Here is a 60,951-nt window from a genome sequence, read left to right as displayed (position 1 = left end):
TCGCTTACCTGAGAAGCTTTGACCATTATATTCTTTACCAGATTTCCTCCTTGTAATACATAATGCATCCCCACCCTACCCCACTGATCATAATTTAGACATTTTGAAATCTACACTACCCCAGGATTCTTCCATGTGCACATAAGTTTCAGCTTTTCTGGCTCAGTGCTTCTTGAGAAGAAGATTTCCCCTGGGGGGTCATCATTTGAACAATTTAGAATTCATACTAGCCCAGGATGCTTCCATATAAGTTTTAGCTTCTCTGGCCCAATGGTTCTTGAAAAGAAGATTTTCAAAGATTTTTCCTATACATTCCTATGTAAAACTTTGATTCCCCATCGTGACCCCGCCCTTCCCCTGGGGGTCATCATTTGATCAATTTAGAATCTACACTAGCCCAGGATCCTTCCACATAAGTTTCAGCTTTTCTGGCCCAGTGGTTCTTGAGAAGAAAATTTTCAAAGATTTTTCCTATACATTCCTATGTAAAACTTTGATTCCCCATTGTGGCCCCGCCCTTCCCCTGGGGGTCATCATTTGAACAATTTAGAATTTATACTAGCCCAGGATGCTTCCATATAAGTTTTAGCTTCTCTGGCCCAATGGTTCTTGAAAAGAAGATTTTCAAAGATTTTTCCTATATATTCCTATGTAAAATTTTGATTCCCCATTGTGGCCCCGGCCTTCCACCGGGGGTCATGATTTGAACAATTTAGAATTTACACTATACCAGAATGCTTCCACATAAGTTTCATCTTTTCTGGCTCATTGGTTCTTGAGAAGAAGATTTTTTAATGACCCCACCCTATTTTTGTCTTTTCTTGATTATCTCCCCTTGTGAGGGGACTTGGTCCTTTATTTTAACAATTTAAATTCCCCTTCACCCAAGGATGCTTTGTACCAAGTTTGGTCAAAATTGGCCCAGTGGTTCTTGAGAAGAAGTCAAAAATGTGAAAAGTTTACAGACGGACAGACGGACAGACAGACAGACGGACGGACGACGGACAAAATGTGATCAGAAAAGCTCACTTGAGCCTTCGGCTCAGGTGAGCTAAAAAGGCTTTGCTGTAGAAGCACAATATATTGAATCTAAATTAATTAGATTTTGCTAACACTGCATTTTGTTTTCTAACTGACAAGTCTTTGCTCGAATAATTTCATTTTTGTCAATAACAGGGGAAAAAGTCATTTTATGAGGTAAATATTTTATACTGATTACCTGTAATGTAACGGAAGATATGGGAGTGTTCGGTCCGTAGGCAGTACTACCAATAGAAATCGTCGATTTTGGGAAATCTTCCATTGTGACAGCTACAGCAAAGATCCCATTTTGTGTGTGATTAGATGGAAATTTAATAGTGCAGGTTCTCTATTTCAAAAGTAGTATAGGTAAAATTATTGCATGCATAGGAAGGTAATTGAAACAGGCAAACAAACAAAAGTTATATCTTACACTATCGATAGTAGCAGAAGGCAGTGCATTACATATAGAGGCACATTCTGTTCCAGTTGACCAGCGACATCGAATGTCATCCCCGTCAGCATCAGCAACAGGGATTCGAATGTCACTTTGACAGTTGTATTGTACTCTGGTGAGAAAAAAATAACGCAATTCATTAAAATATAAAATTAACAATGATAAAAAAGTTTGAAAATAAAAATTGTGCAAAGAGAACTGTTATTAAAAAACATTATGTCCATATAGTTTCTAGTTTTAATATTGTTAGTGTGTACATACATATACATAGGTTTTCCTGTAGTAATTGGACTAGTATTTGGCTTGTGAGTATCACTTCTTTGTTTCAAATTAACTATTGTTCCAATAGACCAACTACCTCCAGGTCGATTACTTAATGTCACCCATGCACCGCCAGTGAACCTTGAAGGCATGAAAGCAATCGAAATCATTTTTAGCCATCATTGGTATTTATTCAATATTACAACATCTAATCTTTTTGTGAGGTATATTAATTTTAACGATGTATATGGATTGATTAAATACAGACTTACTCAACTTTGAATGGACCAGGGCCTGGAAATGTATATGTAAAAGTTCTCTCCCCTTGTTCCCAGTTTCCAGACACACTAGCACCAGTGCAGATATAATTGACATTGTCGAGGTTTACAGCTGGAGTGCATCCAGATGTACATCGCCAATACAATGAACTCATTCCAGTTACAAGTTGTCCGATACGAGAAGTATTGCATCCTGGCCCCGCTCCATACCTCCAACCAAGTCGAAAGGAAAATTGGACCTGTAACAAAAAAATACAATTCACACATTAAGTATTACATGTATTTATTGTGTGAACATTTGATTCTTTAAAAATTATGCTTTTCTTGTACAGAATTTAAGAGTAAAAGTTCACATATTGAAATGTATATATAAAAAATGTATTATAAATCCTTGATTTTTTTCGTAAAAAAGAAAAAAAAAATGCAAAAATAAGACACAAAAGTGCAAGACGTTAAGGTGAATAATATATATATATAACATGACACGCCTCATATCCATTTCCTGTTGATTTCCAACTGATTGTGCCTCCCCTAAAGTGGTCAGCCTTTGTTACATTAAGTAATTGCAAACCTAAGAAGTGGAGAAGTAAAGCCTTGAGTTGCATTTTGTTAACTTACTAAATTTCTTAAATTTTTACCCCTATTTATACTATGGTACTTTTTTAAAACACTCAATCGAAGTCCAGTAAAGACGGAAAACTGATAATATATTATTTACATTCGTTGATGTGTTTTTTTTCTTTGAAACAAGGAACAAGGAAGCCTCAAAGAAATAATGCCCACTTGTACTTGTTATCTGAATGTCAGGTTGCCATGAACTGATTCATTGTGATAAAATTGACCCAATTTGATTGAGTAGAAGTAGATGAATTTGTCAAAATTATGTATTTCACGGATTTTTTTTTATTTGAAACTAGCATTTATACCTTACTTGGTAATAGTAGATTTATTTTTTTTTCATTATTTTTAAAAGTATGTTTTTTCCACAAGATTTTATGAAACCATTGATGTTTTTTAATTGATTGCATCAAAGCATTTTTGTGAAAGGGGGATCAATTCTTTCAAAAAATGATTCATTTTTATAAATATTCAACAAGGGTCTTTCTAATGATAATGAAGAATTTGAATGTGAATTGTTGAAATGCACTACAAATTTAGAGCTCCAATTCTTTATGTAAACAAGGACCATGTCATTTGTTTGGTTATATATAGGTTTATATACTAATATATGTTCGTTCAAAGTATATATTGATTTGCTGAATTTTATTTTGTCATTAATACTGTAAACCAACTATTATTCACGTGCGAGAAATAATCGTTAATTCTGCGACCTATTCTAACTTGCGAATATTAATTGACGCGAACCATTCATTTTCCATTAGTATTTGAAGAGAACGTTTCCTCTGGCGAGAATATTAATTGTCGCGGTTTGATTTTGAATAGACGAATCGCGAATAAAATATGACACGAATAACACAATGGTTTACAGTAATAAATATAAAAATATAAATATTTCTGTATGGAAACAAAAACAATACACGACCCTTTTTCTACATTATAAGAACTTTAAGTTCTGTATCTCCTTTGTTAACCAACAAATGATGTTCACAATTTTGCCAATCATTCAGATGATGCCCAAAGTAGGACTTATAAATAGTAGAACTAGTTTAAATAATTCAGTTGAAACTGTGGCTATGCTCCGTTAGAAACAAAATACATACATGTTTTGAAAATAAGTGTCTTTCTTATCTTTTAAAAAACTATGTTATTATTTCACTTTCGTTAGAAGGACAATGGACTGTAAGAATCATGATAAATCAAAAGTCTTATCATTGACAGAACTTGAAAGGGAAGTTTTTGTTGTTTAAAAGGGTACACACCGCTTAAAGGAGTGAGCCAATCAGTCGCCTTATTGATTTATATCAATGCACTGTCATTCCAAGTATATATTTCTAGACTTGAGAAACGCTTAAAAACACATTAAGGTAACTTCGTATTTTGTTTACTTTAAGATTTTACACATGTTTTAACTTTATCGGAAAGAAATGTTGATTGCCATTTCACTTTCGTTATGTTCATCACTAGATTATCACTAAATATTAAACTTATTTATTAAACCTCTCCTGATTTTTCACTATATAAAAGTAAATAGATATATTTTGAAGATTTCCTGAAAATCACCGTAAATAAACCGATTCCCTGCAAAACAGACTGATTCCCTGCAAAAAGAAGTACTTTTTTTATGAACTGATACACACCTATTCGGAACAATTCGCATTTTCTTTCAACTTACGACAAACTTAAAAATGTTCCGAATAAACTCATGAATATTCTTTAATAAATCGAAATGCATCGCGTAAACTGGTCCCATATAAATCAAAAAGAACCAGTTTACTGGCAGCGAACGACAACAGAAATGGTGTGCTCAATATTTGCGTAATGTTACTTTCGATTTTATTAAGTAAAAACTCGGATAATGAACTGATTTATTGATAAATATATATCATTATAACAGTAACTTGATCCGAAGGGTCGTATCACGTCGAGTTGACAGGCGCGGATCAGCAGATCTAACGAGACGCGAAGCGTCGAGTTAACGTTTGATCTGATGATCCGCGCCTGTCAACGAGACGTGATACGGATCTTCCGATCAAGATACTATTATTATGATAAATTTATTATATACCCCCTTATATCTAGCTAAATACAGCAGAATAAAACTTTAGAGATCAATTGTATAATATTTATCCATAAAACAAAGCATAATAACAAGGGACTTTTTAAAGCGCAAGAAAAATAATGTCATGTTTTTGCGTACTAAGTCATCAGTTTCAGAGAGTGGTGATATGGATTCAGAAAACCACAGTGTGGTGATCCGGAAAATCGGATCAAACTCTGTAAAATTAACAATAACAAAAACAAGGAAATTGATGGGTATATAATATCAAAGTACTGAAAGTACTGAAAAGCGGTTAGCATGCTTTCATCGAATATGTACAGTGTACAATAACAAAAAATGCATTGAATGATGATATTAAAGTAAGCATGCATATCTTTGTCCAATGTCATCAGCAAAGAAGCAGACACACTCTGAATTTTGTAGTACTTAACTAAATGGTATAACCAATAACATCCCAGACTGATGTCACAAATGTTTGTTTCAAAATATCAACCTGAGATTTTCAGTTCGAAAGACAGGAAGTTCAATTTCAAAAATTTCTCCCTAATTGTCTCCATTGGTGGCGTCCACAAGTGCTCAGAACGAAAAAAAATTATGTTGAAGTTGCAAATTTAATTGGCTTTCATGCTCTATTGATTCTGAAATTAGGTAACTATAAAGGCTACTATAGCAAACAACTCAAAAAGAAAATAAAATGATAATTCAAATTCTTTAGATTAATTGATTTGGAGTACTGTACATAGATCTTTAGCTGGCTAGTCTGAGAAAAACGGATGGACGAGCAGAGAATTAATTAATTTCAGAGAGCTTCAGTTTCGTAGGCTCACTGCGGGTCAGCAGGTGTGACCTGTCATTGGAGATGCTTACTTCTCCTAGGCACCGGATCTTTCAAGGATCCGTTTTTCTTTTGAGACCGAACACTGTTCATTCTGTATTTTGATACAGATACTGAGTACATCTGTTTATTAATATTATGAACTTTTTCTCTCACAGGAAGAAAGACAAGTAAACAAGATAATAAAGTTTTAAGAAATGTACATTATTGACTTTTCATACAATTAAATGTTCCAATAAGTAAATGGTATATGACAATTATTTAAAAAAAAGAGTCTTGCACGATATGTATAAACGAACATATACTGAGTATTTGGCAAATATTTTTCATGAAATATTGTAAATATTGTATATTGTATATAAAAAAAAACGTGTGAAAAGGAAAGTTGTTGTTTAATCCATCAATACTAGTATTTTAAAAATTCAAAGGTTCACTAAAAGTCAGTGTATAACAAACAATTCAATTGTCCATTGCAAGAATTACCTAGGTATCATTGTCACTTTCTTCAATATGTCGCATAAGCAATACATTGTTTTTTTGTTTGTATTTTTTTTTACTAAAAACAAGTATGCGATTTTCTATCAATATGTCTGTAAGCATATGTATTTTAATTTTTATTTCTTCTCAAAGGCTCAAAATGATAATTAACAAATTGGACAAATTAAAATTTAAAAAGTATTTTACAACTTATACCTTGCATAGGAATTTAGCAAACTTTCAAAAATAATCATTCATTAGATATAATTTTCAATTTGTGCTTATCGTCAAGATTTTTCATGCCTCTTTTTTCTGTGCATATTTTATATCGGCTGATTTTTAGAAAAGGATCGAATGCCGATAAAATTTTTTCTCCAATTTTTTAAAATTAATTTTAGTATTTTCAGGCTCCCATTATTTTTTGTTTTAAATAAAAATGTGATCGTTTAAAATCGTTTTTAATAATTAGACTGAGTACAGAATTTATCCCTGGAAACAAAGCTTTTATCATCTTTTAAATAATTTCAATTGAGAAAAAAGGAGAAGAAAACAAACCTTTCATTATGGAAGTAATCCATAACTGTACAACTTACAGATGTATTCAGTATTTTTATATAAAGGCTTTCTTCGTGTACTAGTATTACTTAAGTTAATTAAAGGGATGCCTTAATATTTTGGAAAATGAAACTCGATCGAGAGATTCTCCGATGTTTTGCAGTCGGTAATAACCTTCAACCCCTTTAGCCAGTAATTAACCCGTCCTCCCTGTCCCCAGTAGCATAATTCGGTCAAATATTTATTGTTCATGAGGGGTGCCTTATAATTAATCACAGCCACCTGCATTTTTATCAGTAAGTCTCTAAATTAGCCAAATATCGCAACATTCTACCCCCTCTATATATAAATACACAAGGTGTCCAACTTCATTTTGACCCCCTGTTCGATTCAGGCTTCAATTTAACACATAAATCGGAAATGCCTACTGGTTTACGTGTAGCATTGGGTTCAAATATGATATTTCTCGCTATACATTTCTTCCTAAAGTTTAAATCTAACGCGTTGATAATGTTATCAGCTAAACTTCATGCTGACTTCGAATTTCGTCACAGGGCCCGATCGCAATCAGCTGATGTCACGGAAATTTAATCTCGACACCAAATGCTCCTATACATAAACTTTTTTTAATACAACAATTATAAATTTATTTCATTGACAAACAAAATCAGAAAAAAATTAAAAAACCGAGAGATTATGTTGTTTTGATAGTCTTGATTTTATTTAACATATGTTATATGTGTTAGAAACAAATCATAGCTACTAGGTAGAGGAAGTTTCCGGTGTCGATAAAAATCGAACACATGCCATAAAGCGGCTAGCGAAGCTAACCGCTTAAAAATGGATTTCCTTTCATGACTTTATTATGTTTTGTCGTATATTTTCTCTTTTCCTGTTGGAATTAAACATTGTTATTGAATACAGTTTTGAATATAATTTTTTTCAAATGTCTTGTTTGTATCGGTATAATAAAAAAGTTAAAGTATATCATTTCTGGATCAGCAAGATTCCAGTTCCCCTCGAGCAAGCGCAAGCGCCTCGGGAAATAGACTTGCTCTTGGAGAACTGGAATTCTGCTGACTCCCTCAACGATATACTTTAACTGTATAATAAAAGCCCTGTTACAACTTACAAACAAAACATATTGTAAGTTGTACAAAGATATTATGGATTTTTTTTTCAAAATATTGCTACAAAATGCAAATATACAGCCTTTTTATATATTGGATCAATCCTAAACAATCTCTAAGAAGCTGCTCTTTTCGGCCAATAATTAACACCGGATATCGAAGTTACTCATTTGATTTTTGAGTTTGAATCAAAAAATTAACTGACCATAAAAGTTATCAGGTGATATGAGATTTGATCAGCAGTGGTTGTTCACTCCTCCTTGGCACCTAATTCAAACACCAATGTTTTGGAAGTCCGTGTTTGCTCTGTTCCTATTCTGTAATGTTTAATGGTCTTCTGAGCTAAAATTGTGTTCGTTATCTTTCCATATTTTATGTTTATCTACTGGATGAGACCTCACCCATCTCTGAGAAATGCTAGATTTGAGTTTGATGAAAGTTCATGCAGTTGATATGAAATTTAATGATCACTAAACTCTAAAAATTGATTTAAGTAAAAAGTAGCTGAATTACAGGTAACATGCTACTGTGCTGGGATGCTTATATAAATGTTTCTTAGAGAGTTGAGTATCATGTAATCTTGTAACATTAAATTATCAAATAAAGGCGCAATCCCTCTTCGAAGGGAAATTAAATGTATATGAAACATTGAAAAAGTAATAGCAAATAAACAATATCTATTCCAAAGAACAACTGGACCAGGAGAGATGAAACTGATATGGATACACTTGTGGTAGTCTTTTCTCAGAAACAGCAAAACAGTGGTTTGTGATATTTATACAGAAGGATCCTCAGGTAGTGTAGGTGCAAGTTTGTTCAAATCATGACCCGGAAAGATATTAGTATATCAATTTTTTTCTAGCTAGTGTTCAGTGGAGCGATGTGGCCCCTGGTAAACTGATTTTGACAAAGAATATGAATAGCAAATAGAATGCAAGATCTGCTTGATCAAGACAAATTGGAAGAAGATCAAAAATGGACCTCCAGAAACAGCAGAAATGGGACCAGATTTGATGGAGAAATGGAATTCCCTTGTCGTTTCGTCATATCTGTATTGTCCTCATTTTCATCATTTTGTAAACGGAAAAAAACGAACAGAATTTAGTCTGTAAATATTGCCACAATAGGGAATGAATAAATTCATTAAGCGTTTAACACAGAAAGAGGGTTGCATTCGTTGGTCAGGTTACTTTGCCGAACATAAAAATGCATTGGAATTTTACTGATAATATCCTTGTCTATTCCTTGTTCAATAAACTAATTTGACAGTAGCTTGTCTCGTTTTAGAAGCGACCGGATGTCTGAATTACAAGTCAATATAATGTTAAATAGTACAAAATAGGAGTGAAGCAAACAAGGTCCTAAAAAAGATAGAAGTGGAATCAGGTACCATGGAGGAATGCGCATCTACAGCTGACCGGACACAAATATCGTCTGCTCCTTGTCATGATCGAGAAAAACAGAGAAAAAGAAAGCCGGCATTTAACTTAATGATGTATTGTTCTTATTTTTATCACCCAAAAATACGTGTTTTAAAAATGTATTAATCTGTTTTAAAAATCTCATGATCTTTTGCACCATGGAATGTTGAACGATACTTATCAGTTAAGTAAACAGGAATTCATGTCAAAGATATAAAGAAATACACACACTGTAGATATATAAAATTAATAAATAACATTGTGGAACTACAAAGTAAAATTTATTTTCATTCCATGCAGATCATAGTTACCTTTACTAATAACACGTAGATTTAAGAATGATCAAGAAAAGGTTTGTAAACACATTAATCGGTTATGTGATAGGTGCCCTTACGAATCAATTTATGTTACATGTAAGTAGACTTTTGACCTCGATTGATATTCGTTATCTCTACATATTTAACCTTTGGTGATTTAAGGAGGAATGTCAACAAAGATTGTTTCTCTTTTTTTCTTTTTGGATTTTTTCAGGAGATAGAAAAAAACATAACAAAAATGACTTTGTCTAAGAATGGTTTTCGACAACCCTCGAATATTACTCCAATGACAGCCATATTTACAAAAAGATATGAAAACAACAATATCAATTTCTTTTGTTTTATTTACAATAACGATGAAATTAAATACAATTGTCATTTCTGAAAAAAAATCAATAGATGGTCCTCTTGTGTGCAAACATGCATGTACATGAAATTCATAATGTATACGTAGATATACGAGGGGTTATCAAAAAGTTCGTGGACGGAGGCTATAAAACAAGTACTATGTAGTCTGAGCTCTGAAAATTTAAATGGGACATAAAACAACATAAAATAAAGAAATGTTGAAAATTTTAACTTGATACGTTCATTATTTGCCAAATTATTATAAAAATAAATACGACATTACATGTACATGATCACCCGGCGCTGTCGTCGTTTATTTTCATGACGTCCGACAACGTCATTTTTTTTTTCAATGTCATCTTCTTCTACCTCATGCACTTTTTTGGATGAGATTCCCTGGAGCTGAGTAAAGACTTAAACCCGCCTTTTTATATGACTTTACAATGTCATGAACAGCGGCTTTCAATGAATATAATATTCCAAATGGATTTATACATTGGGAGAGACCCTCGCTTGATTGTGCCAGTATACTTTCAATAGTTCAATATCTACAACACATGATCAACGTCATTTTTTGCTGCGATTGATTTTTCACATCTTGACTACAAATCGATATTTACTGTGCTTTCCTTTTCTTTGGCGTTAGGAAACAAGTATTCTGGATGCATATTATTTCTCCGTAGCCACTTTAAATATTTCTTAGGTCTTTACCAGTTTTTTTTTCAGTGGTAAATCTTTATTGAATGTTTGAAGAAAAAAAAACCCTCCCCCTTTTGACGTCATTTTCAAAGCCTCATTTATTTTGACATTCCATGTGGAATGTACGATAAAATTTCATAGAACTTCCAGAATGAAGTGAAAATTTCATATTTTATGAAACAATTGTGTCCCGACACATTCCTGAATTAAAGGGATTTTTGGATGTCAAACATTGAACATCAAAAGAGTTTTTCACAGTTACTTTTAGGTCGCAAAAACGTCTTGTTCGAGGTTGCGCCGCCTGGACATACCATTGCTTATAAAAACATTACTAATTTATTAAAAAATAAAATTTACGATTTATAGTTTTTTCTTTAGATAGAAAAGATGATTCTAACTAAATATTTCAAAATTCATTTATGTACCTAAAGCGATTTTTATTTTATGAATTTAGTCCACGAACTTTTTGATAACCCCTCGTCATGTATATAAATGAATTTATATGTAATTATCTTCATACAAGTAAATGTACTTTATCTTCACATAAGAATTTCTTATCACAAATACGTCACCTATTTTCCCGTCATTAAAAACAAAATCCTTTTTTGTCTGAATATACGAAAAATACGTTCTAAGTAATTTTTCAAATGAGCAAAATTTGCAAAAGATTACAAAACATACGTCAAATTATACATTAAAATTTTTACTTAGCCTGTGATTTCACAGCTGGACTGCCGGAAACAGCTGCTCCATGAGATGGCGGTTGCGTCCTGCTTATGGAGTATTTTTGGGAGTTGAACTATGTTCAATTTCCCATGGTCATCACGCATTCAACATGCGCAGTAATTTGTGTTGATTATATAAAGCCGAAAGCGAGGCTACTGTGTCGGCTGATTTACTCCGATGATATTCAACTAAAACATGCATAAACATCCGCCACAAATAGTTCATGTCATTTTCTCCTGAATTTATCAAATTTTCATAATTTGAAATGTAATAAATGTTATGATAAAATAATCTTATTTTGAATATTAGATTTCGTTCAAAGTAAAACTAAACTATAAAGAACCTCAAAAGTTTTTCGTTATGGAACTCATTTTAGTGTAGTGTCATACACTGAAAGAGATGCGACCGACAACACTACATACTAACGGCAAGCGGTAAATCTAGTCGACGGTCCCGGTTTTTTAAAGCAATTTCTTTTATACCGGGGCACAGAATTTATTCAAACTTTTCATGAACACTTTCTTGTTTTAAATGCATTTATTAATGTATGAAAACTTTAAGAAACATGCGTATTTATTTCTAAATCAGCAGTATCACCTTCCAAAAGCGGTAAATCTAGTATTTTGTTATAAATGTTAAAACCAAAAACACCGATAATTTCGTAAAATCGCGATAAAAAACAACAAAATGAAGCATACTTTTTTTTAATAAAAGGAAAACCTCATTTACATTCCAGATAATTTGTACACACACAAACTCTCACATAAACCACTGTTTTTATGTTTGGTCATTAAATATTTGTTTTTAATTGTATTACTTTTTTCTTCACAATATTGAAAAAGATTAAGTTCTGACGTACTCCATGTATAATGTTCGTGTAATTGAAATACATTTATATTCAAAGAGAAGTTCTGTATAACATATCTGTTAGCTCTTAAAAGGATGCTGTGTGAAAATTCATATTTTATCAACATTGATATTATTCCTGCGAAACTGAAATTTTCATAACACATGGGTAAAGGTGCTAAGGAAAAATATATTACAAATTTGAAGGCTGTCTGCAGTGAATTATATAAATGATCAACCGCCTCTAATATGAATATAATGGCAGTGCCCATGTTTTGCAATGGGAAACCCAAAATAAGTGTAGGATGAAAAAGTAATAGAAGGTGCACAACGGCAATATATAATAAAGATTCTATGAAAATTTCGTTCAGTGGTGTAGGAGGAGTTGCGAATAAGAGATGGGTATACCTAAAGCGTAACAAACAGATGGACGGAAATCCCGATTAGATACAAAAAAGGACTAATGTAGGCAGGCAAGCATTATGGCCCATGCATTTTTTTGCTATTCAGTGTCTCTGAATGTCTTTCTCAAGATTGTTGCAACTCAAAAAATCTGAAACAGTTGTCTGTATTTGAAATAATAATATTGTTCACTCACTTGACCTCCCGATCAAAGATTCTATTTTACACCATGTTCAACTCTCATGAGTGCTTTTAGTACTTTGATTTTTAGAGGGGAGTACTGCAGTAGCGCCATACGCTACTGGACGTTTCCTTCCTTTAAAAGTGTAAACCTGGGGTCTTGACGTCTCCGGTCTTTATTGCGGCAGTCATATAACTCAGAAGCAAAGCAGAACCACCAATGAGTGGGCTAGTAGTGCCCTCCGTCAGCATGACCAGAATTAACACAACAATCCGGAAAATATGAAGAAGTGTCTGAATACAAATTTAACTAAACTGAAAACGGTCATATAATTATTATAATTTGTTTTGCATTCATACAACACAGGACATTTAAAGAAGTATTGACAGAATTTACATGTATTTAATTGCGTGTGGTACATTTAAAGATCATGCGATAATGTTAATCTTTAAACAAGACGCCCATGGGCCTGATAGGTCACCTGAGTATCATGTAACAACTTTCAAACAATTGTTTTAAACCAGAGGCCATGAAATTCACAATTTTAAAAGAGGCACCATTGCTTATTATAATTATAAACTTGACGTTCTTACTACCCAGAAGTAGATCAGGGTAACAAAGAGAAAATGCACTTCCACTTTATAACCAGTTTTTCAGCTCACCCCAAAGGAACCACTGACCCTGGGGTCACATATTCCAAAATTTTGCCAATTTTGTCATAAAAAAAAGATTGATACCAACGAACAGATTTCAACGCATACATTTTCAGACTATGTAACCCACCCACCCCCGACCCAGGGGTACATAAAAATATTTATTTTGCCAGATGCACCTTTCTTCATCATAAATATATATGTTTGCTTCCTTGGCATAAAACTCAGGAGCAAAGCAAAAAGATTTTCAAAGAATAAATGTATTTTTACTATATTATTAATAGAGCCCCACCCTAACACCAGAACCCCTGACCCTTGGGCCATGAATTTCACATTTTTTAGGAGGCACTCTTGCTCATCATAACTATGTACTTAGTTAGTATAATTAAAACCCAGCAGCAGAGAAGAGGATTTTTACAGAAATAATGCATTTTCAGTATATAATCTATATAGCCCCGCCCTAGCACTAGAATCCCTGACCCTGGGGCCGTGAATTTCACAATTTTGGTAGAGGACTCCATGCTGATTATATTCATGCCAACAGTTTGCCTGCTTGATGTACAGGAGTTCAGAAGAAGATTTTTAAAGATTGCAATGATGTTAGTTGTTTTGGCCCCAACCCTCAGGCCCCAGGGGGCAGGGACCGTAAAATTCACAATAAATGTTTCCCTTTACCCATAAATGCTGTATACCAAATTTGGTTGAAATTGGTTCAGTGGTTTCAGAGAAGAATCTGAAAATGTTCAAATGTTAACACACGACGCAAGACGACGGACGAAAACGAATAGCAATAGGTCAGAGTTACTCAGGTGACCTGCAAAGTATAAACTGATAATAGATTTCTTATCGCTCATAATCCATATGTTTTACCTGTTTTGATACTTATCTACGCGGTTTAATTAAAATAAGATGCACATGGTCAATATCGCTCACCTCAGTAACTTTGGTTATACAGTTCTTTACCAGATTTTCCCTCCTCTTATATCTATTGTGCCTCCGTCTTTACTTCAATAATTTAGAATCTACACTACCCCGGAATGCTTCCACATAAATGTTGGCTTTTATGCTTCAGGGGTTCTTGGGAAGAATATTTTCAAAGGTATTTCCTATATATTTTAATGTAAACAATTGATTCCCTATTGTGGCCTCACCCTATCCTAAAGGGTCATGATTTTAACAATCTGCACTAACCAAGGAAGCTTTTACATAAGTTTCAGCTTCCTGGCCAAGTGGTTCTTGAGAAGAAGATTTTTAAAGATTTTCCTCTATATGTCTATGTTTAAACTTTGATTCCCTATTGTGACCCCGCCAACCCCCGGGGTAATAGTTTGAACGATTTAGAATCTACACTACCCCAGGAAACTTTTACATAAGTTTCAGCTTTTCTGGCCCAGTTCGTTAGCAGAATATTTTTTTTAAAATTCTCTATATTTCTTTGTAAAACTTTGAATCTATTCTACCCCAGAATGATTTTACATAAGTTTAAGCTGTTCTGGTTCTTGAGTAGATTTTTTAATGACCCAACCTATTTTTGTCTTTTGATCATCTCCCCTTGTAAGGAAGTGTGGCGCTTCATTCTAACAATATAAATTTCCCTTCTCCCAAGGATGCTTTGTGCCAAGTTTGGTTAAAATTGACCCAGTGGTTCTTGAGAAGAAGTCGACAATGTGGAAATTTACAGACGGACGGGCTGACGCACAGCTAGACAGACGGACGGACAAAAAGCATTCGACTCAAATGAGCTAAAAATGATTAAATATCGGATAGTGTCCACCCTTTTATATCTGTAAAACACGACTTAATTATCTCAGAAAATAAAAGTTTCTCTTTTAAGTTTCTTATCTTTCAAAATGTAAATTATATTTAACTTCAATTTCAATGAGTCAGGTTTCATTTTCAGATGCATTTTATGATGGTTTCTTATTTAACTTTATAATGAAGTATTATTTATATTTTAAGTCAGGTTCGTCTTCCAATCTTCATGTTATCTTGGCCAAAGGACATTTTCCCTATGTGATACCTTTTCATTTTTATTTATTTTTGGTAGGTACAATGTACATCAATTGGCATAAAAAATTATAAACTTATTTGAAGACGACCTTTTCTATTCTAACCATTTAGAATTTCATAATATGTATATGTCTATGTATGTATACGCTGCATGTATCATGTTCCTAAAAATCTCAAAACATCAAAATGAAATGTAATCTATTTCATTAAATTTGAGGTATAACGAAGTAACCTATTATATCTGTATATTTTTTCCTTTGTTCTTTGCTTTTCTTAATTTAGATAAAGTACTCTTACAGACAACATTTTATGTCATGATTACTTTGCAATATACTTTGCATATTAAGGAATTGCTGTTGGTTTCCTGAAGTAATCATTGTCGTGAAATACAAAATCTGACAGTTATTCCTTAAATTTACATGATCTTGATGTCTCAAATCTACGTGCTGCAAACCACTCTTCTGTCACTATTTTTTTCCGTCCTGCACGGGATTTTTATTGACCTATCGATGAACCAATAGATTTCTGTAGAAATAAAGTACATTCAATTTTAATAGTTTAATCTCGGACATTGGAAATGCAATTATTATGATGAAACTTTCATGGTTGTATATTTTGTTGTGCTTTATTAACTAGCAGATTTTGAATTTTGCTAGGTCACGGGAAAGCTGGATTTACAATTTGATGTAAATTTTGCATTTGCATCTACGAAAGAATTCTAAATTTACAACAAAAATATCACTATCGAGAGTCTGACAAGAACAAAACGGATTTAAAGAGCACAGATTCTGAAATGTAAAAGATGGAATTAACAATGATAGATAAGATTAATATGTTATTATCTTTGAGATTTCTGTTTTCATCACAGCAAAATTTTCATAATCATTGAGATAACAATTATCGTGAAAACAAAAATAGTTTCGTCCAAGGTAAGAATAATACAGTGCAAAATGCACCATAATCATCAAAACGTTGACAACCACAGTTGCCGCCACATTGAACGTCACCACAATCACAATTACTGCAGGCAACGCAATTCCCGCAATCACCAAAGTCGACATCCGCCTTTGTTAACTTCTTAGAACAACCACTCAACTACCTGTTAAAACAGCAATTTAAATTTACCCTTTCTTCTACAGGTTAATAAATGTCCATGTAAACCTTTATGCAATATTAGTAATTTTTCAGCATCTGTCTACTATTGCATCGAGAGGACATACCAGTTTGGCTTTGTTATACCGGTATATTATTTCCCCATTTTTACAACGCAAGAGATATGAAATCAATGTGTTATTTCATTCTAATTGAGTTACAAAAATCAATTCTACATTTTAATTGTTACATTCAGATTATAAAATACAGGGGCACACTATATGAAAGTTAACATATCACTTTTTTCACTTAAACAAAACAGGGTAAATCTCATGTGATTACAAAACGGATTTTGTTTCCGTGGAGAAAACACGTATGCATATGTTAAGACCTCAATAGTCTGTTTCCAAAGAAATATTGCTCAAAAGTTATTTAGAAAATTCCCTTTAAGGGAATATATATGTATCTTTGTAGAAGAAGGCTAAAGCATCTAATTGTAAATAAAACATCGAACTATATAAACCGAAACCTGAAAAATCTTATTTCCTTGAGAATAAAATAATGAGAATTTCAAACTCATAGGATCTTAGTTAATGACGCATCTATGTTAGCAGATCACTGAATTAGATTATGAGTTAACTGTAAATATAACGATTACCTAGTCTTATTTACCACAGTGACGTAATTAATTGTTTATACAAAATTGTCAATATCTAACTATATATAAACAAAAACAATTCATTGAACTCTTTGTTAATGTTTTAGGTCATTGTCCTTATATATAAGAAAGTGTGTTAAAGTTTCTCCTCTAATTGTATAACCCAGAGTAAAACATTTTTATCCTTGATATGTATAGAGGAGATCCAGATAACAGGAGTTTACTGTCTCTATAAAACCTTGACATGGAAATTCATGAATTTAAAATCTACTTTCAATTTATATTGGTAATGCGTTTTCTAGACCAGGAATTTAATTTTCATTAAATAAGATTAACTTTTATATAGATCGAAGAAGGATATGGTGATAACAGTATTCAATATCCAAAGTCAAAAATACAAAATAGGACCAGAGCGAACGCGAACCTCCGAAAGGTCAGAGGTGGGATCAAGTGCCATGGAAGAATGATCATACCCTATGGTCACACCTACTGTGTCCTCCTTTTCTTGATCGGGAAATTCGTTATTAATTTTTCATAAAAAGTCATTATTTTATATTTGTAATTAACACTGCTGGTATTGTGCAAATCGAGAAGAAAATTGTTTCGTATACTCTCTACCATTGGCACCTTTATAGTACGAACAATGTTATTACAAATTCACAGATAAGCAAACCTTTCTTGGATCCCAAGCTGTATAAATTTAACACATTCCTTACACGGATATAACCAATTACAGATAGAGCAAAGTTATTTCATAGGTGTCAATGACTTTGCTAACACTTAGTTTTACTGTCTTTAAGAAATAAGGTATCATTTTTAAATATCTATCGAGCTATAAATACGGGTTGGTCACAAGATTAAATTCCATAAAGCCCAAAGGGCTTTATGATAAATTTAATCTTGTACCAACCCGTATTTATAGCTCGATAGATGCTATAAAATGATACCTTATTACTTATGTTAACATTTGTGACTTATGCAAACTTTATATTTGTCTGATTTGGACTCTTAGCGTGTGGAATGCATTATTTTTCAAACTGAACACGCGTCGACCCTTTATGACGTCACTGATAAATTACATCAAACGATTATCCATACGCACATTTATGACCTCTTGGCCCAGAACCTGTATAAAGTTATAGACACGCATTTCTTTCAGTAGTGTTATATAAAGGAAAGCATTTGCAAATGTAAATATTTGAAATAACACAGTAAAAATTACTTTCCAGAGAGCAAATTAATTAGATAGTCATTTTAAGCAATTGGATTGATTTCTAATGTAAAAGTGCTCAACGTAGAATATTTATGTAAATATATTTTACAGTGTTTTTTTTTTCTCATATGCTTGCATTCCAATGAAACATAAAGGACTACATGACGAATTTGATTGCTAAGTGGATAAATTTAACGTTGACTTCATAAAACGTTATTCGGCGCTATAAACACAAAACAATGTGTTTTTATGTAAAATATTCCTAGAAATTTGCCAATAATAAGCAAATTTATTTTGGAGGTTTTACATCTGGTGTCTCCAGAACGTTGACACAGGCGGCAATTTATTTGTGTAAGATTGCCAAATGGTTTACGTCTCTTAAACTGTTGTTTTGCCTGATTAAATTTGAATAATATGTACTTATTCAAATTTGAATTAAACGAACTATAGTTCATATCTTTCTTTACCATTTCTTGAAGCAATACAAAAATGTTCCATCAATTCTATGTACGAATACTGTTTTGGATAAATTATCTTCTTGCTTTCACAAAGAGTGATATGGTATTAATGAGCAAGACGATATTACATATCTTATATACTTATTTATAGAATCAAAATCCGCACCACGTATACATATTCAAATGTTGTGATCAAGCGATTTATAAAGCGTAAACTATCCCAAGTTATGATATATCGTAAAACATAAGTTGATATTAGCTTCATTCCTTAAATATCCTACATTTTACCCAAAACTACAGTACTTGGCCAAAAGTGAGTCATAATTTTATTTTTCCACTACATATTTCATTGAAAGACACATTTTTATGCCCCCGTAAACGAAGTTTCGGGGGTATATAGTTTTTGTCGTGTCTGTCTGTCTGTCTCTCTGTATCTCTGTCTCTCTGTCTCCCTGTCTCTCTGTTTGTCCGCAAAAACTTTAACCTTGCCAATAACTTTTGATTTAGTGGAGCTATGACTTTCATATTTCATATGTGTATTCCTTGTGACAAGACCTTTCTTTGGGTACCACCAAATTTGACCTTTTGACCTTGACCTTCCAGTTTGACCGACTTATACATGAAAACTTTTAAAATTGTACTTTGACCATATCTTTTGAACAGTAGACACCAGGACATTTATACTTCACATAAGTAATATTTGTTGAAAGACCTTTCACTGAATACAAACAACTTTGACCCTTTGACCTTGACCTTGTAGATTTTCTTACTTGTGAAAAAACTTTAACCTTGGCCATAACTTTTGAACGGTAGGGGATAAGGCTTTCATACTTCATACATGTCATTCTTGTGAGAAGACCCTATATTGGATACTAAGAGTTTTGACTCTTTTTCCTTGACCTTTGAGATTGACCTACTTTGAAAAAGCAAACCTTGACCATAACTTTTAAAGTGTTAAGGCCAGTGCTTTTATGCTTTACATATTTGATTCTTATGTCAATACCTTTCATTTGATACCAATAAATTTGACCCTTTGACCTTTACCTTGGGGTTTAACCCACTTTTACATAAAAATTTTAAAATTTTACTTTGGCCATTTCTTTTGAACAATAGACACCAAGACATTTATACTTCATATATGTAATGTTTGTTAAAAGACGTTTCAGTGGATATCAACAACCGTGACCTTTTGACCTTGACCTTGTAGATTTCCGTACTTGTGAAAAAAACTTAAACCTTGGCTATAATTTTTGAACGGTAAGGGATAGGGCTTTCATACTTCACACATGTAATTTTTGTGAGAAGACCCTTCATTGGATACCAAGAATTTTGACCCTTTGACCTTGACCTTTGAGATTTACTTAATTTAAAAAAGCAAACCTTGACCATAAATTTTAAAGAGTTGGGGCTAGTGCATTCAGACTTAACATATTTGATCCTAATGACAAGACCTTTCATTTGATAACAATAACTTTGACCCTTTGACCTTGACCTTGGAGTTTGACCTATTTTTAAGAAATTGAACGTTAACCATACCTTCTGAATGGTTAGGGCTAGTGCTTTCATACTCTTCAAAAGTGGTTTATGTGGCAAGATCTTTCATTTGATACTAATAACATTGACCTTTTGACCTTGACCTTGGAGATTTTTGTAATTATCAAAAAAACTTTAACGTTAGCTTACTTTCAAATTTCAAAATTGTTTTCCAGTGAGAATACCCTACTTTTGGTACTACTGAATTAAATTTTCATTCAAGAAAAGCTTAATCTTTGCTATGTTGCCATACGTCGGCATCAGTGTTTTACAAACACATCTTGTTCTAAAATATCATTGCAGTGTCAATTGTTGTTTCTTTTTAATATCTAAAACACAATAAAATGCAGAATTTGGCGTAGTTTCTTCGTCTTATTATGTTCCCCAAACGAAGTTGGGGAACATATTGTTTTTACTCTGTTTCTTATTATTATTAAGGTCTTCCGTCTTCACGGAAGACCTTATAGTGATTCTACTGTTTCTTATTATTCTTATTATTATTATTTTTTTTGACAAAATTTTGTGCAGGCGATTTCTCGAAAACTATTCAGTGGTTTTTCATGAAACTTTCACAAAATATGCGTCATTATATGAAGTTGTTACATCCGAAGAGTACTTTGGAAAATTCGCTTCTGGTGCCAAGATATGGGAAATTTCCTGATTTTAAAATGCGATTTTGTCGCGCACTTTTATCGAAAATGGCTAAGGATATAAACTGGAGACATATTGGAGATGATAGATCATGACTTTGTGGATTGCAGAATCGCCTTTTCGTGCGTCGTCAGTACTTCCGTTCGTTACAAGATGCAAATTTAAAAAAATCGTATTTTCAAACTTTTTTGTTTTTCAGTATTTTTCATTTTTATTTGGTGTGGTAATAGAGGCCCTCCTTATAATGCTTATTATTTAATTTGTTTGAATGTTGATAAATCTAAAGTCTAGATATTTGCATTCAAAAATCTGAAGCGGGTCCAAAATGGCGGCTGTCTCTGTCAACTCCGCCATTTCGCAAGTAGGGGCTTATGGAGGCAGCTGAGCGTTTGATTAAACCATTCTGACATAAGGAAACATGAAATGTAAAAAACTACTTCGACTCTCACGTAGTAGTGAAATGGTTGGAGGAGTTACCTCCCGTTGCTTGTTTATATTATAATAGATAATCAATGTAAATATTTTAATCAATTGGTCAATTGACTAAAGAATTATACAAGTATTATTGTTAAATGATGTTCTGTTAGAAAATAATAATAGTGTTGCCAAAAGAAAGGCAATCTGTTTTATTTTATTATTATTATATCTGATAACTTATGATCATTGATTAAGTTGAGGTACAAGGGGGGCAGTATAGCCAACTGGCTTGTGCCTTCACTTTGGTACAGAAACCAATTGGTTTATCAATCAAATAGGATTGTGCAAAGTTGCCGTAGTCAGTGACTAGTTAAAATGTAGCTGTTTGACATTAGCTATAGGTTTGTCATTAAAACAGAGAAGCTCTTACAAAGTTAAATCATACTGTGTAAGTATATTGCCACTTGGCTAGAGTTAAATAGGCAACTTGGTAAGCAGTTATACACCAGGCAGATGTTAAAGGCTAAATCAAGAGGTACCATGCAGATAGATGTTGACTTATATAGTCAGTTTTACGAGTATAGTGAGGCAATTATCATATGGCACCAGGCAGGTGCCGGTATTAACTGAAGATATATAATTATACAAAGCACTTAGGTCATTTGATTTTAAGACACCAGACAGGTGTCATATTATTATTTGTATATATTGCATTCAATCATATCCCCAGTAAAACTCGGTAATCCGAGCACGGACCTACTGACCGCTCAGATCCGACACGTTACAGTAGTACGTTGCAACTGAGTGTCAATCTTAAAACTTAATTTCCGTTTCACTGCTTTAGTGTAACTGGCCTAGATATGATATGTAATGTGTATAATGTGTTACATATACTTTCTTAACGTCAAAATAAAATAAAGGCGCTAAGAATGTTTTATTCTAAAAATTTAATTGATGCTATCATACCTATCTAATAGATCAGTCCAAAGAAAAGGCGCGAATATTTACTCGTGGCGTTTGGCGCGAAATTATGAATGCTTTTTATAATTCTTAGACAGGTGAACTGTTGCAAAAGTACCGTGGTATACACAAGTATATTTAGAGCAGTACTCCCAATGGCTTAATGGTTAGCGCGTTGGGGATATAAAAGTAAAAAAAAAAGCGCATTAGCGTTGGCGACATGGTTTCAATCCTCCTTGTGACCAAAATTTTGAATCTCTTTTCAGCTCGATTTTACGTGGGTTTCTTTTCCTAAAACGGACGGAAGACCTCTCGTTGCTCGCAACGAGATCGTATCTAGTTATTATTATTTTTCTTCTCGGGAAAATTTTGTCCGCGAATGATCTTGTAAAGTACACATCCGATTAAGGGGAAACCTTTTTAGGGTAAGTAGGCAAGTTTTGTAGATTTGCGGAATCAAGGTCATTTTGCGCGCACGTGCTTGCAAGAGCGCGCACGTGCAAAACTTGAAATGACCAATATATAATGGATATAACCGTAACTTTTCTATTTTTTGACGAAATGTTTTGAAACTCATAATGTAAGGATATATGAGATGTATGCACAAGATGACATGTTCAAAATAGCAAGATCGCACGTGCAAGCACGTGCGCTTCGCTCTGATTGGCTGAAACTAAAGTCTCAATATCTTTCTTGTTTTTTGATAAAATCATTTGAAATTTTGAACATAGTCATACATTAGGGAGATCTACAGCCCATAATAAAAGAAATATCATGAAAGCATGTGCATGCACGTGTGCTTGCAAGAGCTCGCACGTGCAACACGAGAAATGTCCAAAATAATTGATACAGACGTAACTATTTCAATTATTGATGATATGCTTTAAAACTCATATTAGAAGTATATATTAGAAGCATAGACAAGATGACATGGTCAAAAAAGCAAGATCTCACGCGCATGCACGTGCGCTTCGCTCTGATTGGCTGAAACTGAAGTCTCAATATCTTTCTTGTTTTTTGACTAAATCCTTTGAAATTTTAAATATAGGCATGTATTAGGATATCCTACAATAAGATATATAGCAATTATCATGAAAACGCGTGCATGCACGTGCGCTGCAATCTGATTGGCTTATGCTTTAAATAGCTATAATTCCTTTGGTTTTCAACCAAACAGGATGGTATTTGAAACATGGATAGATATAATGGACTTCTACAAGAAGACATGGTCAACATGCACATGCATACACGTGCATGTACGTGCGCTGCAATCTGATTGGCTGAAACTTTGAACAGCTATAACTCCCTTGGTTTTCAACCAAACGGGGTGGGATTTAGAACATAGATAGATGTAATGGACTTTTACAAGAAAGTATGGTCGCCATGCTCATGTGAGCACGTGCGTGCACGAGAAATGAGTAAAATCAAAAATACACTTGAATTAGCGTATTTTTTAATACTTTTGGATTAAATACTTTGATATTTAGTATATTAAAATCTATAGATTGTAAAGACAAGATTATATGGTCATTACCCTCGTGCATTCACATGCGCACGCGTGCAATGCTAAAATTTGAATGAAATAGGTACACTTCTGGGTAAACGTTGTTAAAGTCTCAAATGCATAGAGTTTGTCTTATTTAATGAAGCTTATAGGGAATATGGCACCAAAGGGGAGTTGGGGAGCGTTTGGGGAACATCTGTAACGGTCCCCGTTACAATTAGCACTAGTTTCAAAATAATTTTAACTTTATGCATTACTGTGAAATCACATGTCAAGTGCAAAACAAAAATTTTAAGACTCAAATTTGTTAGGTCGGGATCTGGAAAAGACGTAACACTTATCATCTCGTCTTGAAAAAAATAAGTTTTATTATTCTTATACCACATAGTGAAGCTCCAGATTTATAGATACAACAGGATTATGCCCAGCTTCATCTTGTGAGTACACCATGAACGAACAAAGGTACTGTTTTCATTAGTGTTTGTTACTAAAGTCAACCAGACACTATCCAACATGGCGACGCCCTTGATGATCGTTCTGAATTTTCTCTGTCTCATAAATTTCTGGACAATTGTTGAAAACCCGATCCCTGAACATTCCAGCTCTTTTGAAATAAACTTTTCAACACCATCTGCAATTGTATTTTATGCTACATATGGCAAATTAGAACTGAAAACCCCAAAAAGAAATGCAGCTTTTGTTATACTACTCATTTTGAGTGGGGATATATCACTTAATCCTGGACCACCAAAGGAACCATGTGGTGGCTGTTATAAACCTGTGGCTTCTACTCACAGAGCCGTCTTTTGCGAGTCCTGTTACTATTGGTGGCACATGAAATGTGCAAACATCTTGCCATCACAGTACTTGGAACTAGGTAATTCGGATGTTCCTTGGACTTGCAGACCCTGCTCGACATTTCACTTTTCTGACTCCTTTTTTGAACATGAATTATCCCTATTACATAACACAACAATAGGTGAAAATCAAGATGACGTACTGGGGCCAGACATACATAGCTCAAATGATGATATTTTTGAGGAATTGGTGAATATCCGACAAGCCAAACCAGCTAATCTACTATGTCGATACTTGAACATTAATAGTTTAAGAAATAAACATGAATATGTAAAAGATCTACTGTACAGAAATATTGTGGACGTTCTATTCATAGCGGAGACCAAAATTGACCACTCTTTTCCTGACGCTATGTTTAAGGTTGATAATTATAACTTGTGGCGAGCAGACAGAAACATACATGGAGGAGGATTAGTGGCTTACTTAAGATCAGACCTTGTAGGTGACAGAATGAAAAGTTTAGAGTTTAAGGAAATCGAATCAATAGGTATTGAAATCATGGTAGACAAAGAAAAATGGTATTTATGTGGTGTATATAAACCCCCAAGTATGACAGATAATGCTTATAGTATTGATTTTAGCCAAACTGTTGATAAAATTATCACAATGTATGAAAATTTCACTTTTATTGGTGACTTAAATTTTAATTTTCTAGACAATTAGAAAAAGGCTGTGTTGGTAGATCTTTGTGATGTTTTTGATCTTAAAAATTTTATAAGCAAACCTACCTGTTTTCCAAAGAACTCTGAACCATCTCTTTTAGATGTTGTGTTAAGTAACAGTAAAACAAAATTCTCTAAAATTGGAAATTTTTGTACAGGCATCAGTGATGTCTACAATTTTATCTCTTTACAACTTAATTGTGTGCTTCCAAGAGTGAAAAACAAAACTAAGATTTTAAGGAGCTTCCGTAATTTTGATTTGGATAATTTTTGCAAGATCTAGAAAGCCAGAATTTAGATATATCAGATAACAAATGTAAAGAAGGCTACAGGTATTGATGGTATATCATCTAAATTACTCCATTTAGCAGAGCCTGTTATAGCAAAACCTATTACAAACATTATTAACTTGTCTTTATCATGTTCAATTTTCCCTGACAAGTTTAAAGAAGCTCAGGTTTCACCAATTCATAAGAAAAATAGTGCTCTTATTAAAGACAATTACAGACCTGTCAGTGTGCTCCCTGTTGTTTCAAAAATTTTTGAAAAAGCCATTGAAATACAATTGTCTGATTATTTTGAAAAAAAAAAATTAACCCATTTTTGGCCGCTTTTAGACCAGGTTTTGGATGTCAATCAACCCTCTTACGGGTTATTGGGGACTGGAAACATGCCCTTGATAAGAATGAATATTTAGCCGCGATCTTAATGGATTTATCAAAGGCCTTCGACTGTCTTCCCCATGATTTACTTCTCTTAAAGCTGAAAGCATATGGCTTGTCCAGTCCAGCATTAGATTTGTCAAAGAGTTATTTATCAAATAGGAAACAGTGTGTTAAGATTGGTTCCCATTTAAGTGAAATGCTGGATATTCTAAAAGGGGTTCCTCAAGGATACATTCTTGGACCTGTATTCTTTAATATTTTTATTAATGACCTGTTCTTTTTTGTCAAGAAGTGCACTCTTTATAATTATGCAGACGACAATACTTTAGCAAAGTCTCATAAAACTCTGCAAAATGTTATTAGTTCTTTACAGGAAGACAGTCTCTCTCTCTAATTAAATGGTTTTCAAATAATAGAATGAAGGCAAATCCTGAAAAAATTCAAGCAATCGCAATAGGGGCTAAAACACAAAAACGACAAATCTCTTTTGACCTGGAAAATGTCATCAAATGTGAAGATGAAGTTAAACTTTTAGGAATTACAATTGATTTTAAATTAAATTCTAACACTCATATTTCAGAGATATGTAAGAAGGCAGCGAGACAACTAAATGTTTTGAAACGGATTGGGAAATATCTAAATAGATTGGGAAAGCTTACCATATACCATAGTTTTATTATGTCAAATTTTAGTTATTGCCCTCTGACCTGGCACTTCTATAGCGAAAAAAATACTCAAAAAATCGAGAAAATTTAGTTAAGAGCACTGCGCCTTATTTATAATGATTATGAAAGCTCAAATGAACAATTATTGGAAAGATCCAAATTGCCCTCCCTAAAAACTAAAAGAATGAGATTACTGGCATTAGAAACATTTAAAATTATTAACAAAAAGAGCCCACTCTTTCTTCAAGATCTCGTCACAATTAAAGAAAACTCATATAATTTTAGGTATTCTAAAGTCGCAGATATTCCTAGACCAAAAACTACAAGGTATGGAAAAGGTTCTTTCAGATATGAGGCAGCAAGGACATGGACTACCCTTCCTAATGATATCCGAAATACCACATCTTTTAATTTATTCAAGAATTACATATCTTCCTTTTGTGGATATCAAAAATGTAACTGTAGTGTATGCAAAAACCAATCCATGCTGCTTTTGTCTGCGAAGCCTTCCTAAATGTTTCTTTTGCAATCATTTGAATTTTTTGTGTGTGTACGCTTTTCTCTCTCTCTCTCTCTCTCTCTCTCTTCTGTTATTATTATTTTGTTCTGTGATGTCCTTATGTGTTCAAAGCATATGAACAGTTGCATGCTTTCTATGTTGCTTTCGTTGTTGTTTTCACTATATGTAATGTACTGTACTGCGCTTAATGGATGTTCTTACTTTAAACAGTCATATATTATTTATTCTTTTCAATTATTATTTTAATCAACATGATCATTGCTTATTAGGACTGTGATATCCATCCGTGTGCAAAACAATTTATACTGCTTCTTCTATTTTAGTTTATTCTTTGTAAAAGGTGATAGTATATGTGATTTTTGTTTTCTTTATAGCCTTAAAGTGTCATTTTAAATGGCTTCATTTAAATTATCTTTTGTTTTCCTAACAATGTATATTTTTACTAATATTTATCTTTGTGTAAATATGTTAAAGTCGGTTAAAGAGCTCACCACAGCTCATGTTATTTCTGTTGATTTGTATATATGTGCCGACTATAAATAAAAATTACTTGACTTGACTTGACTTGATAAGAAACCATACAAACTTGAGGTTAGAAAAATTTTATCTTGACAGTATTTTATTATTTATTCTCAATAATTTAAGTAAGGATATGGAGATCTCAACGTCCATTAAACAATATACAAAATAAGAGCAGAGCAAACACAGACCTCCGAAACAGAGGTGGGATCAGGTGCCACCTGCCGACCGGTCACATCTGCCGTGTGCTTGTTGTCATGATCACGAAGTATAATTTTGTTCATCATTTAAGATAAGAAAATTTGAATAAATCTACAGGTTTCGGTGTAAAAATCATGAAAATTGAGCTAAAATTGACTTCACAGCAAGTTTATATAAAAATACGTTTTTCAACGAAATAGTGTAAAAATAAAATTATGACTCACTTATGGCCAGGTACTGTATGTTCTCTAGTGTTGGAAATATTAATTTTATAATTATGTCAGTTAATGAATATATATATAACAGATGTAAATATCCAATGGATTTACTTTAGCTAGCTGATATACTTTCAAAACACATCACATGTACTTGTACCTTTAAAAAGATTTAGTAATCCTTTAGCATTAAACATGTAACGTTTATTACATTAATTAAGAAAAAAATTAATCTAAAATCACTTACAGATCACTAACGTTAGGTTTACGAAATGCCATTCTCTGTAACCACTTAAACTTCGTTGCCACGCATGGTCACCGGTTTTGATGAAACTTCACCCATGCTTAGTACTTGACACCAGAAACAAATATCAAACAAAATTTCGTTGCTAAGTGTCTCGGTTGCTATGGCAACAGCCGGAAAAGTTTGAAAAATCGACATTTTCAGCCACTTTAAATCCTGACTGTGGCTTAATAAAAACTAGAAAGAGCAAACAAACCATTCTAACAAAAACATGACACCTTGATGTCACTTATACTGTGAAGAAACTGTTTAGAATATATCTCTAAGTAAGTGGTAACCAAGGGTACATTTGGAATACATTTAAAATGCTGAAATATGCTGAAAAACACTTCATATTCACTAATGGTAGGTGTTACATGCTAAAACTCAATCATTGACTTAAGAAAAACAATGAAAATGTTTGACCTTAAGTATATAAGTATAAGCAATATTATTTTATAAATAACTTTTATGGTTGCCATGGTAACACAGTGTAACCAAGCAAAACCAGTAACTAAGATTGGGTTAATGCTACTGTCTTGAGGAAAAACATGAAAATTCAAGACTGGCAAATATGCATCCTTAGGACCTTGCAACACCAAAACCATAAGAAAAATTGGGTACAATTGCTACTTTGTAGTGTTACCATGGAAACAAAATACCAGTGCTTAAAAGTGAATTTTTTTCCGCTGCATTAAGAATTAAATTGCCATTTAATCAAGAAACAAATTAAAGAGCTCAGCTGGAATAGTCTTATCTGTTAGTACTGAAGTTAAATATCATATATTGATAAAATTTGATGAATGAAACAACACTGTTGCTATGGTTACCAAGAATGGAAAATGTTCGATTTTTTTAACTTTATATCAATATTAAACCCTGTGTGCCAACTTCTTGCATCCACTTAGAGATTGGATGATAGTCAAAATTAAAAGTCAAGTTAGCTGTTAATAAATATCAATCATAAAAGTTTTGGGAATCTACATTAAAGTGTACGTATCCAAGGAAACAAAATATTTTTCAGGTTTTTAAGCATATATTTTCTGCTTATTTCCATAGCAACGCTCTATTTAAAGAATCTAATCTGAATTTTTTTGAAATGGGAAAATTTGGAGCACACCAACATCTTATAAAATTGATCATTAGTTATGAGGAAATGTGCTTTTTTTAAAAGATAGGATCATATTTAAACATACATAGTGTTACTTTGAAGGCTCTCTGGGGCATAAAAACCTTGGCAACCATTGCCAACCAAAATGAAATATCATATTTTTTCTTGGTATGTTTTTCAAGGCTCTTTTTTCTATTATTTGGTAACATTTCATTCTATAATTGCTTTTCATTTTTACGAGTATGACTTCATAAAATTCAATGAATATTTTTTTTACTTTTGAATACTTTGTTACTATAGTAACGTATGTAATAGTTGATTTACCAAACATGTTTATCATGCATTTGAGACATCTTACCTTCAACTTTTGGAAACAGTCATTAACACTTGTTTGCTTTGCTGCAAATGTTAACTATGGGGCTCTAGACATGTTAAAAAATGCCATTTTTCGAACTTTAAGACATGTTGCCATGGTAACTATAAAACATAGCAACCAATTTTTGCGTGATTTCAGTTCAGGGTATCAATGCCTTTTATCATAGAGAGTTTGGAGAAATTCTGAGACTATGCGTGCCACAGCTCCTATATAAAATTTCAAATCATTACAGAGAATGGCTCTTAACAATTACATGCATGATACAAGTCACAGTGATAAGAATAACACATGTAGAAAGTCCATGCGCCTGTAACTATAATGACAAAATATTTAAACAATATGAATTAACAGTCTTTAAAAAAAGTTTTAGGAGATCTCTTACCTTTCCAAAACACCCAGCACGTCTGCTGCAGCAGTGACGTCAAAAATGACGTACGATTTCATCCGATAAAAGAGAAAACCGTCCCGGAGACTAATGCGGAATTATTTTAATTTTACTCGAGAAGTAAGCCAAGCCCAATGAAAAGCAAATTAATTTATTCTTGATCAATTTTACCTGGTAAATGCATTATTACAGAAAAAAAAGTTTTTAGAAAGGAAAGAGGGGGGGGGTGGTAAACAGAGCAAAACTTTGCATAGTCATAAGTATAATTACAAACAGATGCTTTTGAATTTAATAATTTACATTTAAATTTATCTTGATATATGTATTTAAAATTGCAATTTTACATGAGTATAACTAGGGTAAATTAGTGAACATCATTTTGTAAAATTCTCATATGATCACTGTTTCATATTTGATGTATTCATATGATTCTCATATGCAGTGTACATTTGATTCTCATATGATCATCGTATAAGGGCAATGCATATGTGGATCATATGTGGCTAAATTGCCTGTGTAGGTGTAATGCAATATAATAGTACTATTTCTGCTATTTCTAAATTTTCAAAGAATATGTCAATAGAAAGAATGCACTTGAGAAAACATTGTCAGCCTAATTTACCATTTTATTTTGAAAATATTTTTCACTTTGAAAAATGTACAAAGGGAATTTACAACTATATAAACAAAAATGATTCAATTCCTACAGCAATTCCAAAGTGGAATCAAGAATTATCTCCCTTTGGAGTGACACATAGTTGTATAAAAGATGTTTTTAAAGTCTGTTTTAGACTACTTCTGACTCTTCTGACCGGTCACGGTAGCGTAATGGTAGAGCGTTCGCTTCGTGATCGGGAGGCCCGGGTTCGATTCTCGATCGCTGCGCCGCGTCATACCTAAAACGTAAAAAAAACGTAGTGATTGTTCCTTCGCCAAGCGCTCGGCACTGGAAGTTAAATTTACGGGTCTTTCAGCTATGACTTAAAAAACGTAGATCCCGTGTCACTGTAGGCGCTGGCACGATAAAAAACCCTCACTGCTCAATGGCCCTGAGTGTCGAGTATAGGTCAAAATTTGAAGTCCTTCGCCGACATACGTTGACGTCTCCATATGAGTGAAAAATTCTCAAGAGGGACGATAAACAGCATACAATCAATCAATCAATCAATCTGATTCTTCTGTGCAGTGGTTATAATATAGAATTTTACATAGGATCCTCCTTTTAGATTCTTATCTTAAGAAAATCAATATAAAAACTACTGATGTTTGTAAGTTTAGTACCCAAGAAACTGAACCTGTACTGCATGAATTTGTTCATTGTGATCATATAATATCATTATGGAGGAACTTGAATTTACAAATATACCCAACATGTTAGAAATGTTATCATAGGTGAATTATCACTTACTAATGATAATAGCATTGAAAACTTTATGATATTATACACAAAACAATATATATTTTTTTCATTTTTATTGCAAGCAAAAATACCTTGGTTTACTTGAAATTATTTGAAAATGAAATACAATATTGAAACATACATGTCTATCAACAATTAAAATCTACATTATTTTGAAGAAAAATAGAGTTTTTTGAAAAATATTTTTGAAGAAATGTAAAATGTATGTTAGATATTTGCTTAAATTAGTTTCGTGATAGGGACAACTGATAACTGTATACAGGGTTATTTTCGCCCTGTGTTATTTTTGACAAATTTATAGTTCCCCGAGGGAGGAAACTATTTCCCTTCGCCGCCTCGGGAAATAGTTGTCTGCCGGGGGAAACCATAAATTTGCTATTTCTCGAGTTCCCATCCCATAACTGTTTTATTATACCGAAACAATCATAGACGATTTAATTTTTTTTACCAGATATTCCGACAAAAACACTGTAGAGGCATAATTAGCTATGCATGCGATTTAACACATTGCATGATAAGTAATGCATCGTGTCCTAAAACAATCAAATTATTTTTAAGAACTTTTTTCACTGACATTTCGAAGAATTTTCGTTGTCTTCATTTTACTAGAATTCAAGTATGATTTTGACATCGCATGTCGGAATGTTTTGACGTCATAGTTACATTGCTAATAACATGACGTCACCGACTCGAGATTCCTTGAACGCTCCGCCTACTGAACACTTTGATTGGGTAAAATTACTAATAAATATTCCTGAGGGAGTAGTCCAAGGGAGTAGCTCTGATTTTCCAGGGAGTTGTCTTCAGTTGAGGGCAGTAGTCTCTTCTCGGAGAAATAGACAGTTTTATGGTATTAATTTTATATAGAGTAATTACAGTAGAGGTAAAATAAATCTCCTTATTTTCCAAAATTAGGTATGCTTTACGAAACATTACCTTATTTGAATATCTGTATCAAAAAAAGTCTGAAAATATATTTAGATAAATCTTGGCTTTTATTAATACGGCAGAACAATACAATCTTTTGCAGTTATTTTCATATTTTCAAATGAACAAATTATGAATGCTTATTCTCTACAAAATCAGAAACTTACACGAAAACTTATCAAATGCAGAATATATGAGGTACATTGGAGTCATAACGAAATAGTTACATAAAATTTATCTGAAATAAACGGCAAAAAAGAATTTGGTTACAATTAACAATATAAAAATATAATTTGAAAAAAAATGCATCAGTTACCTTACCTTAATTAAAGAACAAGGTTCACTTTTGCCTTGTTAAGCCCTGTGAATTTCTGAAAAACTAAAACTGCATAGTGCTACTTAACAATGCATTGAATAATTACTAAGATCGTTTGTGTCTGCATATCTATAAAAATGACGTCATTTTCTGTCAAGTCAATGCATTATGAGATTTAAAAAGGCGCCAATTTCCTTATATTCCAAAAAAGGTCTACAAACGGCCAATATTGAACTATTTGATTTAAAGTGCATCCTCTGATTAAAAATATGCAACTGCTAGAATTTTTTTTTGGGAGGGGGGGGGGATTACAAGACATGTTTCTTTTTTTTTGAATCAGAGAGTGAGCTGATACCATTTCTCTTCACTGAATGTACTCAATTAAATCTGTTTACTTAAAAAATTCAGAAATAATGCAATTTTACAAAGCCAGTTCTCCAAGACTTTAAGGAGAATTTTTTTTATAGGAAATGAAAGCACAAAGTCCCAATTTTAATTTAATGCTTCAAATAGAAAATGAAGAGTTTATGAATCAATTGGTGTATCTACAGGACCATTCAATTAAAAAGTGAACAGGGTTCTTTATAAAATACAATACTATAATACCAAATTCTGTTTAAAAATCTCTAAGCTCTAAGGGTACCCCTGTGTTTAACGCTCTTAGGTCATTCAGTAAATATTTCTGTATAAAGGTGTTATTATTGAACTTAACATTTATTGATTTTTAATATATGGAAAGTAATATGCATTTTTGTATAAAGCATAGCTTCACAATGTTTTAGAAAAATATCCAAATACAAATTGTACTTTAAGACCTTAAGAACAGAACGGTTTGCACTACATGATAAATGTTAATATAAATATTCCAGGAACCGATGCTTTTAAAAAACAAACTTATTTTCAGTTCCATATCCCTGTTCTTGTTCAAATGATGTATACATTTTCCTTTTCATACCCCTTTGAGTAAGGTTTCATATTTTGACTTTGCTCTTCTTATTAATCTGCATAACCTTAAAATGCTTAATATGGCCATGCTGCTCTTAAAAATATTTTTCTTCTTCACATGCTAAACCATGAACTTATTTTACTGTTCCCACCCAACACCTTGACTCTGATTTGAGCATTTGAAAACCACAGAAAAAGTTTCATCTGATTCACATAAGTTACTAAGCTAATTAAATAATAGTAACATCACAAGTGTTCTTTATAAGCTGGATTTTCTTTTCAGAATGTCTTGACACAATTGAAACATTTTTTCCGATGGTTGACGATTACCTAAACGTTTTAAATATTCATCCATATCCATTGTACGTTGGATCTGAAAAAAAAAATAAATTACCAGCAACATATTACGTGCATTTGTCATAGTCTTTTACAAATAAGGTACAATAAGATAGGAAATAATTGTACTCGATTTCGTTTAAAACAATGGCTACCTCAGTAAGATCATTGATGATATCTGTGTACGTTTCTGTCTAGAAAGGAAAATAATACGTTTAATTTTAATTACACTTAGAGTATTTTGTATCGATCAAATTTTTTTCCAATTTATGATGTGAATGAACTTACCTCAGTGATATTGTCATTTAGCGCTGATTGCTGGCTGTCGCATACAATTGCATCGCAGAAATTATCATTGTTATATTTGGCATCACTCGGTAAGTCGACATCTTCAGACAGATCCTGCATTTCCTGTTGTTTGATAAAAATCGCTTATTATCATATTGCTTTTAATATTAAATCTAAATTTTCGATATTATTTATTACATTGGATATACATGTACCTGTTTACAGGTACAGTGTATATGCAATTTAGAAGCAAATGATTCCTTCATTTTCTTTAAAATTCATTTCTCTATGCACAGGCCAATCTATGAATAAAAAATACCTCTAAAATATCCATTTGTAACGATTCTTGGTGAAGCAAGTCTTTTTCAACAAGAGAATTTTCGCTTGAAAAAATGTTGTCAAGGAGAGTCATTAAAAGTTCAGGATCAGCATTTACTACAGGGTAATTTTCATTTTCTTCCAAATTCGATAAATTGAGTCCATCAGGATTCCTCTGACATTCCTGTAAAAAAATTATGCATACACTATAAATATATCATGTATATAACAAACCAACTTCTTTTTCACTTTCCCCCTCTCACTCATTAATGATTAAAATATTCTTTTATTATTTTACAAAAAAAAATCAATCACAACAGTTTCGGCTATAAATCTGAAATAAAAAAAATAATAACACAAGTTGAAGTATTTTTTTAAAAGAAGAGTTTTAATAGTTTCTTCAATGAATGGCATGGAGACAATTTGGATCTAAAAGTTAGGCCGACTAATATAATTACCACAAGATCTGTCCCAGTTCTTTTAACCATTTTGTTAGCAGGAGCCTTAAAAGGAAATAAAAAAATTACATTTGCTTCAAAATAAAAGTTTTAAGGATATAATCATTAATGTATATATATATAATCATTTCAATTCACGATTGTCTTCATTGTTCTTACCAATGTGTTTTCATTGGAATGTCTCCTCCTTTTCCTCTTTAAAATAGAACAAAAATTCATTTCAATATTTTCTATGAAATGTATGAATTTATCAAATGCTAAGTACATCTACAGTATTTCTGCAATTTGATTTCAAAATTAAACTGATGATTTTTCAATGTACAATAGGTATATCAAGCAATAAAATACATGTATTTCCCAATTTTGGTTTATAGTAGTGGTTTTAATGCACATATTGATTGTGTTTAAAGTTCCCAGTAAATGGAGTAAAGACTCTCTCTTTCTCTCTCTCATCTATCTATCATTATTGATAAAAATTTGAGTTTTTCAATTAAATTTCGATTTCAGATAATTATATATATATGTGTATATGCACCTGACGACAGACTTTTAATTTTGCACTTTGATCCTCCAAGTACTCTTGATCTGAACGTTCTGCACCTTCTGGGGCACGCTCTTCTTGATTTTTCAGTAAATGTTCGTTGTGTATATCTTTGCTTGTGCTTTTTTCATGTGATATTTTGTATTCTGCGTGTATGTTTGGATATGTTTTCAAATCATTGTAGTCGTATTGCTTGGTAACTTGAATACCTAAGGATGGCTCCTTGTTGGATGACTTCTGAATATTTAGAGAAAAATAAATGTCAAAAATTATAAAAGGCTGGATAAAATGTAAAGTGTAATACATTGTATAATTTAAACCAAAAAAAATGTTTTTAAAATAAATTGATTTAGAAATATTCACAATTGAATGTTTCATAAATTTTCATCCCAGATTGTGATTCTTTCATTACTTTTTATAGGAAGCCGCAATAGAGGTATATTTCAATAATTTTTTTTCTCTATAATATTTACCTGGACGATGGCTAAACATGCCCTCCATATCTCCACTGATGGATCTTCAACTTCCTCAGCATATGCTTGTAACGTCGTAGTCAGTTTCTTCTCATGCAACCACCTTATAATTGCTTTTTTACTTTCTTCCTGCTTAATTTTGGTATTAAGATTGTTGTAGTGTCTTAACAGGCTCTCCCATTCCGGTGATAAAGGCACATAGGTTTTGTTCTGTAGGATATGTATAATCTTGCTGAAAATGTTATCCTCTTTCGATCCTAAGTTGCATGAACTTCCGGTTGGAAGATTTGATATGTTCCCAAACTCAATTTCCGGTTTATAATCACCCCATCCAGGTGGATGGTGTTTAAAGATCTCTTTTGGTATTTCTTCGCCAGCATGTTGGTATATCAGTTTCACCAAATCTTTCTGAGAGCGTCTTCTAAAGCTGCGCAAAATCTGCGATCTTGATGTTGTAGACGTGTTTTCAGTCGGACCTGGATTTACTTCTACGTCACCACACGTCCATAGCACAAGTAACACAGCTTTTTCCGTCCAAAGCAAAATATAAGGTTTTTTGCATCGAGAAGACATAGTCATCGATAGGCAATGCATTAAAACTAGAAGTAAACGAAACAATAAAATATACTTATACCTTTAACAATATGCAAAATATTCTACATGTATAACATTCGAAAATTGTATCATGAGTTATATTTCTTTACTTACCCAAAGTGGTCTCACGACATTTCTCAAGATTTGCTTTCCAAACTACAATATGGTTGAAATGTTGATAAAATACTGGTGCTATTTTATGGCTATATGTCATTTTTTTCTAGTTATTTGAAGAAGTAATGTATCAAGCCAATAAATTTAATAAATGTCATTGGATTTGCAGATCAAATAACTGCAACTTTAATTTGTACAGCATTACACCCTGAATTTAGTAAAGTAAGCTTCTTTAAAAAAAACTAGAGGTACTGTGAGCGATGTGCTCAATACCCTCGCCTCCCATTTGGTTACAATGGCAAAGTCTATGTTTTGTTGTGGCCGGGAAACCCAAAATATGTTCGGATTTGAAAGTAAAACGGGAGATCACAATGGCGCTATGTTATAAAGATTCTGTGAAAATTTCATTAAATTTCATTCAGTGGTATGAGAGAAGTTGCGGATAAGAGATGGGTACCCCAAAGCGTAACAGACAGACGAACGGACAGCTAGACGGACGGACATACCGATTACAGTATACCCTCCTAGTTTTTTTTTTTTTAGCGAGGGTACAATTAATCTGTATGATATTGCATGCATACACAAATAGGATGAACTACTTCAGCAAATGAAATAAGTGTTTAAATTTACAACGTTAGCTGTTAACATAAACACAATATGAATGAATAGTCCACTGAATGTGATCTCTCTCTCTCTCTCTCTCTCTCTCTCTCTCTCTCTCTCTCTCTCTCTCTCTCTCTCTCTCTCTCTCTCTTTCTCTTATAGTGTAAAAAACTAACTTACCTATATCCTCTAATCGTTCAAGGATGAAATTCAAATTTTCAATGTTTTTCTAAAAAAAAAAGATGAAAAGTGCTTTGCCTTTATGAATTAAAATCAAAGTCAAACTGAAAAAATAGAAATATTAGGTACTATGAAATGTGATTTATTTTCTACACTGCATTGGTACAAGGCAAGTTGTAATAAAAACCGAACTCTAATAAACCTAACTATAACATTTTGCGCTGTTACAAACATGACCGAAAATATACAGTGTACTATTTCAGTAACTGTACAATGGCATGGTTTCTCAGATTTACTCAGCTGAGAAATAATATGCTAACGAAGGCAAAGTTGTAAAAACCAAAAATTACAGAAAATGACATAAAGTCACTGCAGACATGACCCGTTATGACAAGGAGAGTGACATCAAATTCAGGACTTATTACAAAAAAACATGTAAAGTTTTTCTGTAAAAATTACGGATCTTGACTAGCTTTAAGACTGAGTGTGAGCAATTTTTATTGAATATTAAATTTTTAATTTAATTTCTCTTTAGTAAAATAAAAAGTTTTCTTAAGGAATCATTTTGTTAAGTTTGTTCGGTATGCCAGAGGATCAACGATGAAAACAAGCTAGTGCAAATATTCAAAAAGGATTAACTATAAATAAAAATAAAAGAGAGGAAATGTTCTTTATAATTTTGCTAAGGATAGAAATGTAATCGCTTCGTTTCGACATGAACTACGATATAAAATTGGAATATACCCTGAGAAATTCGAATTTTTATGAAAATTTTTTACAGATATATTGCTTTAGCCCCTTACAAGCACTTTCATGTGCAGGAGACGATATATTTTTCCACGTAGCATTATTCACTGCTCCGAGGCAATTTATATGTAACACTTGAAAACATTATAATTTTATCCCGCTTTCGCGATAGCGAGGGGACATCAAATCTCATTCTTCTGTCCGTCTGTCCGTCTGTTTGTTTGTTTGTCTGTCTGTCTGTCTGTCTGTCAGTCAGTCTGTCAGTCTGTCAGTCTGTCCGTCCGTCACAAAAACTTAATCCTTGCTCATAACTTTTGATTTAGAGGAGCTATGATTTTCATATTTCATATGTGTATTCCTCCGGACAACACTTTTCTTTTGGTACCACCAATTTGACCTTTTAACCTTGACTTTGGACCTTGACATTGGAGTATGACCAACTTTTCAAAAACAATGACCTTGGCCACAACTTCTGAACAGTAGATACCAGAACTTTCATATTTCACATAGGTATTTTTTTGTGGCAAGACCTTTCAATTGATACCAAAAACCTTGATGTTTTGAACTTGACCTTGGAGATTTTTTGTACTTATGAGAAAAAGTTAAGCTTGACCATAACTGTTGAATGGTAAGGGCAAGGGCTTTCATACTTCACGTATGTAATCCTTTTGAGAAGACTTTTCATTGGATACAAGAACGTTAACCCTTTGACCTTGACCTTGGAGTTCAGTGATATTTCAAAATAGATGACTTATGATAGGGCTTTCATATTATACACAAAATATCATAAAAAATGACATTTCACCCAAAAAGACACAGAAAGTGGGGGACCACAATTCTTTGAATTTGCTTGTTGATAGTTAAGACCCAAGTGATTAACAGAGTCATATGATACAGCATATTTTTGTAGGTTTGCAACTGAGATATTTCTTTGTGCATATTGTCTTTGTTTCTGTTCATTCATATACACGCAGTCATATTGAAGTCAACACAAAGAAGCCCTGTATGATTTATTTGAAATGAAAAGAAAAGATTCGGACAGCCATAACGTTGCTGCGTTTTCAGTAATCTTACCAATAATGTTACCATTAATTCAGTTTTCGAAATGTAGTCCATTGAAAAGGAAGGTTCTTTGAGATCCCTTCTCTTCGGAGTCGTGCATTCCTTTGTTTCCATTCGACTGTCTAAAGTTGTAAAAGATACATTCAATTTATTTTTCAAATAAATAAACATATCTAAACATGTATCCAGCAGATATCTTACACTCATTAATCTACAACCTTTACTTTTAGTTAGAGGAAGTATGAGTATTTATTCGTAAATCTAATTTATTGGCAATAATGTTTAAAGATCCAAAAAAGATGATTTCATTCTCTTTATGTACTGTAAATTCCTTGTTCTTCGTGAGTACTTTTTATCGCAGTTAAGTTCTTCAACGCCAAATCGCAAGGATAATAATTTGCGAATGAATGTCCTATAAAGAGATTTTACATAGATCATAAAACTACGCGGTGGAACCCATTCATTTTACTTTTTACAACATGACTTAAATTATTATTTTCAAATGTTTTGACAAAATTTTGTATCATCTCTCTTTAAATGCTTTTAAACTCCAATTTCATATGTTTCCAAATATGAATTCTCGTAAAGTTTCATTTTTCACTATGCAAATATTGATTAACAGTTATGATGTACGTCTTGGGTTTGGTATTTAAACTCTGTGACAGATACATACCCATTTATACCTCCAATAAACTACAGGAATCTATTCTTATTTAGCTTTTGCATGTTTCCGTTCATTTCTATGACCTCAAATCAATTTTTAATATAAATTTTAAGAAATCGTTACATCATACTCTTTGTCACATTGTTTAAATAACAGTGTATTAAAATATATATTGGGAACCTTAACATATCCGTGGTAATTTGAACACACCTGAATCTAGAGTGAGTAATAAAGTTTTTGCATTTCTTACCGAGTGGTTATTGAGGAGAGGATTCTAAAACATTGCCCCCCATTTTTTCACAAATTCTAAATCATCTCCTTTTCAAAGAGGGCTTGACACTTTACCTAAGGATGCTTTGTGGCATGATTGATAGAAATTTGCCCAGTGATTCTTGAGAAGTCGAAAATGTGAAAAGTTTACAAACAAGAGACAGTAGTCCACAATAGACAGACGGACATCAGGCACTCTTTGATCAAAAACGCTCATTTAAGCCTTCGGCTCTGGTGAGTTTAAAAGTTTACCAGAAATGTTGTTGTCAAAATATGAATGAAACCTAAAGATATCAGATTATGATTACATTCCTAGTGTTTCCTTTTCGCAGCATCTTAGTTCTAACGTGATTCATTTTCCTTTAATGTGAATAATACAAAGAAAGTATTTAGTAATATTGGTTTCGTACAGTAGATTATCAGTAATAGCAAGTGTTATAAAAAATAAAGTCATTGCATTGAACATGATTGATTGTTTGAAGTGCATTCTTGTGATTTATCTAAGATTTTATGCCGGGATATATTAATATTTACGCATTTATTTATTCAATATCTTCACATTTCATTACAGCAGTGGGGAGTGTAAAAAGGGTGTACTTTTTTAATGAAATAGGTATTAATAATCAATGCTCTCATCAATGTTTATCTTTCAGGTTTTTTTTCTGGTCAATAGATATCAGGGTACAAGTCTACTTCAACATGGGAAGATTGGTGATCAACGCAAAAAGGTTACTACTAGAACACTATTGAAGTCAATAAAAAGATTTTGATGTTTTATGGGGCAGGAAAATGTCATTACGAAATTTAGAAATGTCACCGTCTCCAAGCGGAGCCTATTTTCCTTACTTGTGAACCGAATTAAATTCCAAACTTACAATTTATTAAAAAGTCAATGTCTCTAGTGCTCACCAACAATAATGGAAGAAGGATATGGAGATATGGAGATAACGAACAGTTTTCAACCTCAAAGGTAATAAAACAAGAAAAAACAAGAGCAAAGCAAACACGGACCTCCAAAACATTAGAGGTGGGATCAGGTGCCATGGAGGAGTGAGCATCCCCTGCCGACTGGTCTCATCCGCCATGTGTTCCTTGTTACGAGGAAATAAGGAAACAATCCGTCGTCAATTCAGTTAACGAAATGATGACTTTAAACGAAACTGCTGATATTCTTATTTCATCAACTTGCTTGTCCATAATTTACCTCGTTTTAGAAATTGTTCATACGTAGAGCATGCTCTTGCGTATCAAATCAACTGAGATATATACATTCAGTATACAGGTGATGAAGGTATATTGCTGCATAAGTAAGGTAAGTTGACGATAGAAAAGTTGAAGTCATCACGTTAGCTTGTTAGATTACCATTAGTGTCATTTTCAAGTAAAATATCCAAGTATGAAAACAGAAGTGTCAGACTCTTTGGCATCTTTTATCTCGAGCTCCCCAGGATATGTTGTATCGACGTAGGAATGTAAATTACCATTGTTAATTGGCAATACGTTGTCGATATTTCTAAATGTATATATCTAAATATATGAAAAAATATATCACTCCATGCTGTGACAATTCGATAATAATGATAATGATAATAATAATAATAATACTTTATCTATAGAAGGTAACCCGAATAGTACAAGCACTAGTCTTCCTCGGGACCTTCTTTAAAAACAAATATACAATGCATATATACAATAAATAAAATTACAATAATGGGACGATAAAAAATCATTCAGTATGTTAGAAAGAAATAAAACATCAACATTTCAGTATAGAGAAAGTTTCTTTTATATTTTGGTAACCGAAGTTCGGAATTTGTTTCTTGGCGTAAGTGTATGATCCAGAACTTTGAAAGTCAAAAAGAGTATGCATAAAATCGGGTGACATACCATAAAATATTTTGAACAATAAAATGCTTTTCTGTAAATATAAAAGTTCATCAACTGTTAGCCAACCTAAAGTGTTAAATAAAACATTGAAAGTGTATCATATTTTCATTTAAAATAATCCTAGCTTCTCGTTTTTGCAATCTGTAGTTTCAGTCCTTGTGCGTTTGAGGACAGTCGCCCCAAATGGATAGACAATATAAAAATGATGGTTGAATAAAAGCATTATAAAATAGGTTTCTAGTACGCATTAGAAGAAACTTTCTCGGAAAGTAAAAAATTTATATGTACGAGTTTTACAAACTGCATATACATGACAAGTATATTGAAAATTATGAACATTGTGAACAACAAATAATTTTTGCATTCCTACATTTTCAAGGGGTTGACTACAAAGTTGTATATGAAAATTAAAGTTTCTAATTTAGATTTCATTTGGTGTGTTCCCAGTTTTTGTCTGATTTTGATGCTAACTGATTTAAGTGACACCACATTTCCTTTGAATTAAGTAGAACTATTTTCAATTACTTCCTTATAATATGTAGATTTTGCATTATTTATTAAAGATGTTACTTTGCTCCTCTAAAATCAAATATTCTCCATGTCCCCCTGTTTATGAAATTGATCTCGTGAACTCCTAGCATTATTTATTTCTGGAGTTAACCATCTAGTGCGAAATTTAGATTTCACATGCTTTGTTTGATATAAAGTAAAACTCGGTTATAACAAAGTCACTAGGACCAGTGAAATTACTTCGCTATATCCGTATTTCGTCATTAAGGTATAAGGACGTCTTTTAATAAATATAGCTGGAGATCAAAGATAACTTCGCTATATCCGTAAATTCGCAATATTCGTGTTCGTACTAAACGAGTTTTGCTGTAAATCTTAAAATACACGGAATGACAATAAAACTCTACATTATGGTAAAATAAATTTCACCGGACTCTATATTTATAAGCAATCAATAAAAAAATGTATTTGAGTATTTAAGGAATAATACGATTGATATTATGAATTAAGTATCTAAATTCGGTCCACAAGTATCGAAAACTAACCCCAAAATGCCGCCTCTAAGTTGAGGCGACAAATTCCCAGTTTTCGTAATTCGGCTGATTCTGACGTTTTCCTGGCATGTAAAATATCAAAATCGTTAAAGTTTTAAAAACGTTTTCTACGACATTCACAAATTAAAATTGGTAAGTTTCATTTTTGATGGTTTTTTTTACAATAGTGAATAACCCGAGGCCTGTTCAGCAGAACAAACGTTATCGAGCACTGACAAGCAATCATTATACCTCTTATAGTAATTTTGGCGAGCACTCGCAAACGTTTGCTCTGCTGAATAGGCTTCAGGTATATTCAATGCATTAAACAAAATCATTAATGAGAGCACCGTTGTGCAAAACGAAAGTAGATCAATCAAGATAAATAGATGACACATTTCATTAGATTTTCTTAATCTTTTTAAATGGAAATTTAAACATTTGTACATTCACATTAATAACAGGAAAGAAAACATTAACACTAAAAAATCTTTTTAAGTTAAAAAGTTTCAGAATAAGATAGAAACTAAATAATCCTGGAAGAAAAAAAGCCTTACCTCTAGATGGGCCTTAATCTGGAATGTTGTTATCGCGGTTAGTATTAGTTAATGTAGGCCTTAAATAGAAAAAAACCTTGTCATACGGCAGATATATTTATACATGTACCATGCACAGACATGGTCTGCGTAATCAAAACTTTGTCCTACAGCAATATTGATAAAGAACGATAAACTCACTTTTCGAGAATTGTCGCTCTATTAATAATAATCTAATAAAATTGCGTTAAAAAGGAATTTAGATTTTTTTCTGACCCCCCCCTTCTCTCTCTCATATATATCTATTCTATAGAAAAATAATCACAGATACTAAATTGACTTTATGGTAAAGGACCAGTGGTCATAACTATGTTCTGGGGTCCTTTTTGCTACGATGAATTATGCTAAGGTCTTATAAGGCTGCTTATGTTATATTTCGCTCATAGTTGCTGAAAGAGAACAATTGTCTTCTCCAGTATCTGAATGACAAAACAGATTTGTTTTACACGATGTGCATATCATTTCTTGGACCAAGCGATGCATATGAAGTTTGTTTTCACCGATACAGTTGTGTACACGGGAAAATCTTCACAACCATTAAAATTTTCATGTATATTTGTAGTATTTACAAGTAACACAACTTAGCTGATTTGTTGTTTTAAAAATCAGAGCGCTTCAATGCCTATATTACCATATGCATTTATTCTTACGTCAGACAACAATACTGTACTTCTTCTGTTCATTATAGAAGAAGTGCAGTATAAATTCATATGGTAATATAGGCATTGACTGTACTTTTGTTCATTATATCCCCGTGGGGATCCGGGTCAGAATAGGTTCTCAGTTCCTCCTTGCTTGTTCTAAAAGGCGACTAAATGGGGCGGTTTATCGGATGAGACCGTATAAACCGAGGCCCCGTGTCACAGCAGGTGTGGCACGATAAAGATCCCTCCCTGCTCAAAGGCCGTAAGTGCCGAGCACAGGCCTAAATTTGAAGCCCTTCACCGCCAATGGTGACGTCTCCATCTCAGTGAAATATTCTGGAGAGGGACGTTAAACAGTACACAATCAATCAATCGTTCAATCAATCTGTTGACAAATGAGTGTAACTAGGTACATATCTCTCTTCTTGCATATAGGAGAATTTCGATAAAATACGGTGACCAGGGAAAGAAAAAAAATGTACCTCCTTGCACTCACATATTTTAAGTGCATCGAGCAGTGGGGCGGGCTAATATTCACTAGCAATTGGATTTAAGTATCGTACCTGGTACCTCTACTACAATTAAAGATCCTATTCTTCAAAATTACGTTTCTATTTTACGCAAAAAATAGGGTTCAGATTAGTTTTTAACGAGGCTGGGGGGTGGCAGCCATTTTTAGACTATTTCGATCTCCTTTAAAAGAAGAGCTCCATATAAAGATATACAAAAATGATCAAATTTTAAAACTACAATGTTTGAATTTTTTCTTTGCCAAATGATAGTTGACAGCTTAAGATACCATATCTTAAAATATAAGTTAAATATTGTGGTTAATTTGTGATTAATTCGTTGACCCCCCAGCCTCCTTAAGAGCTTGCCGAAATTAGTGAAACTTAAACATTTAATTTTTTGTCTTTTTAGTGGAAGTTGGGCATACATGTATCGCAGATCATCCTTTAATAACTTGTTTCTTTTAAAGCGCAACTTTGAATAAAAAAAATTCATTATTTTAGTATTTCATAAGTGCATGTTTTTAAGTAGAACTATTCAAAATATCACTAAAAACGTAATCTCATCATGTTCATCAAACTAAGTTATCAGACATTCTAAAATTGCAAAGCTACTTTAAAGTTCTCGTAACTATATGTCTTAAGTTTGAGAGTCAACTTAGTTCATGCTATCTCAAAGAGGATCAAAACAGTTATCTCGCAAACGGTGTGGGGTTATAAACAGGATCGAGAACATATTTAAATTTCCAATAATAATTAATACTTCTTCACCTTCACTTAAAGGTAATTTTTGTATTGAATACTTTATCTCAAAGTAAGTATTTGATATGTAATTAGGCCCTTATATACAAACTAAATTGTCGAAATACTTTTCAGGGATTTTCCGATCATGACATAGATGAGACAGTAACGGGGCCATGGTATGTTCGTTACTCCATGGCACCTGATACCACCTCTGATGTTTTAGAATCTGGGTTTGCTCTGCTCTAATTTTGTATTGTTTGATTGACTTTGAGCTATGATACTGTTTGTGTTCTCCATATATTTCATTTATGCTCATGTTAACGTTACTTATACATTTACTTATATAACTGTTTAAATGTTCATGTTAAATCAAGGAAAAAATTATCTGTTCTGCAACAAATTCCCAGTTTTCGTAATTGCACGTAAAATATCAAAATTGTTAAAAAAGGCTGGAAAACATCTGATACTCCAAAGTTTTAATAAATGTTTTCTACGACATTCAAAAATTAAAAATTTGTTAATTCATTTTTGACTGCTTTTTACGATAGTGAATAATCAGAGGCCTGTTCAGCAGAGCGAACGTTCCCGAGCGCTGGCAAAAATTCCTTATACTTCTAATCGTAATTCCTCCTAGCACTCGTAAACGTTCACTCTGCTGAACAAGCCTCAGGTTTATTCAATTTATTAAAAAAAAATAATCATTATGAACAGCTTTGTGCAAAACGAAAGTAGATCGATCAAGATAAATAGATGACACATTTCATTAGATTTTCTTAATTTTCTTGATGGAAATTCAATTCAAACTTTTGTCCAAATTCTCATTAATATCAGGATAAAAAATAAAACATGAACACTAAAAAATCTTTTATAGTTAAAATATTTGAGAATAACAAAGATAATAAATAATCCTGAAAGAAAAAAGCCTTACCTCTGGATGGACTTTAATCTGGAATATTGTTATCGCGGTTAGTATCAGTTTATGTAGGCCTTAAATAGAAAAAAACCTTGTCATACGGCAGATCTATTTATAGCATGCACAGACATGGTCTGCGCAATTAAAATTTTTGCCGTACGGCAATATTGATAAAGAACAATAATTCTCGTTTTTGAGAATTGCTTTACTTTTACTAATCTAATAAAATTGCGTCTGAAAAAAGAAATTTAGATTTTTTCTGATCCCTCTCTCTCTCCCTCTCTCTGTGATATATATATATATATATATATATATATATATATATATATATATATATATATATATATATATATATATATATATATATATATATATATATATACATGTACCTATATTATTGTTTAAGACGTTACGCGCGATGTTGGTGCTATTTTCCAACTTTAGAATCCGACCTAGTAAACTCATCGGTGATTTTAAAAACATACTCGCAATATAGATGGATTTGGTATGACTGGATAGATTTTTAATAGAACTTCCCGATTCTAGTAAGAAAATAACATTTAAATAATTTTTCTGCAAAAAGTAGAATTTTAAAACGCATATAAAATGTATTTTAAGCGTGTAACGCGTTACATTTTTTTGCAGGGATGGCGCATTTATCGTGTGTAGAGCGTTCAAAATTGAATCTAGATTTTTCATTTTCCTCACAAAACAAGAGCAATCCATGTCGTTTGTGACTTTATATACGATTTTGCATTAAATGTTGGCAAGAAATAGAAAGCTATAGTTTTTACAGATGAAAAATATGTAACGCTTTTATTAAAAAACGTGCATAAAAATATGAACAATAAATTTTCTCATTTACAAGAAAGTTTAAATAGAAACAATTATATCAAAATAATGTGCTTTTCTCCTAGATTTGAAATATTTCATTCATTTTGATATCAAACTGCATGCTTAGGAACTAGTAACTGGACTACAAGTTCAACAGAAATGTCCAGCGTCTAAAATGACGTGCAAAAATAAGACAATGACTTTTTTTCGAGTCGTTGAATTATATTGTTTTTCCCATCGAATACAGAAAAAAATCAATGTTCCTAATGTGCTACTCTACTTGGTTTGATTGAATATCAGATTGATAAATTTACTCCATTAATTAATATTTTACGCAACATTTAAGAGGTTCAACATATTTGTCCAGTGGACGTTCTTGACGGGTAAAATTCGTTCTGCTTCAACGTAATACATGAAAATGCTTTTAAGATTGCTTCGAAAAATGAACAAAATTTATCATTTATATACAAATCCAAAGCGCCCATTATGTTCATGAGTTTAATTATAAAAAATCTATGACCTTTTAAACTCGTATTTCAAGTACAAAGAGATAGCGATAGGGTACCAGTCAAGAAAGTTAAACTATAAGACGCATTACGTTAATTTCTTCCGTAACGCTATGAAAGCGTATCGTCAAAAGTCACCAACATCGCGTGTAACATTTTAAATGTTCTTCATGTTAAATTCAGGAAAAAAAATTATCAGAAGCTTTTAGTGTAAAGGAAATAAAGTTAGTAAAAATATGTGTGCAGATACTGAAATATACTGGTATCTCGTCACCTGGCCGATAAGCATTAGCACGATAAAAAGCCCTTACTGCTGAATATGATATTGCCCTGAGTTACCAGTATAGGTCCTCAGATTTAAGCCCTTCACTGGCATGCAGTGTTGACTGTATCTATATGGAATTAATAACGGTAACCGAGCTCAGAAGTTCATACAATATAAAATAGGAGTAAATCAAACATTGCCCTATAAAACAAATTGGGATAAAGTGTCATAGAGAAGAAAATATCTCTTGTCGAGTGCTCATTGTCATGATAATTGAAAACTATATAAGGAGTTAATGGTCTAACAAGTGGTATGAAATGTCAATTGGCGTACGTTTAACTTAATGATTGTATTTGTTGACAAGGAAATTGTTATAGGATTAAACGTTCTTTTTGAAAAATTTATCGATGTGTAAACTCCGCAGCATTGTTAAGACTTGAAAAGGGGGAGGGACCTAATTTATACGGGAAAAGTTTACTGTGTCAAAATTATAACTTTTATGTATTTCTCATAATACCTGAAAATGAAATAATTTGCAACTTTATTAGCATCTTTTAATAATAAACAATAATAAAGCTTGTCAATGCATTAAAAAAATTGTTAGTTAACTCCCATGTAGCTGGTTATAAACAAAGCACTGATCGCGATGAACTTGTAAATATGACTTCATCTTGGTAAAAATGTCGTATTTCATGTGCAGTGAGAGGCAGATTGAGGAATTTTTTAACAATAAAAAATGCGTTTCATAATAAAACGGAATATTATTTACAGGTTTTAAGTAGTCGATTAATACCAATGTATATTCTTTTTAGTGCAATTATTCATTAACTATCAAGAGTATGTATTTGATTAGTTTTGTCGTGTTTTATGTACAGGTTAGGTATATTTTATATCGAGATAACTCATAAAATACATATAGTACTTTTGCAAGGGCATACACTGCATAGATCTTAACCATTTTTTTGAGTTTAGATAAAGGACATTTTCTTTACTTGAAAAGTGCTGCTGATTTCTTTAAATCGAGGGCTTGATTTTATAAGTACACAAAATATTTGGTAAAAGTAAAACATATTTCGACATTGGCCTATTTACTTTAAAATTTAACTACTAAAACGCGAGTTCCATTCAAAGCAGCAGCACATTTGTGTGCCAAAACATGCTCTTGTATGCTCTTTTGATATTAAAATTTGTTAATGACTTCCATTCAGTACACGAACTATACATTCATCACGTGACTGTGCATCGATGGGACTAAACTTCATACAGTACAGAGTGGGTTATACTATGCTATTTCCATAAGTATTTAAGTTTTGTGGTGATAAAACAGCTTAACTAAAATAAATTCAGTTTCAAAAATATTCCCCTTTTTTGCATGTCTATTTTCCGCTGATTTTTCGTTGTAGGCCTTAACAGTGCGAGGCACTATTATGTTAAGTTTGTTTGTATAATGTCAAGAGTTTACGCATCGATAATTTTTTTTCAGAAGAAATGTTTAAATCTTAAAATATCAATAATGAATTTATCTTAAATTATTTAAATTATTCCTCTTTGAGGCCTCCATACAATCCATTATTTCTGTATGGCGTAAGAATACTTTATACCGCAAAGAAACCTTATCGAGATGTTTTTCGATAGAGATGAACTTAAATTATCAAAACAATTCATAAATAAACTAATAAAACTTATCGAATGTTGTTTAAGTCAACAAATATCGTAATTACGAGTTTACTTCAGAGTAGTTAATTCGTCCTTGACCATGACCATGTTTACATTAACAACAACGATGAGAGCGAAAGTAGCAGACCGACACCTCCTTTGATTTGCACTGGTTTCTTAAAAAATTGAGGAAGAATACAGAAAGTAATAACATGAATTTGATTTTAATAAGACAAGAGTTTGAGGTACGTTTCTTTTCTATGTAAAAACGATACATACTGAGCTGATTTGCTTCGTATTATGAACGTCGAGAATATGACGTCAGGGATTTTTTTTTAAATTCACTCCTGTTCACTCCTATTTATCGCAAGTTTTATTTTAAATTAAATCCGAAGTTTCTTGAACAAACCAAACATAACTGCTTTCATTGTTTATACGATAGCCCAGTAGCTTAATCAAGGAAGTAGTTCCGATCATTAAAATTTGTATCGATGTGTAAACTTTATCTTAAACGTGTTTTCGTCCAATCAAAACACAGGGAATCAATAGATAAAAATAAGATTGGAATTATATCCACATAACGTACAGAAGTGCTTGTTAAATGTAGACTACAGATGGGAATGTTATTATTTGTTAAATCAATTTTGATTAAGAAACGACGAAGCAGATTATGAAAAAGGGCAAACTGACCCAAACCACGTACATTGTAATACTCGAAAAAAATTCCCAAGAATTAGAGTCATTCCTTATAATTTAACTTTAAAATGATAAAACAACTCTGCTTGCAAAATTGTGTTGTTTTAAAAGATTTCAAATTCGCCGCTCAATAATTCACCGTAGTAAGGATGTAATGGGAAACAATGAGAGGTAATAACTGTAATAGAACTTAAAAAGTGAGGACTTTCATGGAGACTACTGATATTCCTGTTTCACCAACTTCTTTGGCAATACTTTATATCGTTTTCCGAATTAATACCTATAGCATTTATTTATCAAATCATCCGAGAGATTTTAACCTCGTGTGCAGTTGAAAACTTTAAGGAGATAGGTGAACTTAGCGTGCAAAAAACCCACAAGCTTCAGATATATAAAAATCATATTTAAATTGTTATTTTAGTATTTAGAGTAAAATCCTCATCATTGATTTTTGTAAATCACGATAAATAAAAATTCTGGGATAAATTTTTCGTTAAAATTTATTCTTCTATCAAGAAAAATAAATGTGGTAGCCACTGGGTTCGAACCCTGGCAATAAAAATCCTGAGTTGCATTCTCTATTGAGACTAGCACGCTAACCACTACGCTACATTAGTCCTGATGAAGAGTGGCATTTAAATAATTTTTGTGATATGACCATTGACTTAGGGGACTTCAACTATTTCTCAAAAAGATACGAAAGTTATGTCAGAAACATATATTTTTTTAGGTATAGTGGGTCATTCCTCCATAATTTTGGAAACCAAAATATGTATGTTTTTATGCAAACTTTGAGGATTACCTTTCAAAAAAATGGAGAGAAGACCCACTCATAACGAAAAATAGTGTTATAGTGTGAAAAAATGACTCGTTTTGTCCTCTTTTGTGTGTGTATCATATTTCATAAGCAAATAACTTCAACTTTCATGACATTTGTGCAAGTTGTAGAGATTTTACATAAAGTATACTTTAATGTTAAATGAAATATTAAGGAAAATTTTGATGAAATTGAGATTTAATTTTTCACATTCATGTGTGTTGCACTATGGGCTTATCTCTCGTCATGTTCACCCATCTCCTTTGCTGCATTAGTAAGGGACGCTGGTGATTTAAAAAACTTTATTATTAGACTTACTTTAACTCTTTTATTTAGATTAATAAAACAAAAGTGAAACAGTTAAACCTACAAATAAAATCTTTTAAAAAAAATGGGAAAACAACAATTTAACTTCCCTAGGCAACAATAATGCTTCAGGAAGACACCCCTGCCAATCTGTAGTAAAGAATCTATTACATTGTCTGGCAAATTTAGTAAATTCAAAGAAATGTCTGTCATATTTATTCAACCGTATACGCTCCGGAATTGAGTTTTCAAATCTAAAGAATGCAAAGGGTATAGGAAGATGAAAAAAAAATGTGCTTATTTTCTGTTTAGTATATCAGTATTTCTTTAAAAAGGGATAATTTAACTTATATTTAAATTATCATTTTTAACATCTAAATTTCATTTAGCATTTTGTTTTTGTTTTTTTTAAATAAATGAACCTTGAATTACATATATTTTCATATTACTCTAATATATGACTTCCTGATTAAAATCAGAATATGAATTTAACAATATTAATTCGTTTTGTCTTAAAAATTCAAATTATAATGGAGGTTCATGTTATTTTTATTTTTAAAGAACAGATCATACGTTCTAAAATAATGCAGTACAGACCTGACCGAACCTGATACTAAAGCAGTCCCAGAAAGCAGTCCTGGCACTGCTTTAAGGACTCTCTTAGACTGCTGTGGAACTGCTCTGGAACCGCAATGTGACTGCTCTAGAAAGCAGACATAACAGTCCCAGGACTCGCTGGGACTGCTTTGTTCACTCATGTGTGACATGATAGCTCCGCCCCTTGTGTATTCTGATTTTGTTTACTTGCAGTAGAGAGGAGTTTAAACTGTTAAAAAAAGCAGGGATTTCTTACAATCTTTTAATAATGTAATCGAGCAGAAACAAAACCAGGTCACGTTAAATTTTTTATTAAACAGCAATAAACGGCAATGGCATATTCCTATAAAAGAATATATATAATTATAACTTCAAATAGAATGAAAAATAACATAAGTTATGAAAAAATAACAAGATATGAAAAAGAAAAGTATTTCAAGAGATACCTTTACGAACAACACGGCCTCGAGGAGTTGTGACCTTGAAAACTGGCTGGCGGGACAAGTAATTTCAATTAAACATGAGTATTTATACCCAGACCTACTGCACAACCGGACTGAGTTGATAAAAAAATACGACAGTCAGGAATAAGATTACAAAAGAGTGTTTGACAAAAGCCTTTACAAAATGTTAGAATTATACTCACTTAATTCAAATAATCGAATAAGGAATAAGTTTACAAAAGTGAGTACGGCATTAGCCCAAATAAATATATGAATTAAAATATGTAATTACTTGGTCACAATAAATAGAGATTATTATAGTTAATCGATATTTTTAAGGACTGTTTATTCACACATTTGTAGTTTAGGACGGTTTAAAAAATAAAGTTGTTACATAGGACCTAGGGAAAATATTTTTATCCCTAAAAATATAGGTTAATGAGAAAAAACTCTATATGTAGGCATATTTTATTATTTAATGTAAATTATTTTCTAAAAATTTGCATTGTCACCAATTAAAAAAAATCTTTACTGTTAGATATGATATTTTTTAATTGAAAAATCAAAATATTTTACAATTTTACAAGTACCACGCTAAAAAAGAGTTTCTATTCAACCCTCATATAAAACCTTATTATTTATGAAAAGGTACTTGGATACAGTTTTGAAGTTATTATTTTCTCTATAATATTACGACTTATATATTCTAATAGCATATCACACAAAAATTAATTTATAATCTTATTTCATATAAAAGATATTAAAATTCCAAATTTTTTGACGGGTTTGATTGACACATCCTTGCACTTTCACAGATTAATTTTATTTTTAATTCTTAGGAAAAGTGGCAAACTCGTTGTGTATAAATGAAAAATATTAATACTATAATCCAGAAAATTCAGAGTAGACATGTTCGAAAACAAACACGCAATATATTGTCACTCCATGCAATTGTGGTAAGCAGGTTGTTACGATTGAACGCACCCGGTGAATTATTAACATCAACAATAACAGAACTCTTGCCCTGTTTACAAAAACTGTGAACATAACACGAGTGTGCTCGATTTGCTAAGCTCTGTTCGCAACTCCTAGTTCGGAATGACGGTACTTGTGAAGGAGTTTTGCTTTCTAACATTTCTACTCTGAATAAAATTATTTTTCTGGATAAAAAATTTAATATTTCTCATTAATACACAACAAAATTGCCACTTTTCTAAAGGATTGAGAATAAGGTTCAAATTTGTGAAAGTGCAAGGATGTGTCAATCAAACCCGCCAAAAAATTTAGAGTTTTAATAACTTTAAAATGAAATAAGATTTTTAATTAATTTTTGTGTGAAATGCCATTGAAATATATAATTCGTAATATTATTATTATTGGTGAATTTTTACACTTTGATATTGAATACTGTTCGTTATCTCTATCATCTATCAATAATGAATTAGTTTTTAATTTATAAACAAGTTATTAAAAAAATATACTTATTTTGTAAAAAATGTGGAAATAACTGGGGATTATGATTTATTCTTTTGTTTTGTTTTGCTTATGGATACTTGGCCAATCATGTGTGTAAGATTAAGTGGTATCAACAAATGTGGTTTTAATGCCTTTGTGCAGAAAATCAATCATGCATGTGATTTTGGTACAAGTATCAATGCTACACATAATTGCATATGCTACTCAAAAATGACCTAATTTCATTCTATGAAATACAAAAAAAGAAAAAAAAAAGAAAACAAAAAGATAAATAAAAATGGGAATGTTTTTTTTTCACATTTAACTAGTGCTAATTGTAACGGGGACCGTTACAGATGTTCCCCAAACGCTCCCCAACTCCCTTTTATAGTCATATTCCCTGTAAGCATAATTAAATAAGACAAACTCTATGGATTTCAGACTTTAACAACGTTTACCCAGAAGCGTACCATGTTCATTCAAATTTTATCATTGCACACTTGCGCATGTGAATGCATGTGCGTAATGACATATCATATTGTCTACACAATCTTTATATTTTAATATGCTAAATTTTAAATATTTAATCCAAAAGTATATAAAAAAAAAAGCTCATTCAAGTGTATTTATGATTTTACCCATTTTACGTGCTCGCACGTGCATACATAAGCATGGTGACGATACCTTCTTGTAGAAGTCCATTACATCTGTCTATGTTCCAAATCCCACCCCGTTTGGTTGAAAACCAAGGGAGTTATACCTGTTTAAAATTTCAGCCAATCACATTGCAGCGTACGTACACGCACGTGTACGCATATGCATAGTGACCATACCTTCTTGTAGAAGTCCATTATATATATCTATGTTCCAAATCCCATCCTGTTTGGTTGAAAACCAAGGGAGTTATAGCTATTTAAAGTTTCAGCCAATCAGATTGCAGCGCACGTACACGCACATGTATGCATGTGCATGGTGACCATACCTTCTAGTAGAAGTTCATTATATCTATCTATGTTCCAAATCCCATCCTGTTTGGTTGAAAATCAAGGGAGTTATAGCTATTTAAAGTTTCAGCCAATCAGATTGCAGCGCACGTGCATGCACGTGTTTTCATGATAATTGCTATATATCCTGTTGTAGGAAATCTTTATTCATGGCTATGTTCAAAATTTCAAAGGATTTCGTCCAGAAACAAGAAAGATATAGAGACTTTAGTTTCAGCCAATCAGAGCGAAGCACACGTGCATGCGCGTGAGATCTTGCTATTTTGACCATGTCATATTGTCTATGCCACAAATATATCCTTATATTATGAGTTTCAAAGCATTTCATAAAAAATGTGAAAAATTATGCCTATATCAATTGAATCGGTCATTTCAAGTGTTGCACGTGCGTGCTCTTGCAAGCACGTGCGCGCAAAATGACCTTTGTTCGGCAAATCTACATAACATGTCTACTAACCCTAAAAACATTTTACCTTAGTCAGATGTGTAGTTTACAAGATCACTCAAGTACAAAATTTTCCCAGGAAGAAAAATAATAATAACTAGATGAAACTCGTTGCGAGCAACGAGAGGTCTTCCGTCCGATTCCGGAAAGAAAACGTAAAATCGTGCTGAAAATGCAAAAAACGATTTGCACACAAGGGGATTGAACCCAAATCGCCAGCACAAAATTTCAACGCACTAAATATTACACTATAGGGACATCTACACTAAATCTACTTGTACATATTTACGAAGCAGTGCCTCTCTCTTAAAATAATGAAAGGCAGGTCACTATTCAAAATTTAGCGCCAAACGCCACGAGTTAATCTTCGCGCTTTTTCTTTGGAATATTCTATTAAATAGTGTGATAGCTTCAATGAAATTAAAAAAAAGAACGTTCTCATAGCCTAAGATTCCAGATTTAGAAAGTATATTTAACACATTTTAAAAAGTCCATATTGTATATATGCTTGTAACACTAAAGCGGTGAAACGGTTATGATTTTTTTTCTTCAATTTCCTGTTTATCCCCAAACTTAACTATCCCGATTAGTTAATCGAAAAAGGTTGAAACGTTTCGCTGGAAAACATGGCTCGCCCTTTGATGGTCAAGGAATCAGAAATCATTTATGCTCAATAACTTGAATCAGATCTTTGAAACAAGAATGCTAAAATAAACTCCATGAAGCGATCTCTAAAAAAATCGTTTTCTTATTTTTGTCTTATTTATAGTTTAATATGACACAAGTGTGTATAGGAAAAACACTGATGAAGATTTATACTGACAATATTAATTGATATTCTTTTTTGAGAAAGTATTACTTATATGTTTTTCCGTGATGCACAAAAGATATAAAGTATCGAATTTCATTTGCACATTGTGCACAATCGTCTTTTGTTTTTCTACTTTGAAAACAAGCCAAAACCAATTATAGAAGACGTTAGTTTGACACAGAACTGCAACGAAACTACGACGTGACAATCCAAGTATTCCTTTACATTTCATTTATTCTTATGTTACTTTCGATCAAGCAAACGCTCGACTGCCTCCGTAAACCACTATTGCGAAATGTCGGCGTTGACAGAGACAGCCGCCATTTTGGACCCGCTTCAGATTTTTGAATGCTAATATCTAGAGTTTAGACTTGTCACCATTCAAACAAATTATATAGTAAGCATTATACGGAGGGCTTCTTATACCATACCAAATATAAATGAAAAATACTGAAAAACAAAAAAGTTAGAAAATACGAATTTTTTAAATTTGCAATTCGTAACGACCGAAAGTACTGACGACGCACGAAAAGACGATTCTGCAAACCACAAAGTCATGATCTATCATCTCCAATTAGTCTCCAGTTCATATACTCAGCCATTTTCGATAAAAAGGGGCGACAAAATCGCATTTTAAAATCAGGAAATTGTCCATAACTTGGAACCGGAATCGTATTTTCCAAATTTTCCTTCAAAAGTAACAACTTCATATTATAACACATATTCTGTGAAAGTTTCGTTGAAAACCGCTGAATAGTTCTCGAGAAATCGCCTGCACAAAATTTTGTCAAAAAAAAAGAATAATAATAAGAACTAGATGCGTTCTTGTTGCTAGGGCAACAAGTAGGTCTTCCGACCGACTTTTCTTTAGAGTTCTATGCTGCGTCATCCCATGAAATAGATTTCAGAATGTATTTTTTCGTTTACGTTCATTTACAGTAGTTTCACAACACAGATCGTGATTGTTCCAGGTATTTCACAAAATATCTCCAAATATAGCTTTTAAAAATCGGCAAAATGTTCCACACATGTTATAAAAGAGTGAAAAGTAATTTGCAACTGAAAAAAGACAAAAACAAAGAAAAAATTTGGGGAACGCCCCGAGCGGGATTCGAACCCCCGACAGTAAGACAAAGTTTGGTTCGGTCATATCTTTGCAATAAACGCACGCATGAATAAAATGAAAACATATATAGATATCTTTGAAGACGCTCTATAAACTCTGTAAATCCGAAAGAAAAATATTGAAAAACAAAAAAGTTGAAAAATTGGACTTTTTGAATTCACTTCCGTTTGCGACCGGAAGTAGGAACGACAAAAAATGAAGGACGTTCGGCACATCTACATGTGATGTTCTTTCATGTCCATAAGTTTCAATGTCATATCTTTAGCCGTTTTCGAGAAAAGTAGTGTACAAAAATCCATTTAAAAAATACAAATTTCCCCAAAAATCGCGAACGGAAGAAAATTTTGAAAAAATGAAAAACACGTCTGGAGATATTAACCTGGTGCATCTTTCCTGTAAAAATCTTTGTAATCCGTTCAGTCACAGCTGAGATATCGCCATAAAAATGAAAAAAATAATAATAACTAGATACGATCTCGTTGCGAGCAACGAGTGGGTCTTCCGTCTAATTCTTGATGAGATGAGATAAGATGTTGATTGCGATTTTCACTCTAAAATAATGATTTACCACAATCTGTAAAAAGACATTTCACATTAAAGACTTAAAAAAATCGGCCTTTTGCCCCTAACGACCCCTAATTTTAGGAATCAGCCCTTTTTATTCATATCATCTTAAAGATCTTAAGATTTTGAACATTTTGTGTTCAACAACTGTTCAGAAATTCTTTTCGTTTTTGAGCTATTAGCAAAAGACATATTTAGGGGCCAACCCTTCAACTCCTTAATGGGGACGTTTAGCAAAAAATGAAAGGTTGCATACTGTTCAGAACATTATTTTGAACAACTTTTGTTCAATATTACTTATCAAAATATTTCTCCCTTTCGAGATATAAAGCATCAAAGATTTAGCATTCTGGCCCCTTGTGGCCCCTAATTATGTACCATACGAAATAAAAACCATAATATATAGTTGTAGATGGTTGAGATAAACATCTTTGCTTCAGTAATGTATTACAAAATATTAACTGATAAAGAGTTATCGATTGAAGACTTTTGGCCCCTCTTGGCCCCTAATTCGAGTGCCCAGCCCCTGTTTCTGGATCTCATCTTAAAGATCTTAAGATTTTAAACATTTTGTGTTCAACAACTATTCAGAAATTCTTTTTCGTTTTTGAGCTATTAGCAAAAGAAATATTTAGGGGCCAACCCTTCAACTCCTTAATGGGGACGTTTAGCAAAAAATGAAAGGTTGTATACTGTTCAGAACATTATTTTGAACAACTTTTGTTCAATATTGCTTATCAAAATATTTCTCCCTTTCGAGATATAAAGCATCAAAGATTTAGCATTCTGGCCCCTTGTGGCCCCTAATTATGTACCATACGAAATAAAAACCATAATATATAGTTGTAGATGGTTGAGATAAACATCTTTGCTTCAGTAATGTATTACAAAATATTAACTGATAAAGAGTTATCGATTGAAGTCTTTTGGCCCCTCTTGGCCCCTAATTCGAGTGCCCAGCCCCTTTTTCGGGATCTCATCTTAAAGATCTTAAGATTTTGAACATTTTGTGTTCAACAACTATTCGAAAAATTCTTTTTTGTTTTTGAGCTATTAGCAAAAGAAATATTTAGGGGCCAACCCTTCAACTCCTTAATGGGGACGTTTAGCAAAACATGAAAGGTTGCATACTGTTCAGAACATTATTTTGAACAATTTTTGTTCAATATTGCTTATCAAAATATTTCTCCCTTTCGAGATATAAAGCATCAAAGATTTAGCATTCTGACCCCTTGTGGCCCCTAATTATGTATCATACGACATAAAAACCATAATAAATAGTTGTAGATGGTTCAGATAAACATCTTTGCTTCAGTAATGTATAACAAAATATTGACTAATAAAGAGTTATTGAATAAAAACTGTTGGCCCCTTTCAGCCCTTAATTTGATGAGTCAGCACATTTTTCTTGATATCATATTAAAGATCTTGATATTTTGTACAAATGTTGTTCAGTATGTTTTAACAAAATATTTATATTTTCAAAGATATGATACAAAATGTCTCAAAAAATCACTGATAAAACGTGTCCTAAATTTTGACCCCTACCGAGCTTCCATACTAGGCACTTCCGGAAAATATCCTGACCATGTTGCAACATGGCAACATGTCCTCTATCATCACTAAAAATTTCAGCTTTCTAGCTTGAGCCGTTTTTGAGTTCCATCACAGACAAGGAGGACCTCTAAATTTCGATCAAAGGGCGATAACTCCCGACCGGAAGTGAATTTCAAAAAAATGATTTGCCGGAATTAACTTCAGATGACAACGCATCGACTGTGAAAATTTGAAGCAAATCGATCAAGCCATCTCCGAGAAATCTTCTGCACAAATTTTGTAAGAAGAAAAAAGAATAAAAATAATAATAATAAAGGTAAAAAAGAAACCGAAGAATAATAGAAGGGTCTTCCGCTGAAGACGGAAGACCCTAATAATAATAATAGGAAACCGACGGAAAACAATAAGGTCTTCCGAAGGAAGTCGGAAGACCTTAATAAGAAACAATAGAATCACTATAAGGTCTTCCGTGAAGACGGAAGACCTTAATAATAATAATAAGAAACAGAGTAAAAACAATATGTTCCCCAACTTCGTTTGGGGAACATAATTAATATTAACATTATCCATTTTGGTGATTTAAAGATATACACCGGATCATTTACAAATAAAACACCTAGGGGGAGACAGGGCACATGTCACATGATTAAAAATACATATTACGTCATAATCGGTAATGACATACATGTTAAACGCTTCAAAAATCAACAGTTCTTGTGTAATTTTATTCTAAAGTCTAAAATTGATTTTTTTTTTACATTTAATTTTAGAAATTATTATTCATAAAATTTTTAAAGATGTTGCCATCATTTAGATATTGTGAAGTTGCCCAATCCACACATTTGTTTCTTTTACTCTGCATTTTGACATCAGTGACGTCAAAGATGTAGTGTTTGAATTTTCAGTGCAGCGAGATCGAGTCCACACACCCGTCATGATGATGGGGCAGGCAGCCATTTTTAGACTATTTCAATCTCCTTTAGAAGGGGTGCTCCAAATAAAGATATTAAAAAAATGACCAAATCTTTGAATTTT

The 60,951-nt window shown here is 32.5% G+C and overlaps 2 protein-coding genes across 2 annotated transcripts; both read right to left on the bottom strand.

Annotated features, from left to right (window-relative positions):
• Positions 1–1,219: 1,219 nt before the first annotated feature.
• LOC134240486 (integrin beta-like protein A) lies at positions 1,220–2,621 on the bottom strand (the record flags this gene model as incomplete). Its single annotated transcript, XM_062722571.1, has 5 exons — positions 2,505–2,621; positions 2,011–2,255; positions 1,739–1,879; positions 1,454–1,589; positions 1,220–1,369 (listed from the first exon to the last, which is right to left on the bottom strand). Coding segments are annotated over exons 1-5 (789 nt in total), but the record flags the coding sequence as incomplete, so codon positions are not given.
• A 32,139-nt stretch (positions 2,622–34,760) lies between these two features.
• On the bottom strand, positions 34,761–52,672 carry LOC134240487 (uncharacterized). The gene is made up of 6 exons (XM_062722573.1): positions 52,522–52,672; positions 36,265–36,863; positions 35,786–36,028; positions 35,410–35,445; positions 35,251–35,295; positions 34,761–34,976 (listed from the first exon to the last, which is right to left on the bottom strand). The coding sequence occupies exons 1-6, from the start codon at positions 52,670–52,672 to the stop codon at positions 34,761–34,763; spliced, it is 1,290 nt and encodes a 429-aa protein (XP_062578557.1).
• Positions 52,673–60,951: the final 8,279 nt, after the last annotated feature.

Source organism: Saccostrea cucullata, unplaced genomic scaffold, assembly GCF_032062105.1.
Source record: "Saccostrea cucullata isolate Sc308-1 unplaced genomic scaffold, CSIRO_AGI_Scuc_v1 ctg2885, whole genome shotgun sequence".
Classification (NCBI taxonomy): Eukaryota; Metazoa; Mollusca; class Bivalvia; order Ostreida; family Ostreidae; genus Saccostrea; species Saccostrea cuccullata.
This window is presented reverse-complemented; position numbering and strand designations above follow the sequence as displayed.

Excerpts from the sequence above, each read along its gene's own strand:
- LOC134240487 (XM_062722573.1), bottom strand. The coding sequence starts at position 52,672 with ATGAGTGAACAAAGCAGTCCCAGCGAGTCCTGGGACTGTTATGTCTGC. Across the intron at positions 36,864-52,521 it reads TGGGACTGCTTTAGTATCAG|TTTTAATGCATTGCCTATCG; the intron begins GTTCGGTCAGGT and ends GTTTACTTCTAG. Across the intron at positions 35,446-35,785 it reads AATTAAAAGTCTGTCGTCAG|AGGAAAAGGAGGAGACATTC; the intron begins GTGCATATACAC and ends TCTATTTTAAAG.